The following is a 72,089-nucleotide window of genomic DNA, read 5'->3' as shown; positions in this document are numbered from 1 at the left end:
CATATCATTTTGAATGTGCTCCCATGTTTCATTATTCTAGTTTTGAAAATATACAGGTCAGATTGTGTAGCAGTAACATTGTACTAGGTATCCTTTATTAGTAATTCAAGTGACCTTCCCATGGCTACAAGATCAAGTTTGGAGTCAATTGGAGAGATATCAGCAGATTCGGGGGAGAGAGACTCAATGTAGTAGCCCAAATTCTACTAAGTTAACTTAACATGATGAAGTGTCTTTAATTAATTAAATCACGTGTTAATTGACATTGGAACCACCATAGCTGATTTCAGAAGTCATGGCAGCCTAGGTAGTGGCTGAACAGACGTGGCTGAGCCGAATTGGTGCTAGGGAATAAGTCTGAACGAGTGCTAGGGAATATGTCAAAACTAGTTTGCTAGTTAGGGAGCGAAGTTGGAGGTCGGGTTAGTGAGCTGAGGTGTCCATTAACGTGTTACAAGTCGGGACAGTTGTCTTTGTGCATGTGGCTGAGTGACAGGTGGCCGGACAGGTGTTGAAGTGCATGGCATTGGGTTGACACGTCCATGCATGAAATGGCTCGGGAGTCCCGAACTGAGGTCTATAAATAGGTCATAGGATTTCTCATTGTGTAGGGGGTATTGTGTGTTTATAGTGCAAGTTCTAGCCATCCTAGTGAGTTCAGGCATAACAGAGCAGCCCAGGTAGGTCAGAGCAGAGCAGTCCCGACAGGACTGAGAAATCCGAGTAGGATAGAGCAGAGCAGTTTGGACAGAGCTGAGCAGTCCGAGCAGGACAGAGCAGAACAACCCGGACAAAGCAGAGCAGTCCGGACAGAACTGAACAATCTGGGCAGGACAGAGTAGAGCAGTCCGGACAGAGCAGTCCGAACAGGGCAGCTAGGGAACGAAGCAGGCAGGGAACGAACTGTTTGAACTTGGACAGGTTGGACTCAGAGCATCGTCATTAGCGGGCTGACTATGGACGAAGGTTTAGAATCATATCATTATTATTTCAAGAGTATTTTATACTCTAGTTAAGTCTGGTAGATATGTTTTAGAGATAGTTTTCACTTTATGTATAGGCTTGGACTCGGCCTGGTTGTTCTGGTTTTTCCTGTGGATTAGGATTGCAGTGATAGAGGTACGGAAGTACTATCCGAGATATCTTGGTTGAGTATACATTCTTATAGGTGTTGCATGATTATTTGCTGCATTGATATATGTAATATGATGCATGATATTATGTCACGCTTTATGTTGCATGCTGCATTTCATGTTGAGTCGTATCTCCTTCGAGATAGCCTTTACCATTAAGATGTATCTCTTTCAAGATAAGCTATATGGGTCGGGAGGTCTTGTGGACGCATGGACACCGAGAGTACACAGTGGCCTATGGGTCGGGAGGGCTTCGGTGATCCGGGTCATTTCATGCCCACGTCTGATCTTGTATTGGATGTAGTGACCCAGAGGAGTACCGCAGAGCACTATCCACTTGGCACCTCTAGTCTGAGCATGTTGAGATATTTTGTGATTCATGCTTGACTACCCTAGTATCATATCATAGCACGTGCATGTCATATAGGTTTGCATACTCATGCTTTTGTACTGGGTGTTCTTATCCTCACGTCCTCGGTTTTGTTTATCTTGGACACCCTATTCCCATGGGGTAGTCCTCAGGTTGGATGGCTCAAGAGGAGGAGGAGGAGGACGTTGAGTAGCTGGTTGATTTAGTTTATTAGTACTGTTTTGATTCGATATGGTTGTATAATATATTTTGGTTTGAGTTATATTCTTGAATTCAATTGGGTTGTATAATTATTGTTTTTTGATCGTTTCCGCAACTATCTCTGATTATTGTTATTTAGGTTAATTGCATGCTTATCTCTTGATTAGTAGGTGATTCTAGAACAGGTCACTATACTCAACTCTTCCATTTCGGGCAGAAATATCCAAAGTGTCCTGAATATGACTGGCTCGTGCTTCTGATGTCTTATTAGGATGAATAAAAATGTCCAAATCAGCAAAAGGGACTTCATCGGGAAAATTTTCTTCAAAAATGATATCAAACTTAGGAACACCAGTAAATATAGTCTATTTTTGAATGGTGTTTGTGGTGTCCTTAGTCATAGCAGTAACAATAGCTTTTTTAGTCGGTACCTCTTCAGTAGTAGGTACTTATACATACATTCTGAGTGGCATGACTACTGAAACAACTGGAACATTAGTAGTCTCTTGAGGCGGAATCTCAATTGAAATCTGTAGTGCCAAATTCAGTACACGTATAACTCATGTATTTAATTAATTATTAAAGTATTTATTAAATTTTAAAATGAGTCTTAGTAGAGCATGCTTTATTTAAATGAATTATTTTAAATTAATTATGTTTATGTGATGCACGTTAAAATGTTTTTCGAGTTTCATGTTTCAGGCGATTATTCGAGGCGGGATCGAGTAAAAGACCGGGGAAGATTCTTGGCAATATAATCCCAGTATAAACAATGAATAAATGCAATCATATAAAAACATTTATAAAAGAATAAACAGTCATCAATAACATGTATCAAATCTGAAAACATGAATCGATATAAAACTGTAAATAAACTAGTGGCTCGTCATCTCAAACTCGACTCATCTCTAATCTAAGGAACCCGGTTCCTGGACATTGGCACATATATCGAATCTCAGCGATAGGAGTCGATCTACTCCTAAGCAACATCGATATAATTCAATCATCCAGTGTCTCGGCATATCCGCCAAAGACTTGGCATATCCGCCAATGACTAGGCATCTCCGCCCATGACTCAATACACGCTTTACTATAAATCTATAGACTAAGCATTTCAATCTCATTCAATTGCAAACATCAATGCAATAAAGTAAAGTATGTGATTTTTGGAAAAATCGATCCAACCTGACTCAAGTCGATCTCCCGGATAACATTGATTTATACATTTCTTTCTGTTGATCTGACGAAGTCGATGTCTCGAATTCGAAGCCTGTCAATACTCAATGTGGCAATGACAATATCGAGGAGTACAATATCAATATACAACTCAAATCAATACATCTCAATCTTATCAAATTCTGATGGCATAACAGTACAATCTCAATATACCCAGCAATACAAATCAACAGATATCAATTCCCACAACTCATAATCGATAACAATACAAATCTGATATCACATATGAATCAAATCCATTCTGAAAATCATAATAATTTCATATGGTATCTGTTCTTCAATCCGATTTCGATTATACGATGTCTACTATGTCAAGAACACCATATATGAATCATACCCGATTCCTTCAATATCATATTTTCAAATCATATCAAAACGTAGAAAAACTTACGTCTGTGTGAAGCCCTTGTCGATAGAAACACGGTATTGAAGTTGGATTGAAAATCGAACGGACGAATTTGTCGCAATTTGAATTCTATTATATAAAAGCTTAACAATTTCCCTGGAAACGTTCTCGGTTCCTCCTTCAAATCTGATGGACAATTGAAGAATTTATATATTGCATGGCAAGACCAATTGGCTTTCTCTATGCACTGCACGTCTCGCGAGACCTACTAGTCTCACCATTTTTCTTCTCGGCATCTCGCGCATATGCGCGCACCATCGCCGCGCATATGCGCGAGGTTCTCTGGATTTGGCATAATTTATTGCACATGCTCGCGCATATGCGCGCACCTCCTTCGAGCATATGTGCGAGGTCCTCTGCCCATCTTGCGCATGTTCGCGCATCATGTCGCGCATATGCGCGAGGGGTACTGTCCTCGCACATAATTCACGTCTTTTCTCGTCTTTCCTGGTCTGATCCTTTCCGTCTATAATCACATCAATTCAAAATCAATAATATCAGAGTAAGAATAAAATCTCGGGCATTACACCCCATCAGTTATTGCAACTGTTGTATTTGTTTTTAAGATTTTCATGGGTCCTTCAGTAATGAAATACCACATGTTGTCGTCTTGTGCAGTTAAATGAGACTGCATTCTGGTTCTCTAGTCATCGAAATCTTCTCTGGAAAACATTGGTATTTTATTGAATGAAGACATGGTGATCAGTTTTGTGGATAAGAATATTCTGGGACAAGATTCAACCTGGCTCTGATACCACTTGATAGGATCAATTAACTAGTGAAAGAGTGTTTAGAAGGGGGGTTGAATAAACACTCACGATTTTCACAATCTTTTCCAATGTTGAGTCAGTTTAGTGACAAACTGAAACTCGGAATTTTTTCAGTCTATATCAATCAGTTAACAATAAAGTGCGGAAATAAACTGACTGATAGATAGAATAAAAACTGAAATAAGAACACACGAGATTTTATGGATGTTTGGATATTTCAGTCACTCTTATGTCACCCCTTCTATCACAAGGATAGGATATCAACTAAAATACTTTGATCGATACAAACACTTGTACAGACCCACTTCATTTCGGACTTAACAATGCCAAAAATGAAACTCTTAGTTTACAATATGTTTCACAGTACTCAATTAGACTTAGCACAACTGATCTCTTTTAAGATCGAATTTACAACAAAATAATTTGTGCTAGAAAGCTCGAAATATAGCTTAGAATGCTACGATATTTCTGATAAGTGTGAGCTTCTAATTTTTTGAATATGAGCGAGAATTTCAGCAGAGTAACAGCAAGATTGATAGAATAGCGAATCGTTGTTTTTCAACTGCTCTTCTCTGCTATTTATAGGCTTCTCTTCAACGGTAATAATCAATGTAATTTGAATCTTTACATCCGTTGTTTGCCACGTCAATATTTTTCTGACATTCGTACACTGCAGCTTTTTTGAAATACGGCGTTCCCACTATTAGTTTTAGTCTGCTTTGTACTGTTGTCGGTTGAATGTCCTTTTCGTTAACTAATGACGTTGTACAGTTGAAGGATCAGCTGATAAGCTCACAACTGAATGTAGCAATTGATCAATTTCCAATTGATCAGTCAATTGTCTGCGTAAGTTCAGTTCAGCTCATTCAGTTGCCTTTGTTAATCTGTGCATTAATCTTCAGTTATAGGCAACTGTCAGTTTGAGTATTTTTTCAGTTACTTTCAAACTTGTTAATCAGAAAGAGAAGCTGCAGAAGATTGATGAGGAAGATCGATTTAAGCACTTAGTTTGTCAAACAACCAAAATTTAGTTTCCAACAAAAATAAATGTGGAAATGTCTCATATTTAAATAAGATAAATCAATAATATTAAATGGATTAAGATGATAAATACTATTAGATTTGATAAATCATATCCCGGATAATTATCATCAACATAAGTCACAATCTATTCAAACTCTCTCGATGATGGTTAGAAAATATTTATAAATATTGGCATACTAGGACCCTAAATCAATGTAGCTATTCAAAGATACAACATCTCATAAATTGCATAAAGATTTAGGAGATCTCTGTTTTTAGTGTTTGTGTGATCTCGTTAGTTACAATCTCAAATACAATATCAATAGCTACAGAGGTTAGAACTCATTCATGCCTTTAATGTTTCCATATATCGATCTTTACGTGTTATGTAGTATGTATGTAGATCGAATTTACTTCAGTCTTATACTATATTTCTAAAAAATTTTACAAAATTTCGATATATTTATGGATGATATGGTTGGTTGTCTGGGTAGATAATTGCTCTTGGTTGAGTTCAACCCACCATCAGGGTGAGAATAAACGAGGACTGTTTGATTAAACCACTACAAAAAAAAAAAAAATTAGCGACGGTTTAAATGGTCAAAGCGACGGTTGTAACGACGGTTTGGCTGTCCGTAACAGAACCTGGCGTCGCTTTCTGAAAGCGACGGTTTTTCATCTCTCGTCGCTTTATAACGACGGTTTTTAAGAAGAAGACCGTCGCTCTGTAGCGACGGTTGTAAAGTGCCGTCGCCAAAATATAGCGACGGTTATACATTTACCGTCGCTATATTAAGCGACGGTTTCTACTTATACCGTCGCTATAATAAGCAACGGTTGTTTTAACCCCGTCGCTATAATAAGCGACGGTTAACCAAAACCGTCGCTTTATGAAGCGACGGTATAAGTAAAAACCGTCGCTATCTTAAGCGGGGGTTTTTTAAAAAAACCGCCGCTTGAAATAGCGACGGTATGTAATGAGAGTCCCACCTAATGGATCGCGAAGATACTAAATTTAAGAAAAATTAATGTATTAAATTTACACAAATAAATTAATACGTAAAAATTAAAATCATGTATTAAATTTTCTGTCCAAAAAACCATTTAAAACCTGATGTTGCGCGAAGATATGTCTGCTTCCACGTAACGCTGGAAAATCGAACCGAGTAACAAATCTACAAAATAAATACGAAATAGTTAGTACAAAATAAAAAAAATGAAACTTCGAGTAATTTATAGAGTTGTGAAAATCACGTAAGAAAAAATGTTCACGAACATCGGTATATATAGAATTATAGCGACGGCTTTACCAAAAACAGTCGTCGATTTACATCGGCGACGGTTGTTGTATTACCGTCGCCGATCTGGTTTATACAAAACCGTCGCTATATTGAGACGGTTTATATTTAATTGTCGCCGTATATTGCGACGGTTTATATTTAATTGTCGCCGTATATTGCGACGGGTTGTATTATACCGTCGCACATAGGGGCGACATGTTTTTGTAAATCGTCGCTTGTTTTGAGTAGCGACGGTTTATTGAAACTCGTCGCACTAGATTACGACGGTTTAAAAAACCGTGGCTAAAAAGGCAAAGGTTTTTAGTAAACCGTGGCTAAAAAAGCGACGGTGTCTATTAAACCGTGGCTAAAAAAGCGACGGCTTTTAGTAACCCGTCGCTTGGTCCGGTTTATTAAATTTGTCGCAATATATTACGACGGTTTAATGAACCGTGGCTAAAACGGCGACGGTTTTAAGTAAACCGTAGCTAAAATAGCGACGGTTGTTATTAAACCGTAGCTAAAAAAGCGAAGGTGTCTAGTAAGCCGTCGCTTATTTTTTTGTTCTACGGTTTTGTAAACACCGTCGCTATGAAGCGACGGTTTTCACAAAACCGTCGCTAATTTTGCGACGGTTACATTAAAACCGTCGCTTAGACATCCGTTTTTTTGTAGTGAACTTAGGGCAAGACACGTCTAACATTGATTTATATGTATCAAAAGATATGTGTTACAGTGATATCATTAGTTAATAGCTATTAAGTTACATATAATTTGACTTATAGTAAATCTTTCCATTAATACTAAATTAAAATGTGACTAATTCTATTTGATATTACTTATTTTTTTAAAGAAAGTACACATTTTTTTAAGAAAGAGTACGATAGTCTTGCATTCTTTCGGACATGACTTTTTTTTGGCAAAAATTTGTATGAGACGGTCTTACGGATCGTATTTTGTGAGACGGATCTTTTATTTGGGTCATACATGAAAAATTATTACTTTTTATTGTGAATATAGGTAGGATTGAGCCGTCTCACAGATAAAGATTCGTGAGACCATCTCACAAGAGGCCTACTCATTTCTTATATAAATTAAAAACTAAATCTTGGATCTTATTTCAAAAGTCGAAAAATTGGATTAAGATCTAATAATTCCTAACTTACGTAAAATCCCATCCAATCTTGGAATCAAATTAATTAGGTATGGAACCATAATTTATATATATAGTTAAAAAAAAGTAAAATATTATATTTCTGTAATACTCGTTTTGACTCTTTAGTAATAATATATAATAATACAAAAACTTGTTTTACGGGTCAAATTATCGATATTCTATTTAAATCACTCATTAAAAAATATTTTTTTAAAATCTAAACATGATTTATCAATCTCACAAATAAAATCGAAACCGTCATAATAGATAGCCAACCGGCCTTACGAGTCCGCGGAGTTTTCGCCATTTGTTTTAATGATTATAGGATTTCTTCAAATTTGTTACATTAGTTTTGGACAACTAATTTCATGTAATGCAATAAATATATTATGTGGTAGGGAACCTAACATTTTCATGGAGGCATACGTGTATTAATAAATTATGACTAAAATATGATTTTACTTTTTTATTTAAAATTAATAACATTAAGTTTATTTATACATCATCTAATAAAACAGAAAGAAAAAATATATCATTACACCTTCAATAAAAAAAATTAAATATTTAATTTCAATAATTTTATATTTACATCCGACAGCAAATCATTCGTCCACGTTCAATAACGAAAAGCGTGCATGGTGAAAGAGTGAAGCAGCATTTTTCATCATTGCTATCCTATCAAACTCAGTGGTGCTTTAATAGTTACATGTGTCTTTGCTTAAAACTAGCCAGATCTCACAAACTTCGATTCATATTAGTTAGTTTGATATATATATATATATATATATATATATATATATATATATATATATATATATATATATATTCACTCTTCTTCACTCTTATCAGAAACAAAAATTTATTTGAGACGGTTTCATGAGTTGTATTTTGTGAGACGATTCTTTTATTTGGATCATTCATGAAAAATTATTTTACTTTTTATTGTGAATATCGGTAGGGTTGACCCGTCTCATAGATAAAGATTCGTGAGATCGTCTCACAAGATACATACTCCTTATCAGAAGAGGAAAAATAAGGATGGATGTTTAGAAAAACACTCAACAAATGGGATCACTCTGATAGAAGAGGAAAAATAAGGATGGATGTTTGGAAAAAACACTCAACAAACAGGGTTAATCGAACATTATATATATATATAAATAAAATCTTTAATAAAAAATTAAGTCTAGAAATTTAAGATCTCTTGAGTGTTTTGCCTAAGAAAGTCTGGATAGTAAGTCCTTTAAGGCCGTTAACCCTAAGAATTGCTTAGGATTGTAGAGAGAAATTTATTTCAAGATAAAATTTTTAATTATGGATTCAATTTTCTCTAGATCTACCTCTCTAAACTCTGCTGGTACATCTTTTTATGATAATAATAAAATAATTAATGCCGAAGAAATAATTATAGAAGATTTTTATAAATCTATTGATAACTGGGAAATTCCTAGAATAAATAAAGATCAGATTTACAAATACTCCAGATTCCAAATATTTAAATCTGATTTCACGATTAAAACAGAAGAAAGAGCTATACAACTTACTAAACCTTTTGAAACAATTAATTTATTATCTCAAAATTCCTTACAAAAACACAAAGATAAAAATTATAAATATATTCATATAGGTTTAGTTCAAGTAGGAATAAAACCCTTAACTAAGGAAGGATTAAATACTTCCATCCTTACTATTTTAAGAGATGCCAGATTCACAAATTTCGAAGATTCATTATTAAGTTCTGTTGAATCCAGTCTGTGTACCGGACCAATTTCTTTTGATTGTTATCCTAACTTCTCTGTATCTCTAAACGATAAAAACATTTTAAAATCCTTAGTCTTACAAATAAAAACTCATAATTATAATATGCTTAAAGGATCAATTCCGGTTGCTGTCATTTTTAGAATCCATTACAAGGCTATGAATTCTGCCTTTGCTACAAAAGTAAAATATCATAGTAAGAAAGGAGAAACCCTATTATTACAAACAGATTTAGGAAAATCCAATACTGTAATTCCAAAACCAATTCAATGGAAAGATATAACACTACCTGAAGAATGGATCTTAGAAGGTGCTATTAATCCAGAACCTATAGGACACATAGAAACAAATACTCAACTAAAAGAAATAACTCAATACGCAGATGGAAAAGTTAAACTCTCATTTAATCGAAAATCTGGTAGTAGCAATAGATATGATGAATCATCTATTACAGATACCATAGATCTAGGAAGAATATCACAAATCCCTTCGGTCATAAATATTTCTCCCTATAAAACACAACCTAGATATTCTACTTCAGATTTACCTAATTCAGTTTTAAGAAATGTAGATTATGCCTCTGAAATTCCTAGACCAATCTATACGAAAATAAAAGAAGAAAGCTCTCAAAAACAATTTCATAATTCAGAATCATATCAAGAACCAACTAGTCCAACATTTTCTGCAATCACAGAAAACATTACAAATGAATTAAATGTTATAGAAAAAGAATTTAAAATAAATAAAAAAATATTACATGATGATTTTTATGCCAAACATAATAGGGAAAAAAGAATATGGTTTTTCCAACACTTTATAAATTCTAGAAAAGCTATTCAAGAAGAATTTTATGAATTATAAAAATAAATAAAATACATATTTTATTTTTTGACTGGTTTGAAATATATGCTTCTCAAAATTCATTAAAATATCCTTTTTTCTAAAAGTATAAATCCCGTTACAATAAGAAATAAAACACAAGAATGGCAAACAATAACTGATACTAGGACAATCCAATCTAATCATCCTCCTTTACAAGGAATTAAAATAAATATACAAAATCAACAAATAGAAGCTATTCCAATAAAAAATCCAGGAGAAAATGATAAGGTTAATATAAAGAATATTATAACACAAAATAATTTCACAAATGTTAATTTAAATACTATAGGAAAGCAATTAGACAAATTAGAAAAATATTTACAAAAGCAACCGATAATAAACCCTGAAAACATTGACACTAAACTTAAAAATCCCATTTTTAAACCTTACCAAATATCTAAACCTAGTGTAAAAAATATTCAAGATAATAAGTCTGAATTTATAAAAAACATTCAAGATCAATTAAGTAGAATAATGGCAACAACCAGCGGTTCTAATGAAACAATGAATCAAACTGTTCCAGATTCACCTCCATCGGTCCCTAGAATAAATACTTTAAGTCAAGATTCTGATATTAGTGAAACTATCGAACAATTCCAAAATTCTACAAAAATCAATAAAATAAGTTGGGATCAATCCCTACAAATTATTCCTGCTCCTGATTTAGGAGTAGTTAAACCATTGACCCAACCAAATTTTAAGGCATCTTCAGTCTATAATTGGAATATAGATGGTATGACAGAATACAACATTCTGAATTTATTACAACAAATGACTATGGCTGCAAATGCCTATAAAACCCAAATCGGAACTCAAGATAAAACTATTGCTGAGCTCCTCATTGCTGGATTCTCTGGTCAAATAAAAGGTTGGTGGGATTACTATCTCACAAACCAACAACAAGAAGATATTTTAAATTCTATAAAAACAGATGAGGAAGGAATACCAATTCTAGATGAAAATGGTAATCCGCAACAAGATGCTGTTGCAACTTTAATATTAACGATTTCATTACATTTTATTGGAGATCCTTCACATCTAAAAGATAAAAATGCAGAACTCCTATCAAATCTGAAATGTAAAAAATTAAGTAATTTTCAATGGTATAAAAATACTTTTTTAACTAGAATAATGCTTAGAGAAGATTCTAATCAACCATTTTGGAAAGAAAAATTCCTTGCAGGCTTACCAACTCTTCTAGGAGATAAGGTAAGAAATAAAATTAGAGAAAACAGTGGTAAACAAATTATAGCATATAATGAATATACTTATGGTCAATTAATTAGTCTAACCCAACAAGAAGGGCTAAAAATATGCCAAGATTTAAAGTTACAAAAACATCTAAAATGGGAAATGAAAAGAACAAAACAAGAATTGGGAACTTTTTGTAATCAATTCGATATAAATACTAATAAACCACCATTAACAAAATGCTCAGAAAATTGTCAAAAAATACATAAAAACCCCTATAAGAAAAACTTTAGAAGAAATCAAAAAGATAATTTTAATCCGAAAGAAGAATTTTATAAAAAACCAAGAAGAAAACCATTTAGAAAATTTAAAAATAACAAACAAGAATTCAAAAAATCCTTCAAAGATATTGAATGTTATAGATGTCATAAGAAAGGTCATACGGCAAATTATTGTAGATTAAATAGGAAATTAAATGAATTAGAATTAGAAGAAGAAATATTAAATAAAATTTCAAATCTCTTAATTGATTCTTCTGAAGGAAACTCAGAAACTGAATACTCTACCAATACTGATGAATCATTAATTGATGAAATCATAACTAGTAGTGATTCTGAAAAACAAATCAATATGCTCACCAGAGATCAATCACTTCTTTTAGATATATTGAAAAATATTAACGACCCAACAATCCAAAAAGAATATTTAGAAAAAATTTTAAAATCTCTTAATGACAAAGAAGAAAATAAAAAATCCCCAAGTACTTCAAAAAATACTTACGACTTAACTGAAATATTAGAAAAAAGAAAAAAGGATAAAGGAATCACAATCCAAGACTTACAAAAAGATATAAAAGAAATAAAATTAGAAATAAGAGAATTAAAAGAAAAACAGATTCAAAATACTGAAGCAATAAAACTAATCTTACAAAATATAAATATTGAGAGTTCCTCAGAAACAGAAAACGATGAAACCCAAAACGTTCAAAACATTGAAAAAATTCCTGAAGATTTTCTTTTTGTTTTAAGAGAAATAACTTCTAGAAAATACATCTTAAAGATAAATCTAGTATTTTCAGAAAATTTCAAAATGAATACAATAGCCTTATTTGATACTGGTGCAGATTTAAATTGTATTAAATCAGGAATAATACCTACTGAATTCCAACAAAAAACACAAGAAAAACTTTCAGCTGCTAACAATTCAAGATTAAATGTAAATTCAAAAACAGACGCATCAATAATAAATAATGGTATTTACATTAAGACTACTTTTGTCTTAGTAAATGATATTCATCACACTGTAATATTAGGAACTCCTTTTATTAGTTTAATTACCCCATATAAAGTTAACAATGATTCTATTTCTTCTAAAATCAATCATAAAAAATTAAAATTTGAATTTTTAGAAAAACCCCGAACTAGAAACCTTAACTTAATAAAAGCATGTTCAATCTATGAAAATAATATTAATACTATAATCCAAGGAAAAACTTTTCAATTAGAAAATCTTAAAAAAGATGTTTCTTTAAAAAGAATACAAAACCAAATAGAAACAAAAGAAATTCAAAATAAAATTCAAAAATTCCTAAAAATATTAGAAACAGAAGTCTGTTCAGAAATTCCTAATGCTTTTTGGAACAGAAAAGAACATATTGTTGATCTCCCCTATGAAGAAGATTTCAATGACAGACAAATACCAACTAAAGCAAGACCAATCCAAATGAATTCTGAATTAGAAGAACATTGTAAAAAAGAAATTCAAGATTTAGAAGAAAAATGATTAATTTCTAAATCTAGATCTCCTTGGAGTTGTGCTGCCTTTTATGTTAATAAAAATTCAGAAATTGAAAGAGGAACACCCAGATTAGTAATTAATTACAAACCATTAAATAAAGCGTTAAAATGGATCAGATATCCAATACCAAATAAAAAAGACTTATTACAAAAACTCCATAATGCTTATATATTTTCTAAATTCGATATGAAATCTGGATTTTGGCAAATACAAATTTCTGAAAAAGACAAATATAAAACTGCTTTTACAGTTCCCTTTGGACAATATGAATGGAATGTAATGCCCTTCGGACTTAAAAATGCTCCTTCTGAATTCCAAAGAATTATGAATGAAATCTATAATGATTATTCAAAATTTTGCATTGTTTACATTGATGATGTATTAATATTCTCTAATAATGTTGATGATCATTTTAAACATCTAAAAACATTTCTTTATGTCACAAAACAAAATGGTCTGGTTGTATCAAAATCAAAAATAAGCTGTTTTCAGACTAGAATAAGATTTTTAGGTCATTACATATCTCGTGGTACTATAACTCCCATTGAGAGATCTTTAGAATTTACAAATAAATTTCCAGACAAAATACTCGATAAAACCCAATTACAAAGATTCTTAGGAAGCCTAAATTATGTTTTAGATTTTTGTCCAAATATCAATAAGATAGCAAAACCCTTACATGATAGACTCAGAAAAAACCCAAAACCATAGACAGAAAAACATACAGAAATCGTAAAAAATATCAAAAAACAAGTGTTAGAAATTCCATGTCTTCACATAGCAGATCCCAACCTACAAAAAATCGTAGAGACAGATGCATCAGATTTAGGATATGGAGGTATATTAAAACAAAAACAAGAGAATAAAGAAAACATAGTTCAGTACACTTCTGCCCATTGGAATGATACCCAGAAAAATTATTCAGCCATAAAGAAAGAAATTCTGAGTATTGTCTTATGTGTTCAAAAATTTCAGAGTGATCTTTTAAATCAAAAATTTTTATTAAGAATAGATTGTAAAAGTGCAAAAGAAATTTTACAAAAGGATGTCCAAAATCTTGCCTCAAAACAAATTTTTGCAAGATGGCAAGCTATTCTTAGCATATTTGATTTTGAAATCGAATTCATAAAAGGAGATACAAATTCTTTACCTGATTTCCTCACAAGAGAATTTCTCCAAAACAGAAATGCCACCCAAAAAGGATAAAAAGCCTGTTCAAACCCCTACTGAACCAGAAAAAATCAAAACCTGGTATGACATCGTTACAAAGGAAGAAGAAGAGGATCTTAAAGATACTGCACAATCAAAACCACAGGTAAGTGATGATTTGGAAAAAAGACTCAAATTCCTTGAATCCTTTCTCCAAACACCTGAAATAAAAAATGCCCTTGAAAAAGCCCAGACAAGTGAAAGCTCCGACAAAAAACCTTCTAAAGAAATTCTTACCAAAGATTCCTTCCAAACTGTTTCGTTTTCAGATAATTCCTCAAAAACCTATCACACTACAAATTCCCAGCTTGTTCTTACACAACCACCATTAAACGCCCCTTCTGATTATTTTGTAAAAAATAATTGGCAAAATATAATACATGTTGAATTAGGATTCCATGAAAAAGATCCATTTGAAACACTTCAGAAATACTTTGGAAAAGGTCGATATTATAAACCTTGGAATGTAAATAAGACTCCTTTTTTCTACCAAGCAATTCTGGAAAGTACTGACTCAGCATTGTTTAAAAATTTCTACCTAGACCAAAGCCATAATGATCCCGCTTATTCCACCTGCAAAATCCTAAAAGTCATTGCTCCAATTGACTGGGGCTATAATCTTTCAAAACCCATATTATTCCCAGAAAAATATAAAGAAGCCTCATTTTTCGAAACACCTTTTGACTACTGGGACTATCAACAGGCCTGGTACAATTCTTTCTTAATTCAAAACCAAAAACACAAGCATACATGGTTATTCTATTTTGATACCAAGATTTGTAACCCCAAAAAATTCCCAGCTTGGTGGTACACATGGTGGGAATATTTCGGATCCACTTATGAGATACTCAAACACCCTGTCCAACATTCATTTAATCTTTTTAGAACCCAATATACCCCAACAGCAGAAGAAAAACGATTCCATCCTCTTGCCCTTTTTTGTATGAAATTCTATCTTCCCTGGGTCCTTTCATGGACTGTTGAATTTTCAGATGAGAAAATTTTACAAATTAAGAGAAGATTCAAAGTTAAATGGTGGGACAAATTCAAAATTCCTCCGAGCCTTACAGCTACAAATGTCCAAGATTGGATTGTTAATAATAAAAATACCAGAGTCCCAACTCAGAAACCACTTTACAGGATTCCAACACGGCAACATACAGAATTCCTAGCACAGAAATCCCATATGACGGCAATGCTTGCATCTGCAAAAACTCCTGAAGAAATGCAAGCTATATTAATGAAATTCTCACCAGGACCTTCAAGAAAGTCAGAATCCTCTGATGATTCGCTCAATTTGGAAGACGATGACCTCCTTGGACCAGACGACCCTGGACCGATTTTTGGAAATAGTGGAGTATAAATGCTTGTATAAATTCCTGTATTAGATTGTTGAGTATTGTATTTGTATTTATGTACAGTTTCATGTGTAAAAAAAAAAAAAAAAATCCGAAAATACCCCTAAAAAAGTCTATAAAAGGGGACTCACTCTCGGTATTGAGGTACCGAAACATTTTACTACTCTCTACCCATATCTCTCTCTCTTCTCTTTCTCTCTCCCTCTCTCTCTTTACCACTCATTTCCAGATCAAAATTCCTTCAACCCATTTTCCAGAAATACCGAAACCCTTTCTCAGATCCAAATCCCTTTAAACATTATCCAGAAATCCGAAACCCTTTTGATTTGTATCTTTCATTTATGTAAAGATTTGATTCCAAAGGTTAGTAATAAAATTTTGTTTTTAATTCTGGTGTTCTTTCATATATATATATATATATATATATATATATATATATATATATATATATATATATATCTGTATAATTACATTCATGGCTGGTTAAACCGCCTACTTCTTTAAGATTCGTGGAGTTCTTTGCAAAAGTATGCTCTGTATATAGACCCCTTAAAGGTTTATATACATCAGAAACTGGAGGAACCACAGCCTTAAAGAATTTTATTATTTTCCGCAAATTACTTTCTGCATATATTCGTGGATTTCCTTTAATAGGGAACCATCGTTGTTATTTTCTGAATTACTTTCTTTGTTACTTTCTGAATTATTTTCCTAGTGTATCATTCTCTGCCTATGGTATATATATATATATATATATATATATATATATATATATATATATATATATATATATATATTACAACGGTTTCCCATCCTATTAAGGTCAGAACAACAGTTATCACCCCAAAATTTATTATTTTCTTTTCACTTAGATTTCGAGTTTTAACGGTGTTCATGAACTTACACTTGCTTTATAAAGCCTTTCATATATAGTTTATATTTTCAAAATTAATATTCACATATACAATGGATTTAAATCCTGTGATATGATTTTAAAACAATGAGCCTACTTACCGATAAATAATTAAATAATTTCGGTAGTTTCGATTCTATTTGGAGTACGAGAATTCCTTTAGCTCGATCTAGCCTACTTCTACTAGCTAGCTGCTTGTACTAAAATTTTCCAGTTTTGAGTGTCTCTTCCCATGAATTACAAGTGAGTATTGTAGTAAATTTGCTAAAAATCTTCATAATCAAATTTAAATTTATAAATCTTCATGATCAAATTTAAGTTTGCATTCGGTCCATATCGGACACTCTCTGGACTCACATATCTTTTATCGAATGAAAATCGATACAAAACATTAAAAATATGGCATGATATAATCAAAGGGAGGATCATAAATGTAATTATAAGACATATACTTACATATTGAAATCCTGAAATCTGAAATAGGAAAGTAGAACTCTGAAGAAATTGCTTGCAAACTTCTTTTATTTTAGAGAGAAGCTATTTTTTGGTGTGTGGTTCACAGAGGGTAATCACTCCTCTTATAGATTCAAAAAGAAAACAGTACTCTCACTATCTATATTACTTAAACCAATACAATAAGGACACGTACACAATAAAAGATAAGATTACAGACTCAATAATACACACTTTTTACAAAAGGCTTTTAGTCGGTGATGGCATCCAGCTCACATATCCACTGAATTATGCATTAAGTAATGCGAAAATGTCATCCCCATCATAAGGATCTTGTGCATCTTGATCTTGATCAACATTTTCTGTCATAGGAGTGTCATCTTCCATTTTTTCTTTTCCTTTTGAAGAGGTAGATGCTTGTGTGGATATATTCGCTTTTTCACCGAATACTTCTGAAAACATAGAAGTAATAGTGTCTTTATCCAAATGTTGGAAAAGTTCTTTAAGTAAGGTGGTCTGAGTCGAGGTGTCATGATTCATATTTCTCTTAGTCTCTTTAGCTGGTCCGAGAGCAATTACTCCATGTCGATCATTAGTTTTACCTTCTGCAAAGAAATCTTCTTTGCCCCACCATTTTATTAAAATTTTTCTAATTAAAATAGTAGGGGCGAATTTGATTTCAAATTTTTCTTTAGCCATTTTCTAAAGGCCATATTCTCATCTTATGATCCAGGGAACATTATAATTTATAGCGAATTGAGTCATTGCGGTCATTCCGTCAAACTGTGGATTGGCTTGTTGGAACTTAATCCATATATTTTTAACATTTTTTGTATTGGTTTAAGTAATATATATAGTGAGAGTACTGTTTTCTTTTTGAATCTATAAGAGGATTGGTTACCCTCTGTGAACCACACACCAAAAAATAGCTTCTCTCTAAAATAAAAGAAGTTTGCGAGCAATTTCTTCAGATACCACTTACAACAAAATACTTTGAAAGCTTACAACAAAATACTTCTAAAGCTTATTATAACCAACAACCTTAATTTAGGTTGTAAGAAGATCTTCAAATCTTCGCCTTTAAGCAGCTAGCTGAGAGCTCTGTTTTTCGTATGCCTTTAAGGTCAGCTTTGATCTTTCCAGATGAGGATATGTAAACCACTGTTTATAAACAAAATTTGTTTCTGGATCTTTTAATTGATTTTCAAGATGTTCAATTTGAGATTTTATTATTTTAATCTTTCTTTTTAAGATTACAAAATAATTGGCAGATGGCATGATATAATCAAATGGAGGATCATAAATGTAATTATAAGACATATACTTACATATTAAAATCCTGAAATCTGAAATAGGAAAGTAGAACTCTGAAGAAATTGCTCGCAAACTTCTTTTATTTTAGAGAGAGAGTTACAAGCCCCGCTATCATTAACCTATCAATAATACAAGTTTTCAATCATTATCGCCCATAACTTTCCTGTTACACTCCATGATTACTCGTTAACAGATTGTTACAAATCTGAAGCATTTTTTATATATCTTTTAGGTTTGCATGAGTTTGACAGGGTATTGTGTAAATAAATCGAGCTGATTTGTGAGTTTTTCAAGCCAATTCGAAAAATATTTGATATGTACTCGAACTTATTGAATTGGAACTGAACTATTCAAATTTTTTTCGCCTTTGAATCCATTTTCTTTAAATTTTGAATACTTTCACATTATCTTTTACATATTATATGTTGGGTGATCTGTTTTCTTACGTCCAAAACGCAACGAAAGTTTTAAAAAAATTATTTGACATTCAAATAATGTCTTTGGAAACTTGTATGGTATAAACATATTAAATCATTCATAGGGCATTTCTGAGTTTATCTTTAGTGAATAAATCACTCGACACAAATTATTTCGAGGTTAGCAGATATAGCTCTTGTAGCATTCCCTACGAACGTTCTTTTTGAACTCCTTTATTCAATCCTACTAATCCAGTCCACGACTGGATCGATTATTCCTTTTCTAAATTACACTAAAAATTTAGAAGTATTTTGACGTTTGAGATCAAAAATTAAGAGGTGGCTCGTACCCTTAAAATTCTAAGGGTGGGGGCCGAAAATTGGAGATAAAATTTGAGTGCAATTTTCGAAAATTGCATTTGTGTGGTGACTAGGATTTGAGGCCTCATTCCTTGATATTGAACAATTAACCTAATTTCCATAATTGTATTTGTGGCCTCATTCTTTCATATTGAACTAGGGATGGCAATGGGCCGGGCGGGGGCCGGGGCGGGGCGGGGCGGGGCGGTTTGCCATTCCCATCCCCATCCCCGAATACCATCCCCGCCCCCATCCCCGCTTTTTCGGGTTCGGGGAATCCCCAAACCCGAAACTTCGGGGATCAACTTACCATCCCCGTCCCCATCCCCGCTTCAAAAATATTAATATGGCAAAACGATGACGGATTCAGAGATTTTCTCAAACCAAAACTTATTATTATCTATTATTGTTAGATATAATTTTAATATTAATATCAATATCAATATTAATAATAATAATATTATTAATATTTTAAAAATTATATTATCAATACTAACAATACTATTATTTTATTATTGATAATATATTTTCGGGGCGGGTTCGGAGATTTCGGGGATGGGGATAGTAATCCCATACCCGCCCTGTGGGGACCCGGAAGCTAATCCAGTTCTTAATCGTCATTGGGACTAATTAATCACTTATAATAAACATGGTCTAATTTTTTAATTTTTTTTTTAAACTACACAGCGGAAACATAATGTAATTACATTCAAATTACATATTAAACATAAACATACAAATCTGATGTTATCTACAATAATTCAACTAGGTTCAATTACATATCAGTACTGAATCCTAAGTTGCCTCTGAAGCCTGGATCTCCACGCTATCTAGTCCAGCCTCGTTCTCTTCCTGACCCTTATCATGTCCCACCTGTTGTCATGCACACATACAAACAAGAAAACAGCCGGATAACTCCGGTGAGATATAAATATCCCAGTATAAATCATGTATACATGCCATCATATAAACAATATAAAAGCATATATAAAAAATCATATCATATATCAAAATCATGATATCAATCCATAACAGGAATAAATCATATTCTATACATGTACCATAATCCGGAACATAATTCAATATTCAGAATAAATTCTATTCTAAGTATGTACCAATATCAGGGACATACTCCATATCAAGAATAACTCCTATTTTAAACATGTACCAATATCAGGAACAACAAGGAACATGAACCATATTCAGGAACATAGTCAACATCAATAAATATAAATCAATATAATTGTCACTCAAACTCGTGACTCCACGCTTTAGACTAGACTCAATCCTAGCCTAGGGATCCCGATTTCCAGATGTGGTATTCCTATATCGACCAACAGTAATAGAAAAGACTCCAGTTCTATCCACGTCGATATAACCAAACATCCAGTGTCCTGACCTAACCGTCATGGACTGTGGTCCTATCACCAATATCCTGTCCTGTGCCAAAGTGCAATGGGCTAGTGACGAGTCCTCACTATCCGGCCCTTCTGTCACAAGATGAAATGTCTATGACTAAGCATATCCGCCTAGGACTCGAAACATACATTGTCTATAAATCCATAGACCAAAAATATCAATCGTATTCAATTGCAAATAACAATGCAATAAAATAAAGTATGTGATTTAGGGAAACTCGAGTCAAACCTCACTCAAGTTGTGCAATCCCAACTCAACATTAATTTATACTTTTATCTTCTCGCTCAGAAGAAGAAGAAGAAGAAGTCCCGACTCCATCTCGGTCCATTCTCAATCTGATAATAACAATACCGAACAGATATAATATCAATATATAACTCAATTCAATACCTGTTCGGATCAATATTCAAATCGAAATATACGCTGATCGATATCAAATCAAGATACCATCTAATCCATATCGACAATATCACGATATAATCGAAATCACTACTGAATCTGATCAATATCAATTAACTGATGTTTCGACGGTATAACAATACAGTCTCGATAACCCCGTCAGTCCGAATATCACAGATATAATACCAGAACTCATAATCAGTATCGATACCAGTCATAATCTCAATAATAATACACATCTGATATGAATTCTCAGTCAAATCGAATCCAAAAATCATAACAATTCCATAATCAGTCTGTTTCTCAATCTGACTTCAATTCTATGATGTCTAACATGACAAGAACATCATACATGAATTCTATTCAATTCTGACAATATCATAATTTCGAAACATGTCAAAACGTAGCAAAACTTACGTCCAGTTGTAGCCTACGTCGATAGTAACAGCGATACCGTACTCGGATACAAAATCAGACGGACGGATTTTGCACAAATCACGATTAAATGTTACGGAGAATTTTTTTCCTCAAATATTCCCTCGATTCCTTTCTTTCTTAGCTGAATAACATTGCATGTATATATATATATATATATATATATATATATATATATATATATATATATATATATACACGTCGCCCCAAGAAACCAAGTGGCGTGTTCTTGTTCTGCATGACTGGCGCATATGCGCGCCCAAGATCCGCGCATATGCGCCGGAAGTACTGTCCGGGCCACTGGACTACGCGCATATGCGCGAGACCTACTGCCTCGTGCCATCGATCACCTGCGCATATGCGCGTCCATCTCGGCGCATATGCGCCCAAGGTTCTGAACCTCCCGCGCATGTGCGCGCTTACACTCGCGCATGTGCGCGAACTTCTCTGGACTCGCTGTTGGACATTCGCATGGCTCGCGCATATGCGCGCACACTTTCCGCGCATATGCGCGAGACCTTCGGGTCACGCACACCCAGCCCTTCCATTTCAATTTTCTTTCGTCTTTCCCGGTCCGATCCGTTCCATTTATATTTACCGTAATTAATCAATACATCATTTCAGATTAATTCCAGATTACGGTAATATACTCAAATCATTTCAGATTACGATAATCCAATTCTCGGGCCTTACACGCCCCGTACTACATCGGGGATTTAAAAAAATCCCCGAACCCGAACCCAAATCCGAAAAAATCGGGGATCCCCATCCCCGTTTCGGGTTTTCCCCGTGGGGCCCCAAACCCGCGGGGAAAATTGCCATCCCTATATTGAACCATTAACCTAATTTTCATAAATGTATATTTAAGTTCCTTAATTAACATTATTGGGATTATTAATTAATTTTGAACAGTCCAATTAGTTTAGTTAATTAATATGTTAAAGTCCATTAAGAACTTTAATTAATTAGCATGTTGGACTTATACTACTCCAATCTCATTATGCATTCTCCCATTACATTTAATTACTCTTTAATAAACTCAATCTTTGAGTTTAAAATTTTACGTCTGCTCATTTTAAAATTCTACTAAACATTTTTTAAATGCAATGGCCGAAACCATGCCTACATAAATACATAAATTCGAAACATGCATTTTGTAAAATCAACCCACTGCTGAATAAAATAACTACAGTTAAAATTATGAAAAGAGCAACCAACCTAAACAATTACCGTTTAAAAATATAAAACGTCAATCATATTAAAATCTGTCAAAATCATCAACAAAATAAAATCATCAACCATTTAAAAAGTTGTTTAAACGTGTTCCCATAAAATCATATTCTTGCGGAAGAATACAAGGTCCTCTGGTTAACGTGCCCCACCAGCTTCGCCCGTTCAGTCATCATCACCTCCAGTCTCCTGATCAAAATACTCACCTGCATCATTCACATCTAGTGAGTCTAAAGACTCAATACGCCTGTAACGTTAATAGCAAGTGCATATACATAACATGCAATAGTGAAAAATATCGTAATCAACATACATTTCCTGTACTTAAAAATTCGTATGCATAATCATAACATGTCAAATCATAAACATTTACATAACATATAACATCATATCGACATAACTGTGTTGTTTCTTAATTTTAATTCCGTTCATCAGCTGTGACATTTGTATCATCGTATTAGGCGATGGATCCATCTACGTATAATCGCGGTACCCGGCGGCAGAGACATCAACGAAAATATTACCTATCCACTGAGTCTTGGCCTTACATATCATCGTATTAACATGTCATCGTATTAGTCACAACCAAGTCACATCCTTCAAAAAATATCATCATATTCATCACTTATAAAAAATGCATATATGTAATTTTTTTATCAAAATCAAGCATGCAATGTATTTTCATAATTTCATAATTCATGTTCGTGTTACAAAAACATTTAAAAACGTGATAAATTTGTGATCGAGGCGCTATCAGGACTAAAAACTCGACTCGCGTGCAAAATGACCATTTTGCCGCTGTAAACCCAAAATGACCATTTTACTCCTGGACCTCACAATTTCGATCCGAAACTTACCAAACTCCTTAAAACACCTCAAAACATATTTAAAAGTATTACTTAGACGTAAACTCGAGCTCGCTTTAAAACTTAATCTATTAGTTCCGATTTTCACTCGAATCGACTCAAAACTTAACCAAACTTGAACCATGACTCAACCCTACCCAAACAGCCCTAAACCACGCGTTCCAAACCACTAAGACCTACGAAACAAGACCCAAGAGCTGCTGGAATATCATCGAACAAACGACCCAAAACCGTAGTCACACCAACTCATCGTCTTGTCAACCCTAGACCTAACCCTCGAGGACCAGCCTTCGACCAGCCCTCCCTAGACCATTTTAGGACGCTACTGGACCGAACCATCTCAAGGAATCAGCCCCATGCACGCTGCATCACGCCAATAGCCGCGAGCAACCAAGGAAACCCCTACCCACGACCCTACTCGGCTCACCCACACTCGATCGACTTCTCCTCTAACTCCAGCCATGTTCGAGCCACCCTAAGCCATGGCTCAGCCCCATCAGGTTCTGGTCCAGGGCTAGGGTCGACCCTTGCACAACCGACGCCTTCAAACCATCCGATCTAGCCACACCCGATTCAATCAATCAAGACACGCCCCTCGGCCTATGCAAAAATCACGAGCTCTACTCGACTCCAACCCTTAGACAGCATATACCTCGACATGATTGGTCCTTAGCAACCCCTCGACATCCCCCTTGAACACAACCTACACATGTAAGACTCACGCACTCAACACAACCTACATACACATAGAAGCATAAATACGATGTGAATGGTGAGAATGAGGATACATGGCGTGCCTTATCTATTAAATGAACAAAAGCTTGACGATACGTGCGTGGGACGTGAAACGGAGAGACACGAGGAAGCTTTCTTGAAGAAGCACACAATGGCCAAAGTATTGCTGTAAAATCACGATAGAATGATGTTGTTGGGAGGGTAGGGCCGGCTGCTAGGTGGGAAGTAGGTTTAGGGTTTGTATAATGTAGTGTTTAAATAATATACAAAGCACTAATGAGCCCTAAATTGAATTTTAAAAGGATTAAAAAGATTTTGAGCCTATTAAGCATTAAAGCAAATCCAACAAGCCCAAAAACACTCTCGAGAAATATATCGTTTAGGTACATTTTTTGAAAATGTTGCCTGAGCCCTCAAAAAGTCTCCCGAATCGATAAAATTTGCGTACCGATTAAAAATATAACCCGACAAGTAAAAATACCCAATCAATGCCCATTTTCTAAAATCATACTAAAAAACACCTCATATTAAATAATTAATAATAATTATTCATAAAAATAGTTTTCATTAATATCACCGGTCTCCGTTCCTCGTTCGAGCGCGAAATGCAACTTAAAATCCTAATACATGAAATTTTAAATAAACCATGAATTAAAATAAAAAATTCATGAAATAAACATGAATTTAATGTATTAAAATAATTTAATAAAATAAAAAAGAAATTTAATAACTTGCATGCATGTTGTTTACGTGGACCTTCAAATTTTCAGACGTTACGTTTTAAATTCACAATTTCTACAAGTCCAACTCTTTGAGTTTATTCTCTTCAAATTTTAATTATCATAAATTCAACTCTTTGAATTTACTATCTCATAATTTTATATAAATTCAATTCCTTAAATTTATTCTCTCAACGGGAACAAATGATCCAATGCTTGTGTGACCCTCAATGGTTCAGGGTTACAACTAGCCGTGGGTTCACAACTCTTTGTGATTCAGGACATTTTCCTGTATTATGGATTTATCTAATTTGCCATATTCCATGCATCAACATTTGATAATGAGAATGTTAAAAATCATTTTTCTGATTAAAACCCATCGAATCATGGTAAAAATGTCTAACAACATTGTCCCGTGATTTCTTAGGTATCACTGATAGTGCATGCAAGAACCAATCATTTGATTAACATATAGTATGGTCACTTCATCTCATATATTTCGATCGAATCTGCAACCATTGGTTCATCGAGGGTTGCATGTTTGATTCGATATCTATGTGATACAGTCATGAAATATTCATAGTGTCATTGCATACACAACTAGAGAAATCTTGTCCCCAATATGCATCTTACACTCTGGCAAGAGATTTCATGTACTATTATTTCGTTAGATCACATAGGATATCCACACCCACAGGTGAGCGGTGAATCCTCAACTACTATGTAGTGGCTCCTACACATGTCGCAATTACACCTAACCTCGCCAGCTTGTGACCCTTGCAGAGTTGGTAAACGAGTCAAAGCACAATTCTAGTATGTAGAACCACAGTGTTGTCCCGGTCATAAAGATTAATGATGTACAATCACAACCACATACGTTTCCTCTCGATGAATGACAACCACTTGGAAAGTCCGAGGAAAGGTTGTTCGGTACAATCATCATATGATTACTCATCAGCATGATTAGACATCTCTATGTCCTTACCATGAAACTTGGTACACAATATCAAAGATGCTAGTTTCAATTTCAAGTGGCCTTTTTCCTTATTTTAGGTGGCTGAATCGACTAGGAAATGCTTTATAATATACAGTGTTTACAAATGAGTTTCAAGATCTAAGTACGATTCCTTTGTATTAAAGTATAATCAAAGACTTTATCTATGCCGATTGGATGATTATATAGATAAAATGAAATGAAACCATAAAATGTAAATTCTATTAAAATAAAGACTATTAATTACAACCGAGTTAATAAATTTGTTAGTCAACAGTTGGCTTACAGGACATTTACTCTAACAATTCCCCATTTGATCTATAGCCAACTACCCATAAACTTTAATCTCATTGTTTCGCGATGCTTTTCAAACAATGGTCCTGGCAAGGACTTTGTAAGTGAATCAGCAACGTTACCAGCAGAATCGACTCTCACGACTAAAATATCTCATCTTCCCACAATCTCCCGGATGATGTGAAATTTCCTCGATGTTTTGGATCGCTGATAAGACCTTGGTTTATTTGCTTGTGCAACGGCACCAGTGTTGTCACAGTATACCGGGACTAGATCGATTTCGATTCTGAATCATCTACGCCACTTTGGAAGCTAGAATCAATGTTGCCTTCCAATTTTAATTCTCTATTCTCATAGACCATGAACAAGTTCTTAGTCCTCCTTAGGTACTTTAGAATATCTTTCAAAGCCTTTCAATGCATTAGACCAGGGTTCGCCTGATATCTGCTTGTAACACTTAGAGCGTAAGTAACATCAGAGCGCGTTGATATCATACCATACATTATAATACTAATGGCTGACATATAGAATATGTGTCATAATCTCTATCTCTTGATCAGTCTTTAGGCACATTGCTTTAGATAGAGTAACAATGTGACACATCGATAAGTATTGTCTCTTGGACCCAATCCCCAAACCCAAGCTTCCAACTTGTTGCCCTACTCCTTTCTCGATTTCCAACCATGTAACCTCTAGAATCCGGTTGGCGACCACCGTAGAGTGCAGCTAAGGTCTGGACCTAGGGATTGAAATCGAAGAAACCAAACTCCATAGATTTGTCTCGCGACCCTGTTTCAGTTGTATTCCGCAAGCGAGTTTTTCCTCCGATTTTAGGTGAGTTTTGCTTCATTCTTTGATTAATTTATGGCGTATTGAGTAAGGATTCGAAGCCCTGACATCCCTTGTTGTTCTTACGAATTCTAGCCATTATAGGGTTATTTCAGTGAGTTTCCAATGGCTTCTCCGGTGAACAACCACCACGGGACCGCCATCTATTAGTTTAAACTCCAATCCTGGTGTTTTCGAGCTCAAAGTTCTATCTTTGGTTCGTATTAGTAGGCTTCAGAAATTCAGATATTTAACCATTTGATTTAATTCATTTTCGTCGATTTTAATACGTTGTAATAACTTATATATTGAGCTTATATTCTAGGTTCGATCGTTGAAAAGCTTCGAGGTACAATTTGACGAGTCTATAAAAATTTGTCGGATTAGTTTGTGAGATTATATTAGGATTTAATGTTAGTATGTTGATTTTCGGAGTTGATGGAAATTATTTGAGCGATAACTACTTAAATAAAGCGAATGATTTGAATAGTTTGATTATTATAGCTTTGTTGGAGAATTGTGTAACTATTCGACTTATTTTATCATTTTTAGACTGAGGATATTAAAGTGATTGTTTTATCGTTTTCGAAAGAATATAGGTATGTTAAAGTTCGATAACATATGACGGTAAGTTATAAATTATGTTTTATTCGTATTTAAGTTATTTTTATGATTTATATGAGTTATATGAATTATGTTAATTAAATACCTTGTTGATTTGTATGTTCCGTTATTTGACATGTTTTATTCCATTTAGTTTAGGGAATGATATTATGACATACACATTGAGCGCTATCATTCTTGTTAACCTTTGTTATATTGTATTCCTGGCACACATGGTTATTTCGGTATCAGCAGATGGCTTTCGAGCTTGGTTCTCCCTTAGATAAAAAATAAGAATGTATATTTATCGATGCATATTCTGCGTGATGTCTTTAAAATCTTGACATCTTATACTGTTTGTTTTTGTGTCTTCTTATTGTTTCTTTATCGGCAGTACGGAAGACGATTCGCGGGTGTTTGTTATGACACAATGCGAAATACCTCACAGACTTGGTAGGGTAGTTTAGCTGTATGACGATATAGCTCCTCTGTGTGTTATTGATCGTGCATTACTCCTGTTGTCATCATACAGTTTATTGGCTCCTATTATCCTATTATTATTGATTCATATACATGCATTGAATATTTCCATTTTATTATATGTTTATGCATGATTTATGATTATCGTTATTGTTGTTTAAATGTTTTATACCAGAATCCTAACATCGGTATTTTATATTGGGGACTACTGTGTTTGCTGTTGGGCACCATAGTAGGTCAACCAAGTAGTTTTGTAGCACCAGATGGAAGGTCTGTCAGTGGAGCTCATAATTGAGATATGATTAATCGGTTGTCAGAATTAAAGTCCCCCAATTAGTCAATTTTTATTATATTGGAGCCTAATCAGTTTTATGTTAGAGTATATTTATCGGGGAGATGTCTCATGTATTTGTACAGTCATTTGAAGTTGTTATGGTGAGTTTGGATTTAATTTATGTTGTTGTGAGTTTTGTCAGCTTTATTTGAACTGCTACTAGTGAATTGTTGCTTTGTACCTGGTCGAAACTTGTGTGTGATTGTTTATGAATACCGTAAGATCATCCTTGAGTTATTTTTCTTTTACATGTATTTGAAAAATTTTTGTATGCCTTATTTATGGAGAGATCATATCGAAATTTTTGTAATCCCCATTTTTAAGTATTTTAAACTATTTTTCCGCTACAGATTTTAAATTAAATTAATATTTTTTGATAATTAATTGTAATTATATAACTAGACCTCACTTATTTTCAGTTTTACCCAAGATTCGATTCTAGTTTTAGTTAATTTTAAGGGTTTAATTTCTCTGAAAGGAATTTTTATATTTTTATGTAGGAAAATATTCATTGCGCCTACTTGATAAAACTTTAATTAATGAAGGGGTCAGCGCCTCAAATAAAAGAATAGAAATCGTATAATGTAAACTGGGATTATTCGTCTAGGATGATATCGATGAATCAGTCTTCCCAATCTTCTTGAATATATTGTATCGAACTTTCGGATAAGACCTGACGTATTTTACATGTATTATTTTATAAAGGAAGATTTAAAAAAAAAAATTAAGGACAAACCACTATTTATATTTCATTAAGAAAAGGTAAACATAATAGGTAAAATTTTCTATTATTATTTTTAAAATTTACAAGCATTTTGGACCAAACAAATATTTATTTTATTAAGAAAAAGTAGACAAAAAATGTAAAATATTTCTATTTGAATATATAAGATTTTCGTTCGTTGCTTTGAATATGTGCATATAGTGATTTATTTCCGTGAGATGATAATACTATTTTGATAATATTAAAATGAGTAGATCTCTTGTGAGACGGTCTCACGAATCTTTATACGTGTCAATCTTACCGATATTCATAATAAAAAGTAATACTCTTAGCATAAAAAGTAATACTTTTTTCATGGATGACCCAAATAAGAGATCTGTTTCACAAGATACGACCCGTGAGACGTCTCACACAAGTTTTTACCTATTAAAATAATGATGCATGTGAAAGAGTACACAATAATGAAATAATAAAATATTTCAGTCCACGTACGTATGAAAAGTCATCACAAGCGGGAGTAAACAAATTCAAAGTCAGAAATTAGAATAGTACATACTAAAAATTAAAACTAATTTCGAACAAATTTATTTTTTGTGTGTAAGTTTTTGCTATATTTAGAAAGTTTTGTCAAAAAATTCTTATAAAAATAAATATTTATTAATTATTTATTTACCATATTAAATATTTAAAAATAAATAGAAAATAAATGTTATTAAATGTTAAATCTTTTCAATTTCTTTATAAAATTCAAATTTGAATTTGACGTGCTTTGAAAATATAAATTACATTTAAGTGTGTATGTTGATTATGATATTTCATTTGATTTCGGTTATGATTTTGAGTTTTATATTACTTTATATATTTAATTCTCATTGATATCTATCATATTAAATAAAATATAATTTTTACATAATATTTTTTTTTTTACTTTTTAAAAGAGTGTCTATGAAAATTTAAATATATTGATTGTCGTAAATTGCTAATAATAATAGTATTATTATTATTATTATTTATCTTAATTAGATTTCAATATAAATATTTTTAAAATGTTATAAAAAATATTTAAAAATTTTAATCAAATTTTATTCTTTTAATAAATGACAAATTTTTATATTTTTTGAAAAATATTTATTTTTGTTTAAAATTTGAATAGACAAAGTAAAATATTAGTTTTAGATATTTATTATTTTTTTAATAGTAACAAATTCAACTCAACTAAAATTAAAAAAAAAATTAATGTTAGAAGATTTTTATAATTTTAAGTTTATATAAAATGATATAATATTTTTGATGTAAGAAATTTTATAATAATATTTAAATTTTAAAGATATTAATTATATTATATCAATAATTTTAACCATTATTCAAAAGTTAATACTTATTAATTTTAATCATTAATTACATAAAAATAATATTATGTGCATCTTACCAGTAAAATACTAGTAAAGAATAATCATAGAACATCAATAACCAAACAAATGCAACAAGATTATATTTTCACCCTTCATTTAAGTTCTAAAATTTAAAACTTGTAACAAAATATAAGATAAATTTAATTTTTCAAAAATAAAGATAAAATTTAATATCATATTTAAATAAAAAAGAATTACCCGTGTCCAATGTAATAAAAACTTGACATGTTACAAAAATTGTGTATGCATATTTAAATATATTTATATTTTAAATTATATATATATATATATATATATATATATATATATATATATATATATTTTAATGAAAATGCTTTCATTAAAAGATAAATATAGTTTGTTACAAATACACTAGGTATACGCTGGGGAAAGTGGTTAAACTAACCCACGATGTCAACTAAATGACCAAATTCGAAATTTACAATATAATACATAAAATAAGAATGTAGCTGCAAATAACCATTACAACATGTTATGTCATTGGAGTTTCCCTAGCATCGGCAAGGAACACCGAGAAATAAATACTATGCGTGGTAAAGTACTATGTACATCGAGCCACCTCTTGAATATGCGTGGCAAAGTGCTACATGATGAGAGACACTTCTTGAACGTATAGGAGTCGCATCTAGATTCTTGCCGCTGGTGGATCGAGGGGTTAGGCCGCGACGACGACGTCGCGTTCTGAAAGATAGATGATTGTTATACTCTTGTCTCACATGGTAAAAATTAAAAATCTAAAATGAGTTTATAATGAGTTCCAATGGACTTATATAGTAATTTGAGTTAATCATTTTTGTAAAACGAGAATTAATACGAAGTAGTTGTTATAAGAGTTCATTGTACTATCACACAGACGAAAGTTCGGACTCGAGACATGACAATGTCTACACGTAAAGGACGGGGCTAATTTTTTTTGTCCCTTGTGAAACATCAAAAGTTCTTGAAACTCCTTATGTAATATTAATAGGTTAATAACATTCTCATTAGTTAAAAAATTGGATCACGACACCCTACGTCCAGAAAATAAATTGCACGCGCTGTGTTTGTGAGTTTTTTTTTTTTTTTGAAGATTTTTTAACCCAAAGTATCATAAACGACCTTTACTTCGATATTAAAATTGTTGTCTTCATTATTCATTTGAGTCAACTTCTTCCATACGTTAATGAAGTTTTCTTCTCACAGATCCAAAAAATCAACCACTATGGATCGCTTGGATTTAAGCTACCCAATGCCTCCTGTCTGTTCTTACAACATTATGGCTGATATTAGGGGTGGGCAACGGTCGGTTTGGTTCGGTTTTAGTCTACAACAGTTCGGTTTTTCGGTTTTCGGTTTTGAATATCTTTAGTCCAAAACCGAACCATTTTATTACGGTTCGGTTCGATTTTTTTGTAATACGGTTCGGTTTTTACGGCCGGTTATATACGGTTGGCTAAAATTTGTTGAGAGATAAAATTATATGTCATTTTATGTCTTTAAAATCTAAATCCTAGTATTTTTCAAATATTTAATTTGTGAGACTTGATCATTTATATATATATATATATATATATATATATATATATATATATATATATATATATATATATATATATATATAACCTGTGTTGTGTATAAACATGTCATACGAATATAATAACTATATATAACTAATTAACCATGTAAACACGAAAAATGCATGAACCCAACGGAATATTCAGTAATAAGAATGATAACAAGGCGTCAACCAGCTCGAATGGAACACAAATAATCTTACGAAATATTAAAGAAATATATACAGAAAAAAGAGAACGTCGACTAATGAATGATGAGAAATAAGAGAAAACGATCGAATTGAAAAATTGAGGGTTAATGATACTAAGTTCCTAAATCTTAATAGGCTCATTATATATAAAAAGACTTATATTTAACAATAATATGACCCATTAAACATAAAAACCTTATATTTAAAAAAAATATGGTCGGTTCGGTTTTTTCGGTTTTTTTGGGGCTTAAAACCGAAAACCGAACCGAAAAACCGAACTTTATATATTTTAAAACCATAACCGACCGAAAAACCGATAAAACCAAACCATTTAAACCGAATTATTCGGTTCGGTCGGTTTTTTCGGTTTTTCGGGTTTTATGCCCACCCCTAGCTGATATCATAATGTGTTTTCCAAAAAGAAGAAAACTAAAAATATGTTGTATTATAGCTGTTCGATGAACCAGTGTGAGTTCTTTCGTTGGTGTCACTCTGATTGCTATACATTGCATCCCGATGGAGACGAAGATGAATATCATGCTTATTTAAGATGTCCGGGTTTTATCAGCTATGGTTGTGTTAACAGCCGAGATAAACCTCATGACGAGGAAGTTATGAACACTGTGCAAGTAAGAAATTATGGTGCAATTGATAACAATCTTCTCAATTCTCTTTCCCAAATACCTGTAATTGGCAAGCTTATCCTCAATCCAAATGGTTACTATATTTGAATCCTTATACAATGCATACATGTTTGCGACATGCAAATCTTCATAAATAAGAGTAGGTCTATTGTGAGACGGTCTCACTAATTTTTATCTGTGATACGGGTCAACCCTACTGATATTCACAATAAAAATTAATACTCTTAGCATAAAAAGTAATATTTTTTCGTGGATGACTCAAATAAGAGATCCGTCTCACAAAATACGATCCGTGAGATCGCATCATATAAATTTTTGCCCATAAATATTTACCAAACCATGTTCAATCACTATACCATGAATTCAGTAAAAAAAAAATTACTTTAAACTTATTACACCGGACTACTTGTACATACCATAAAAATCCGAAAAATGAAACATGTCAAAATTTTTAAACTTGTGTTTAACTCCTCCAACATAAATTACTTTGAATATGTACCTTTCATATTAATTTTAAACTTACCTCTATACCATACATAGAACTTGATCGGCAAATCCATATAACAAAAGATAAATAGAACAATAAACAATACCGGATTTGTGAACAACACCAAAGCTTTGCGGAAGCGGCCACGATAATTTGGGGATTAGGGTCTCTGCAACAAAGTGAGAACGATGATGAGAAAATCGTTGGCTTTTCAAGTGGTATTTACTTGTGTTTAGCAACCAGTATTTGAGAGGATTTCGTGGGATTTGGAATTGGATTTGGAAATTCAAGTATTTGAAATTCCTTTTGGTGTTTGGTTTAAAATTTAAAAATGGTATTTACAAATTCATTTCTTGTTTGGAGAAAAAAAGATTCGAATTTGGAATTTTAAAATTTTACTAAACTACTCTTAGAAATCATATAAACATAAGTAATTAAAAAAGTTTAGATATTAATAATTCTTCTCTATTATTTGTATTTGTAAATTCAAAAATTAATTATTATTTATTAATCATAGTGCACATAAAATAATAATTAAAAAATCATCAAACAACTTCAAACTTTAACATGAAATTAATTATTAAACGTAAAAAGAGGCTTTGATAATTACTATAATTTTTATTATATTAATCAGTAAATAACACAAGAAACTTATAAAAGTTAAACGAAATCTTTCAACTTCGAAAAAAAGTTAAAAGGAAAAAAAGTCTAACCATTTAGAAACTTTTGGTGGAGAATGATGTGTTGGATAAAAAAGTAATTTATGTTTTTAAAATCCAAATCCCACCAAATCTTATCAAATTTGATGGGATTTGGATATACTTGTTGAAATCCTAAGTAAATCCGAATCTTTTTTTTTTAACATCTTGCCAAACAGTAAAAATAGGATTTTGAAATCCAAATCCCATGAAATCCTCTCAAATACTAGTCGCCAAACACACTGAGTAAAAGACACATATTCATTACACAAATGAAATAATTAAAATATCCAAACTAAATCAGATGAGACACATGGGCTAATTTTTTAAATAATGAGAGAGTTATTAGCCTATTAATATCATATAGGAGAACATCATAAAAGTACATAACAAAACTGTTTTTCTTATATCATATGTTATATTAAATATTTTGAATATTAGATTATAATCCACATTCAACCAAATGGAACTTGGAAGGGAAATTATTATATTCCCTCTAAAGTCACTGTCACTGCTTGTATTGAATGCTACTTTGGTATTTCATATATGTTTGACAGACCCCATTTTCCGTGTCTCATATTCAAAAACTTCAGACAAAATAAGAGAAGTTTCCATTTTCGATTAATAATCAAACCTAGCTGCATATGTAATCTCTAAATTTGCTGATGTTAGCTGTGTTTAAAATCTTCCACATTCATACAGAGGGGGTGAGAATTCTTGGTGGGATTTTTAGCATTTGTGTATAGTCTATCATATGGTCCTCTGAAAGCAATAGTCTTCTTGCCTGTACCATTTGGATTTTGCGATATTACACCAGGGAAAAGATTCTGCGAGTGAAATTATCGCTCTCTCTTTATTGGGTTATTGGTGTTCTGTCGCTAAAACGTTAAATTTGTAGTGGATATCCTTCACTCGTTGTGGGACTCTGTGTTTAATGGTCTGGGTTTTGCTCGTTTTTGTGTTTAATGATTGGGGTTCAAGTCCATGATTCTTGGGGAAGACTGTGATTTGGGCAGCTGGGATTTGAATATAGATTTGTGGGTTCAGTCGAGAACTGATTCTGGGTGTAAAGATTGAATCTTTTGAAAGAAATCGTTGATTCGTGCATGATTCCAGGTGATCTTGTTTCAGTACATTGTGAAATTTTGTAGGAATATGATTTGGGATTTGGCTGTGAAATGATTGAATTGGTCAAATTATGTCGATGAGATGTCCTTTACATCTCCATCTCCAAATTCTCCCATTGTTGATGCTCCCTTGAATCCTCCACCATTTCAGCCACCTATTTCTCGGAATTCTAGTAGTGCATCACCGCCTCAGATCGTTTCACCTCCACCGCCTGCGGCCTCTCCAGCACCGGCCACCGACGTAAGCCCACCAGAGCCATCCTTGCCACCGCCTCCTCCCATGTCTTCTCCACCGCCGGCGTCATCTCCTCCTCCGCCTCCTACACCATCTTCTACCCCACCATCTCAGCCATCTACTCCACCTCCAACAGCGTCTCCACCGCCTAATCCCCCGGCCTCCTCGCCACCTCCTCCTACTCCTCCTATTTCACCTCCTCCTCCGTCCACTAATCCACCACCAGCCCCTGAAAGTCCACCTCCACCAGTAACACCTGAACCGCCAAGCAGGTCCCCCCCTCCTCCTGCTGCTACCCCACCAGAAACCTCACCCCCACCGCCCCAGCCACCTGATAATTCGCCGCCGCCACCGTCTCCTATACCCCCGGGAGATTCACCTCCACCACCTGTCGTGGCTGTACCACCCCAAAGTTCACCTCCACCCCCATCTCGTAGACCTACTCCAACTTCACCTCCACCACCACCGAACTCTGTGCCACCAGGTCCACCTCGTTCTCCGCCCGCACCTCGACCGTCTTTAAATTCTCCTCCTGGAATATCTCCACCACCTGTAATAGGATCACCAGCACCACCACCTCCCCAGGCTTTGTCACCACCATCCTCGTCACCTCCTTCGACTCCCCTGGTTCCATCAGGTAATACAAATACCAGTAACTCCAGTGGCAATTCATCGAATGGTTCACCTTCCCCTGGAGGTGGTGGTATAGGCACTGGAGGAACGGTGACAATTGTTTTGGTAGTTGGTTTTCTACTGCTCGGAATCTTTGGAGCTGCTGCATGCTGTGTGTGGAAGCGAAAGAAAAAGAATATTGGACAAAACGGTGGTCACATTTTACCAACTTCAGTGGAACCTTCTACAGAATCAGGTTCTGTCTTTAGCGTGTGCTAATGAAGTTTTCAACAGTGACGTGTACTTTTTTTAAATGTTGCGAATGATTAAAGAAGTGCTTTAATTTGTGACCAGGTTCTGGTATGGTGAAGGTGCAAATAGCAGGATCCAGTTATGGAAGCGGCTCTGGCAATGGCATCTCTCATTCTCCCCACGAGCCCGGTGGGTTGGGGAATTCAAGGTCATGGTTCAGCTACAATGAGTTAGTTGAGGCCACTAATGGATTTCCCCCTCAGAATCTCTTAGGTGAAGGTGGATTTGGTTCGGTGTACAAAGGAACACTTGCAGATGGTCGAGAAATAGCAGTTAAGCAGTTGAAGATTGGTGGAGGGCAGGGGGAGCGAGAATTCAGATCAGAAGTCGAGATAATAAGTCGTATACACCATCGACATTTGGTTTCACTTGTAGGTTATTGCATCGCCGAGAATAGAAGGCTGCTCGTGTATGAATATGTCCCAAATAATACTCTCTACTTCCATCTTCATGGTAAGTTTTATTGCTTAGTGTTGGAGTAAGGTGATGTTGGCCAAAAGTGTACTGATGTTTTGTTTCTCCTATTAGGTCAAGGTAGGCCAGTTTTGGATTGGATTACACGAGTGAAGATCGCCATTGGTTCAGCTCGTGGCATTGCCTACCTTCATGAAGACTGTAAGCTATTTATCCTCGTTTCCTGATACATCATAAATCTATCAGAATTTGCCTCCACGTTTAATTTGATTTGACTGGCTTTGTTGTGATAATAAATATGCTGCGAAAATGAAACTTGAGTTCTAAGGGAGAACTATGGATGTAAAAATATGGTGATAATGGCTTATTTGAGACAAAGTTTCCTAAACTCTTATATAATAGCTTTGCTCTCTATAACACCTATCCAATGGGCGGTTAAAAGAAACAATTTTTTAGCAAAATTCAGTAATCACTACCTGCTCATAGTTCGGCATGATAAAAAACAATTGCTTTGACAAGACTCGAGGAATCTGTTCTAGAGGGTGAAGTGCTTCCTGTAACATCTCTCTTCTTGTCTTTCATATTTAGTTGTGCAACTATGTATTTATCTATTTTACTAACAGGATAGAAAATTTATGAAATACTAACTCCTAGATGTGATTTAGGAGAAATGAAATTTCTGGGAGCAGATGTCTTATCCCCCCTTTTTTGCTTGAAATTTGTCAATGTTACTCTTTTCTGTGTCTATATATCTTGTTCTGTCTTTTGGAAGGTCTGGACAAAAACTGGTGGCAGTTTTACTAACGAATGGTTTCAGAAATTAGAAGTAATTTAATTATCAAGCTATTGGAAAATTATGGACCGTAATCATTTAAGCTATTGAAAAAATTATGGACATCAATCATTTATTGGGTGGTTCGCTCTGAATCATCATTTTGTTTGATATTCTAATCTAGTATTGACATTTGATTTTCTTTATTTTTGTGCAATTAAAAAGACATTAATCGGGAAGTGGCTTTTCAATCTTCAGGTCACCCCCGTATTATCCATAGAGATATCAAGTCATCAAATATCCTTTTAGATAACAGTTTCGTAGCGCGGGTAAGCCTTAGTTACGGAGAACTATATTCTTTTTGTCTTTCAGATCATTTTTATAAAATCTACATTTCAGGTATCTGATTTTGGACTCGCTAAATTAGCCATGGATGCTAATACACATGTTACAACACGTGTAATGGGAACCTTTGGGTAAGTTGTCATCCATTTAATTGTTCAAAGGAAGCTAAATAGGAGCATCAGAAGATTGTATGTTACCATATCTATAATATTATTCCTCTGGTTGGATTGGTTCAGATACATGGCTCCTGAGTATGCATCCAGTGGCAAGTTGACTGACAAATCCGACGTGTATTCCTTTGGCGTTGTGCTCTTGGAGTTAATTAGTGGACGCAAGCCTGTCGATACATCCCAGCCCTTAGGGGAGGAGAGCATAGTGGAGTGGGTAAGTTCATTAAATACCCTATTCATGAACCCAGTGAATTTTGACCCGTGTACTCAACTGGCTTTCTTTTCACTCTGGCATGAATGACTGAGTAATGTGTATGATCTATCTGGTTGGGCAATTCAGGGCCATCTGTCTAGAAGTATGGGACAGTCCGATCCCCTCATCCAACATAATTTTCATCATACAAGAAGCTTTAGATATTTTCAAGTTTTGACTCTTGTTTTTCTGAATAATCATGGCATAAACTAAGAATAGCAATTCATCATACAAGAAGCTTTAGATATTTTCAAGTTTTGACTCTTGTTTTTCTGAATTGCTATTCTTAGTTTATGCCATGATTATTTTGATCTGTAGATAAGTTTCTTCTTAAGTTACTCTGGGTGTGTGATCTTTTGCGGTTTTGAGTCTTCATTTTCAGTTTTGTCGGGCTGCGAGATTCCGAAAGTCAATCATTCAAATCAGATAGGTGTCACTTGATGTGCCAATTGCCACCTGGCCTCAAGTTGTGATGTACCATTACACAGCTGCATACTTCGTTGCGTAAAACAGGAATATAGGCTTTCAGAAGTTTCACATCTTACATTTATATATCTCAGGCCCGACCTTTGCTTAGTCATGCACTTGAGACACAAGAATTTGAGGAGTTGGCAGATCCAAGGCTTGAAGGGCAATATGTCAGCGGCGAGATGTTCCGAACAATTGAAGTTGCTGCGGCTTGTGTACGTCATTCATCTGCAAAGAGACCCAAGATGGGACAGGTGACACCTTCTACAATAAATCCTGTTAAATCTAATTAGAAAAAACACCCATTAATATTATGCCCACACCTCCTACCTTTCATGGACTCTAAAAAAAGATTCAACGTCTCTTGTAAATTGTCACGCTTTCCATTGTAGAAGTATTGTAATCATTCACACATTTCCGTGGCGCTCCAGGTGGTGAGGGCTTTAGACAGTATGGCTAACTCGGATTTGTCAAATGGAATGAGAGTCGGTGAAAGTGAAATATACAACTCGGCTCAACATTCCGAAGAAATTAGATTGTTTCGCAGGATGGCCTTTGGTAGTCAAGATTATAGTACAGATTTTTTGTATCAAAATAGCTCCAGTAGTGATGGCAACCAAGTACAAAGCCCAAGAAATTGATGCCCAGAAGTTCCAAAATCTTCCTATCAAGATGAATAGATTGGTGTAAAACGTAAATGCAATGGCTGCGCTCGACTTGGAGGTGGCGCCATCTCTTGCTCTGACTCAGCTGCAAATAGTTTAGATTCGGGTTAGTTTTTTTGACTAGCAGTCTGTTTTTGGCTCGGTTTTGTATCGTATATATCGCGTGCTTTCTATTTGTTGGGGCAATTCTTTTCTGTAAATAGAAGCACAGTTTTGACTTTAGCAGTATCTATTCGAATAAAGTTTCTTTCATTGTTGTGCAATAATGTGGAGCTGAAAGACAAACTCATGCATGTGCTATCAACAAGGTAAATTCCTTATTTTTCATGCCCTCAAAATTCTTGGACCTGTTGGATGAGGTAGCCTTCCTCAGATTCATGTGGCAATCCATGTGCGTAGATTTTTACCATTTAATACTCTGTTATTTTATACCATAATTAATTAAACCAAGTATTATTTAAACATGTAATATGAATTAGGAAAGATTATTGTAAACGAGGTTAAAACAATTTTCATCCGAACTTATCATCATAGAAAATGCAAACTTGGATTTTGGAACTAGATTCACAATTTTTTATCTTTTAAAATTTTAGTAAATATTATTTAATTTATTGTCTTTTTGTTTATTTTTCAAATATATTGTTATTGTAAATATTTATCGTTTAACTCCCTACAACACACACGCTTCTCTTTACACAGGAAATGATCTTGGCCTTTTGTGAAACATAACATTTTTGTCTGATAAATTATATTTTTATCAGAATATTGACGTGACATTACAAATATCATTATTATGTCAATATTCCATCAGCACTACATAAATGTTACGTCGGAAAAAAACTAAAATTGAAAAAAAAATAGTTAAAATTTGACAACATAGAAGACCAAAAACAGAAAAAGATAAAAATAGAAGAAAAATGCGATTTTCCTATAATATAATATTAATATTAATATTAATAATTAATAGCTAATAATGTATGAGAAAACATTAATTTAAATATTAATACAAAAATTATCTTGATTAATTCAGATTTCTAAGTTAATTAACAAAATATCATAGCACAAATAAGAACAACAAAAGGAACACACACAAAAATAAAATAAAGTAGGCCTCTTTTTTCTAAAGAAAAATAATAATAAATTTCCTAGGCTCTCTGTTTCGATGGGAAAAATGAAAAAAGAAAAAAACTCGTGTATATTCACCTCTCCCAGTCTCCCAATCGATTAATTAATTTTTAATTTCATCACATGATTTCACTGCAACAACAGCGTCAGCAGTGCAACGAATCATCCAAAACGCATCTCATATGAGAAGGTAACAACAGTTTCTTCCTCAAATCTCCCGTCTTTGAATTTGAGCTACTATGTATGATACTTGTATAGCTCCAAGAATTTCATTTAGAACAAGTGGGTCAACTTTGTATTCTTCCAATGACTACTCATACGGCCGAAATGAAAGACACCCTTTGGCCTGTTCATCACATTCTTGGTCGAGATCTTGTTGTTCATGCTGTGTTAATTCAGTTTATAGAGTGCCAGTAACCCCAAGTTATTGCTACGATTCATACGGATTAAGGCAGTACTATTTGATCCAACAGTCGTGTAGGAAACTGGTTTCTGGTGGTTATGATGGGTGTTTTTATTACCGGTTGCCAGCGTGTGATTTTGATAGAAGCTGTTATTGTGGTAACTTTAGGGAGATAGATTTTGGTAGGAGAAGGTTTGGGTTTAGAAAATATACGGTTTTCGAGGGAACGGGTGAAAGGTGTGATCTTGGAGGTGCTGTTGAGGCTGAGGTTGTGCTTAGTTTGTTGGCTAAGGATGTCGGTGAGGAGAGTTTTCATGTGCGAAAGAGAACCAAAAGATTAGTTAAGAAAATCCTCAGTGGAAAAGAGAGAGGATGTTGAAGTTTGTAACGAGGGCGGGAGTAAGAAAAAATAAATGATTTGGGTTTTCACGGGAGCGGGACAAGCACTAAATATGAAGTATCGACATCTAGCTCAAGGAAAGGAGATAATAGAAGAGAAGAAACGATTCAGGAAGAAGAAAGGGAAGCTTTATTGAGAAAAGAAAAACTAAAGGCTCAGCTACAAGAAGAAAGGAGTGGGGCCTCAATAAGAAAAGAGGATAAAATTAGAGGAAAATTAGAGGGGGAAGCCTTTTTGAGAAAAGAGAGCCAAAAGGCCGAAGAAAAACAAGAGAGAATCTTTGTTAAGGAAGGAGAATTGGGTGTCACATGCACGGGAGGAAGAGAAGGAAGAGTTTTTAGAAGAGCAGATCACAGAGAGCGAGTGAGGAAAGATGGATCTAGTTGCTCTTCTTATTACTCGTTTTCTTCGGCTGGTGATTATGAAAGTGACAATGAAATTGATAATAGGGACAAGAGATTTGTGGGAGAGTTGTCAAGTGGGTATGTGAGGGATGCAAAGGGCAATGAAATGATTTACCAGGAAGCTAGGCAAGAAAACAAGAGGTTTGAGGATTATGAAGAAGAACATGGGGTTAATTTGACGAAGATGAGCTCTGCACAACGATCCCATGATCAAGATTTGTTGATTCAGAACTCAGAAAGAAAACAGAGAAGAAACTTACTGATATCTCAATTGAAGAGATAGAAAATAGAAATGAAACATATCAAAAGGAATCAAAACTTTCGCTGGTGCATTAAAGTGATTACAGAAATTCTTCTGACTCCTACATGTAATACGATGGTAGGACATCACAATTAACTGGAAGTACTGGATTTGTTAAGGAGAGAGCACAAAAGAATATGGATAATAAACTTTCCAGGCAATCTGAAACAAAGCTTAACAACAAACATTTGGCGGAAATCCCAGGCACTGAAAGAGATAATGTTAGGTCTACCCATGGCTCTCAAAAGATATTCAGTGGCAAGGATGAGCTGTCTAAAGTAACAAGCTCATGTAAGGAGGTGGTAAGAGAAAATCTAACAGCAGTTGGACTTAGTCCAGAGAGGAGGAATACCAAAGGAATTCTCTGAAGGTTATGGAGCAATTACAAGAGATCGACATTAGAAAGAACTTAATTTCTCACCAAACGTTTGAATCCAATGTTAAAACCAGGGGAGCGGGAGACTACTCAAGTAGAGTTCTCGGTTCAACTAATGACGCAGAAAAGCAGAAACGCTCTGAGCAGGCTAGCAGGCTGGTGGAATCAAGGGGGAAGTCCCAACAATCAACAACAAAAGAAAGCACTTTAACCTTGACGAAGCAATCTGACAGTCAATTTATAAAGCAAGAGGATAAAGTGAGCTTAACTTTTGGTTCATCTTCAAGATTCAAAAAGCATAATTCCTCAGAACATGCTAAACATAATAACAAAGGGGATTACAGAAGTGGATCTGATAACTTGACTGACATATTTATCACTCACTCCAAGGATTCTGGTTTAATGTTTGTAGAGGAACAACATAAGATTGATCCAGTGCTGTTTGTGAGACCTCCATCCTCTCAATTAGGAGCTACAGGTGTACTAAATGTTGATTCAACTGGTGTAGTTGTTAGTGGCAAGGTCACTGATGAAAACTTACATGGTGATTCTACTGCATTACCTAGGCTTCACTTGGAGAGATCTCCAGCATTGCATAATGAATCATATGGTGGTGTCAATAGCAATGCAGGGCAGCCTTCAAAGTTAATATTGCAGGATGATGAAAATGGATCAGCTGCCCGATTTCAGGAATCCTCAGCCCACTATGTTGGTGAGTTTGTTGACAAGGTAAGGCATGAACTTTTGAGTTCTAAAATTCAAATGGAGAAGAAAGCCTATGAAACCGAAATTGTGGTTGTGGAGAAGCATGACCAAAAGAGTTTGGTTCAATATACTTCTGGGGGTTCTCAATCCAAGAAGCATGACACAAGACATTCCAACCGGGACTCTAGCACACAGGGGCCTTTGAATGAGATGTGGAGAGAAGATGAGCCATCTGTTGAAGAGCCATCAAAGGCAGAACTACAGGAGGATGCAGAGCATGCTGACAATGCTATTGTCAAGAGAACTGGCAGGTCCTTGTGGAACATCATAGCAGATATTGTTCAGCTACGGTGGTCTTCACGATCCAAAAGTCAAAGCACAGTTGGAATGACAGGTGGCAGGAGTTCACCCAATCAGTCAACAAGTAGCGAAACATGGTTCTCTGGTCATGAAGCTGAGGAAAATGAAGAGGCAACTGGAGAGAAAGAAATGAGAAGCATGACACAAGAACCTATATCTTTCATCCAACAACGTGAACAAGAAAGCCGCTCAAAATTTGAAGAAGGTTCTAGCTCATCAACTTTTGGGGGCCACCTAGTGCATGCGGAAATAAATGCAGCTTCTTCAGTTGTTTTAGGAAGTGTTTCTTCAGCGATGTGCATTCTTTGCCTAACACTGAAGAAACTTTCAAAACAATCATGGATCATCTTCTTCAGCGATGTGCATTTCATCACGGCTGCGAAGGTCTCCTGTTGTGAGGGTGATTTCAGAGGGTGGAGAATCAAGTGCATCTGATAGTCGCATGAGTGAACAACTAAATACTGGATCAATGGAGCAATCAGAAGCAGCAGTTATCACGGGGGAAGCAAAAGGAAGGAAACTTAAGGGGAATGACCAAGTCATAAAGGATAGATTTGATGTATGGGAAGAAGCATATAGGATTGAATCAGAACAGCGGAAAAATGATGAATTGTTTATGAGAGAAGCACTCTTGGAAGCCCAAAAAGCTGCTGATAACTGGGAGGTTCCCGTGGGGGCTGTGCTAGTGCATAATAGCACGATAATTGCTCGTGGATGCAACCTGTAAGTTTCCAAGACATGTGCTTTTCTTTGATTTGTGTGTTACACGTAAATCAAGTTGCTCTTGATTGGCAATATTTCAGGGTAGAAGAGTTGCGTGACTCCACTGCTCATGCAGAATGATCTGCATACGGAAGGCCTCAAACATATTAAAGACATGGAGGCTTTCAGTAATATCTCTGTCTCTGAATTTCACAACAAAACATAATTATATTTTCATTTTATCCCAAAACATTTCAACATTCTGCATACTCTACTAAAATTGATGTTTTGTATCTTATGAAAACAGTATTTTTTTTGCTGGATAGTGGTACTAATTTGTTTAGTTTCCTTTATTCTATTTCAGTGGGGCATGATGTATCTTATTTTTCTAATATAATATTATTATCAGGCGAGAGGTTACCCTAGTTGATATCGATTAGTGAAGTAATTAGCAAGAACAAGGTTTGTCTTTGCTTTAGTTTCTGGTAAGTTGAAATGTACAGGCAAATATATGACCACTTAATTTCTGATCACTGTTATTGGAGGTACATTTGAGTTGCATTTTCCATCAGATTATATAAACGGTTCTTCACGTTGAATCTTAGTGACGAGAACCACGAGAACCAGGTTTATTGTTGGCTTTAGATTATTCTGGTAAGTTGGAATGTACAGAAAAATACGCGATCACTTATTTTGGAGGTACATTTGAGTAGCATTTTCCATCAGACTACATAAATGGTTCTTCAGGTCGAATCCATGCCAATTAACATATGAAGTAATGAACATGAATGTGTCTTGATTTGAACAAGTGTTATAGGAATCTAACAAAAGAAATGACTTATTAGCAAGTAATATGGTGCACAAAAAAATCAATGAGATATATCCTTGTTGCACATAAACTTGTGCCTCTTACACTTGTATATACCTAGATTTTGTTTTAGCATTGCACTAAAGGGAATGGATTAATCCTGATTAAACATGTTATTTTCTTCTTCTGATTCTTTTCTCTTTTGGCTTTTCCTAGTGCAAGAAATCAAGGATGAATTTGTAACATGATTTTGATGACAGAGACCTAACAATGATTTTCTATTTGAAATTACTAGAGATAGTTCCCATGTTGCTTTGTAATTTTGATGTGGAGCCAAAGTTCGAAAAGCACTTCCTAAGAAGTTTTCTTTCATAGTTCTATCTTTCCTTGTCCATCTTTACAAGAAGGGAGAGGTTTTGTGTTTGAGAGAAAAATAAACCATTAGATCTCGACTCATGACTTTACACCTTTCATTTGTTCTAAATTTATATGTAATATTTATATATTTTTTAAAAATTGTCGTATCCTAGCCGTATTGTGTCTTATAATTTCAAAAGTTACCGTATCACTGTATCCGTATCCTATTCGATACGATACCCGTACCCGTATCTATGCAACATAGCCCATTCTTGATCTAAACTTGCCAATAGCTGTTAGAAAAGGTGTAAGAAAATGTACTCAACATCCTATCTTCTAGTATGTCTCCTACTCATAATTATCTCCTCCATTTTCTGTTTCTACTTCAAATCTGTCTAGTATATTTACTCTCAGGTCTATTGAGGAGGCATACCATGGAAAGCTGTTGTCCTAGAAGAGATGGATGCCCTTGAAAAAATCAAAACATGGGACTTGGTGAGATTACCACAGGGCAAGTGTGCAGTGGGATGTAAATGGGTTTTCATTGTCAAATATAAGGCTGATGTCTCTGTAGAAAGGCATAAAGCCCGGTTGGTGGCCAAAGGCTTTACACAAACCTTCGGGATTGACTATAATGAGGCTTATGCCCTTGTTGCCACACTCAATACGGTTCAGATCCTTCTCTCTTTAGTAGTAAATCTTGATTGGCCTTTGCATCAATTTGATATTAAAAATGCATTTTTAAACGACGAGTTGGAAGATGAGGTCTATATGTGTCAATCTTCGGGATTTGCGGAGAATTGAGGAGGGAAAACTTTTTGTAAAATTAACAAATCTATCTATGCTTTAAAACAATCTCCTGAGCTTGGTTTGTTAGGTTTTCAAAAGCATCAAGAGATTTGGTTACAAACAGAGACAAGCTGATCACACAATGTTTGTGAAACACTCTGAGAAGGAGAAGATTATGGTGATAATTGTCTATGTTGACGATATTATTATCACCGGAGATGATAATGAAGAAATGAACAAAATCAAATTGATGATGGCAAAGGAGTTTGAAGTCAAAGATCTTGGAGCATTGAAGTATTTCTTAGGGATGTAGATAGCTAAGAGCAAGAAAGGTATTTCTGTTTCTCAAAGGAAATACACCTTGGATCTTTTGAAAGAGACTGCCATGCTGGGATGCAAACCAAGTAAGACCCCAATTGAACTTGGTAATAAAGAAAAGACGCTGGAAGGTGAATTAGTCGATAAGGGAAATTACCCGCGCTTTGTCGGAAGGCTTATCTATCTTTGGCATACGAGGCCAGACATTGTATTTGGAGTAAGCTTAGTCAGCCAACATACGCATGCTCCAAGTCAAGGTCATCTCAATGCTGTGTATCAAATCTTGAAATATTTGAAACATACACCTGGAAAAGGTTTATTCTTCACCAAAACAAATTGTGGGGAAATTTCGTAACTTGGAGGAGCAAGAAACAATCTATTGTGGCTAGGAGCAGTGCAGAAGCTGAATACAAGGCCATGTCAAACGGGACATGTTAACTCATTTGGATAAAGAGAGTAATGAAATAATTGAGGATTGGATTTGAAAGCCCTACGAAGCTATATTGTGATAACATGTCTACCATCAGTGTAGCTCACAATTCTGTCAATTATGGTAGAACGAAACATGTGGAAGTAGATCGCCATTCAATTAAAGAAAAGTTGGATGGAGGCACAATCGACATTGAATATGTTCCCACTTCTCATCAACCAAATGATCTGCTCACCGAAGGCTTGACAGAAAATGCATTTGAGTTTCTTATTCACAAGCTTGGTCTCATCAATGTCTATAGCCAAGCTTGAGGGTGTGTGTGGAAATATTGAGACTAGATTAAATCAAATTTTATATTGTTTTTCATATGATCGTTTTATTTTGTGATAGGATTTTTTTATTTATTCATATACATAGATTGATATCCTTACCAAAGATATGGGCATTGGATATACATTGTAAATTATTTAAGTGGGCTGCACCCAATGAAAAAAGTGTGTACATAAATCAATAAAATATTCTCCGTTTTTTCGTAAATGTTCCAACATTTTTTTTATCAACAGGCAACTACCCTTTATGTGACTCTTGAACCATGCCCAATGTGTGCTGGAGCAATACTTCAAGCTAGATTAGACACTGTTGTATGGGGGCGCCTAACAAGCTTCTAGGGGCTGACGGCAGCTGGATCAGGTAAGCAGAACAAATTGAATAGTCTAGTTATTTCAAGAAATCCCGAATCTATGATGTTTTCTGTGCTTACGTTGGGTATGATTTGTTGTAATCTCTTCATTTCTTTGATCTGGGGAAGTTTCTTGCTAATTTATATATTATTGTATTTCACCAGCAACTTGAGTCAACATATCAATGTTGATCACTTGAAATTTACGTTTCCAACTTTCCATGCTTCTTATTCTCTTAAGTCTTAACCATGAGCGTCCTATCCACTATCCTTGTTAAAGGTGATAAAAATTCTTATTTCCTTAGTAAGAATATACGTTCCAAAATTTTTCCAACCAACCTACTGATATCATTCCATTGCCAATTTCCTTTTCTTTACTTCGGCCAGTTGATATATTTTGTTATAATCCTGAATCTAATGAAGCATTTCAGACTTTATGAATGGGCTGATAATGTAGTTAGTTCAATGTTTGGGTTCATTTATTCGTTAATTATTAAAGCCAAAGATGTTTATTCCTGTGTCGACGGGAAACTCCCTCATGCTTGGTCTTATCTTTGTAATAGGGAAAGACAAGGAAATATTGTTGTGCCAGCAAAGTGGAAGCAAATTTACTTTATTTTTTAATCATTAGAAATCAATAAGTATAATCTATAATTAAATTTGATATAATTAAAGGTTATGATATATTTTTTGAACAATTTTATTTTTACCCTGAATATTGTGCAGTAGATGTTAAGTTTCATATCCGAAGCATGTAAACAGTGTATAGGTGTTGTATTCTCTATTATATTTCTGGTATTTCAAACTCAACATCATTTATGGATCATTTCTATTATTGGTGAAATATGAATGTTAATAACATTACTCGATGGTATCTTTCTTCATTTCTCCCAAACTTTAATGTTCCCATTAACTGGTTATCTGCTACGCTTCTTGATTGATCCCATCAACAATTTTCATCATATACGCCGACTGGTATTACAAGGATTATGAACATATGTTCATAAAGAACCAACAATCTTGATCAACATTTGCAGACTTTTCTCAAATGGCGGTAATGTAGCAGGGGAATCTGCCATTTCGGCTTATCCGGACCAAACTGATAAGCCACTTGCTCCAATTCACCCTTTCCACCCAAATATAACTATTCGACGAGGAGTGTTGGCATCAGCACGAGTGGATGTAATGCAACAGTTCTTTCAGCTAAGGAGGAAGAAGAAAAACAACAAACTCAACACTCCCACGCCTCCTTCACGCCTTCCCATTAGACACCATCCTTCTAAGTTCTTGACAAAGATTCATAATGCCTTCCACATTATGTTCTGTTTGTAGTTAACCGGGCAATAGATTTGACATTCCTCCTGTTCCAGGATCATTTCAGGAGCTGCAGAAATCCATCAGTTAGATGAGCGGGTTTCTTTTGTACCAGTTTGTATTATGTTGTATTTGCGTTGCTAGTTTCTTTAACGCACAATTTTTCCTTGAGGGTGTACTTTTTTGCAAAACCGTTGGTTAAGTTTGGATTAACTCGGTGTCTTTTGGAAAAAAAGGATTTTCTAGAAATAATTCGTAAACTTTATTATTAAAAATGTAATGTGTATTCCATATTATTCTCTGAGGAAAATTATCTTTATATTGTAGAAGTCATGTCAAGTGATTTCACATTAAAGATATTATCATTCCTGCTTGTAGAAATTGTAGGGACATGATTATTGGATATTTGTGGACCAATTGCTCTCACTGGCTTGTGTTGCAGGATGCCAAAATTAAAACTAGTTCAGTTGTATTATAATCGTAGTATGATGCCGGAAGCACTAGTTCAACTTTTCAAGCCAGGATTGCTAATCAGAGCTTTTTCTTTCAAGTTGAGTCAAATAACTGAAGATGCCAATGTTTTGAGTCGAGCTCATCTTCAAACTCATGATGTCTACTTTGATTTTCATCCTTATAAACATCATCCATTACAGCAGAGCAAAAAATGTATTGCCTGCCACCGCCAATGTTTATTTCAAATGAATGAGATGTGACTCAATACCAAAAAAAGAAGCTGTGCAAAAATCATATTTCTGTTGAAACCAACTGCTTGGTTAAAGGTTTTTGCCCACCTTAATTGCTGTACTCTGCATGTATGTTGTCAATAATTTAATGTTCCACATGATCAACCTCTACAGGTGAGAGGAAAACATAAAATGAATACTCCTGGATCCAGTGGAATAATTTGTTTTATTTTTATTTTTATTTTTATTTTATTCTGTTCATAAACATACCATATATTAAAGAAAAGGATGGTATGAAATCTTGTATTCATAAAAATTAAATTTTGTATAATATATAATACATATGGAAGAGTTACGAAATCGACTCCAAATTGAAAATTGAAAACCATTGATCATTGTGCAATGGAGACATTTCTTTCTTAGTATGTAAACATTGCCTTTTACTAACTTTCTTGATGTATTAACCAAATAGCATTTCACTTTACTTCGAAGAAAAGCCCTCAAAACTCCAATAGTGAAAGGCAGACAAAAGACATGAAATGAAAATACTGTATAAAGTGAGATTCTAGATTGATTAATCATTTTGATTAATCAATATTATAATTTCAACATTGTCCTTTAATCTGATAGATTATCTGATTGCAACACATGAACAATATTTCAAGCCACATGTAGCATTCAAGTGAAAACTGTATTTCCTCTCAGGACATATCACCAAACTTTTCAGAATTTCGAAAATTTGTGACAACTTTGAGTTATAAATTCACAAATTCTTGCACATCAACTCCACCTCTGCAAAATGGGAACTTTACAATGGACTCATTTCACAGCTTTCTTCTGCATTTTCTTCGTGATAGCCAATTGCCAAGGACCGGCATCTTCGCCCTCTAGTACACCAGCTGCACAGAATATAGTCCCGCCTCCAGTAACTGCAGCTGCACCGAATATAGTCCCGCTTCCAGCTGCACCAAATATAGTCCCGCCTCCGGTAACTGCAGCTGCACCGAATATAGTCCCGCCTCCGGTAACTGCAGTTGCACCGGTAACTGCAGCTGCACCGAATATAGTCCCGCCTCCGATAACTGCAGCTGCACCGAATATAGTCCCACCTCCGGTAATTGCACCTACTTCAAGTCCAACGATCCCACCACCACAACCTCCACAAAATCCACCGGTTTCAAGTCCATCACAGCCACCTGCATTGCTGCCTCCACAACCTGCTATTCCACCACCAGTACAACCGCCAACTGTTCCACCACCAGCACCACCACCTACTGTTCCACCACCAGTACCACCGCCAACTGTTCCACCACCAGCACCACCACCTACTGTTCCACCACCAGCGACGTCCCCAGCACCAGTGCAAGTGCTGCCACCAGCCTCTCCGCCTGTGATACCTCCACCAGTCCTACCGCCTACCACACCACCAGTACAAGCACCGGCACCAACAATAACCTCACCTGCACCAGCAACTGAATTAGTCCCATCACCTTCACCTACTCCTGGAAAACACAAAAAAAAGCACGAGCATAAGCATCTTCATGCTCCAGCGCCTGCACCCACTATCGCAAGTCCTCCAGCACCTCCTAAAGTTAAACAAACCGATGAAGCAACACCAGCACCAGCTCCAACCTTAGATTTGGTAAGACATCTTCTGCCTAAAGTTTTGACTATTTTTAAGATGAAAACAGATAAAGAAACTTATCGATATATCAAAATATCATAAAGTTGATGATTCTCACAATTCATTTACAGAGTGGAGGGGTATCCATCCATCAGCTGGGAAGAACTAGAATGCCGGTGACTGCAAGACTGATTGTGGCTACCCTTTTGGCTGCCATGGCATTCTGTTCCTAAAAAATTTTATGGGACGAGTTCTCTCTTATGGATGCACTCATTAGAAAGAATTTGGTGTGAGAGATATGTTTATTGGCATACAGAAGGGGATCAGAGCATCACGTCAATTTTCAATATTTAATTTTCATTATTTCCTCATATATAATGTTTTTCTTACTACATACTGATATGAAATTGGTTCATTTATTAAATCCTATACATGCTTTTCCATTATAGACGAATCTGAAAAGAACAGAAAGTTTGCTCTAGACTTATGTGTACCTGTATTAAAAATATTCCTCCTATAATTAGTACACTGCCACGATCCCAATATTATCAAGTTAGCTTGAAATACAGAAATCATTGTAAAGTAGCTTAAATTTATGAATGGAAAAAACAGAAATCATTGTAAATCCAGACTAAGTAGCTTAATTTATCAGCTGGAAAAAACACAGCAACATATCCATAAAAGGTTGAAGAATCTGTAGGAAGTAGCATGACATGCTAGACAAGAGATTATGCAACAATGATCAAGGAACAAAACAGAAAATCACAGCTAATGATCATAGTAGGAACATAAAGCAAGAGAATCATGTACGTCACACAAATCCATATCATTCCAAAGCTAATGGATTCAAGAGAATAACAACCCAATAAGCTATGTGAGAATTCTTAGATTGGCACACAATTTTGCATTTTATACACATTACAGAACTCCCCATGATAACAAAATAAACTTGTCATCAAAGATTTGATTATCATGCCATGACATTTAACAACATGAAATATACACAGAAATCATGGCCTAAATGAATTGATAATATTATCAGAGCAATTATATCTTCTTGAAAATTAAAAAAAAAACATGCATATATGTGATGGACATTGGAGACAAACACGGAAATACACCAAAGTTCCGATAACCACGGAAATACACCAAAGTTCCGATAACCCTTCTCTATTTAATGAAGATGAAAACATTTTCCAACGGAGATATTTTCAGAAAGATTCAAGCTAACTAATACAACCAACATCTTCAATTTTTATTAAACAGGTTGCTACGACAGCATTTAGAATCATCACATAGGGTCTTATTAAGCGACTAAAGTAAAGAAAGCTATTCGCCAAATTGAATTATTAGTCAGCCAACGGCTTGAGAGATGAAATCAAACAGGTAAAATTTCAATGCAACATTAAAATGCTCTTGTATGTTTTTCCTACATAAGCCAACCAACAGATTCTGCTTTACATTGTAAAATCTTTCTAAAATAATATATTTTATATTGAATTACATTTTACATTCTAAAAGCCACTTTCTAAAATAATATTTATGTTGAAGACAATAATATATTCCAAATTGCCAGAACTCGTTGTTTTAGTCAACCTAAAAGTTAAAAGAATCGAATCGATGATCAAAAGGGGCTAACACTGCTTGCTAATTTTAACATGAATTCAGGTACTAGGCGCTTTCTGGGAGGAACTGTAGCATATTTGGCCAGAGCTTCAGAGTCTCCAGCATGAATTATTCCAACCAAATCTTCAAACATGTCATCTCTGCCACCCCTCATTGGGTCCTGAATTTCGCGCATGATCGAATAAAGACATAATGAAAGACACCGTAAGCACTTGTCCTCATGAATAGCTTTCAAAAGTGTAGCAAGTTTTTTCATTCCTTCTAATGATACTGTGGTAAGAAGAATAAAAACAGTTCGTGTCCGCCGAACATACCTGAAGGAACAAATCTGTATGTGTCTTTCCTTCGTATAGAATCAATTGTGCTTGTACTCCCAAGCTTTGAAGTGTCTCAACAAAACTTTTACTGAAAGCAAGCAAGGTCCTCACAGTCAATATACAGACAAGAATTGTATAAGGAGAAAATGACAAACAATAGGTATCCAACACAAAAATGTGAGTATTTTACACCTTAAATATAGAATTTGAATGATGTTAGTGCAATTAAGGTTGCAAGTTCTTTCATATCTCTTCTTTCAATATTTTCAGTTGCTATACATTTTCAGAGAGAATATTTTTCCCCACCTGGAATCAGAAGGAATAGAATAGTCTCCGGTTCCATGGAAGAGGATCATAGGCGGCAGGAGAGAGACAGCATTTCTCATTTTTGTGTCTTGGACCGCCATTTCCGGAGAGTATAGTCCTAGGGATTCTTCTCCCTCCATTATGCTGGGGTGAACAATTAGGAAAATAATATTGGATACTGCAAGAAAAGTGAGTGAAAGCAGAAAGCACTCAGTCAAGTACAAACCTTAGAAATAATGAGCGGTGCAAACCTCGACTATGGAAATGATCCACCAAATTGAGAAAATTGTATCTGTCCATAAAATTGAAAATACCATTTAAATTCCAATTCAGGAATACGAAGACAAGAAGTTAAAACAATTTTCTCATCCTGCTAACGATCAGATAGTATTTGATCAGCTGTCATCCAATTATCCAAAGCAAGCAGGAAGAAGAGTTACTTGCAGTTAACGAACTCAGGTTAATGAAATTAAGGAGGTTGATTCTAGCAAGACCTTAAACTCGTACAAAAAGAAAAACAGAAGCACGAAAAACAAAGATGGCAGGTAAGACCAACACGAAGGAAAACCAACACGTACTAACTTAACAAAAAACAAATAAATCAAAACGAAGTCTCTGTTCTAAATGTTGTCAATGTTATTGACCGTTTCAATTCCCAAACTATATTTCAGTACTTCGGAAGCAGAATCTAGAAGCTCTCATAACCTTGACTATAAGAGCATATTCAAAATCGAATATTTACATACTTATGATAAGTTATTACCACCTTCACTCTGCATAATTCACTTGAAAAAAAGCTCGTTTAATTCGAAGAGAGTGATCCTGAATACAGAAGCTCACCCTCCAGATAAACCAAAAAACGATTTCAGTTGAGACACACTCCAAGAGTTCTTCCCTCCAGTAGATTCTTTGTTTGCCTGCTCCAGTAGAGCACAAGCAGCAATATGCGCACCAGCTGACTGGCCCATGAGGAAAAATCTAGAAGAAGAAAAAGAGAGTTAGCAATAATTTACTGATAGTTGCTTAAGAGTATTAATCATGATCGAATGTAAAAACAAACAGACTACCTGTTAGGATCACCTCCGTAATCAGCAACATTGTTGCAAACAAATGAGATACCTCGAGAAACATCTTTCACCATGTCACTAATTGTACCCTGTGGGAAATTCCTATAAAACAAAAGTACCTGTGTCTGTAAGCCAAACAAACGGCCATTAACATAATCTTGCCTATAGTTGTTGGCAGACAACGTACCATATCTGTGATTGAACTTCAGATGACTGATTTAATATAATGCATGCAAAATGGGGGTTATATAAGATATTGCATCAAAGAGCTCTGTCTGTATATTAAAATTAGGACCGTCGGCCGCTGGGATTACGTTGTTTTGTCAATGTGGATTAGACTGAAAGTTAAAATTCTTCACATTGATTTTCCCAAAACGATCCGAGTTAGAGTTCATTGATCTCAGTCTCCGGCAAATCTTGTTAGCATCCATAAAATAAAAATGGTTCATCCAATAGATTAATTTACCTGTAATCTATGCATGCTACAATGATATCTCTTTCTGATAGATGTTGTCCTAAGAGCGAACCCCACGCTCTATAACTGTATCAAGAAGAAAGATCCAACGATGAGGCTTAGCCAAATAAATTTTTTTACTGATTATTTATAATTTAAAATCTTGGATAAAAAAAATACTAAATATTTATGCATGGTTTGGTTCGTATGAAACTTCTCTCCAGGGTTGTGATCTGGGGAAATCTTACTAGCCAAGTCAATTTTTTGTTTCCTCTTCTAAATATTGCAATGTTCAGTTCTTTGGTCCTCTAATTTGCCTGACACTAACATTGAAACACCAACGGTTAAGTTTCAGATCATACAATCATGGCCATTAATATCTCTTGAGCATTACTTCGTCAGAATCAGCTTTTGCAAATATGTGTTTTTTCTACACAAATAACAATGAAATATAACAGTCCTTGGCTCGAATTTAGAACATTTGACCAGGGCTTTTTTAAGTACTATTTTGTCACAAGAAACATACAGTTCTATATTAATTATCAAAGCAAACAAGAATGACAAAATACCCAATAATCCAGGCTCCACCAGTTACAAATGCGACTACTGGCTTCAGTCCATCTCTGTTTTTGGGTAAATAGAGATCAAGCCTGCACAAGAAAATCTTGATAATGTATCCCATCAAACTGTCATAAACATAAGAGATAAGCATGAAACATTCTATATTGTGTATAACTAGTTATGGACTTATAGTCGAATCAAGATATAACATCTAAAATACATTGAACTAAACTCTACCTGTTTCTGGGTTGGTCTCCGTAAATTATACCTCTATGAATGTTCCCAGAATAGAAGTAATTATATCCAACTGCATAAGAAATTTACCTTTCTTTGAGGTAATGTAACTCTTATATTCATAAAATGTCGGTCAAACGACAATGGATGTTCAATAAATTTACCAACCTTGTAAAAAACCAGGGAGAAGAAGGAAAGCATAACACCCAAGAGCAAGAATTCCAGTAATCCATTTGTAGCCTACCCTGAATAAAAATACATATGATTCAAAGGTGTTTAGCACAAAAATCAACACATATTTAAGCAAATGCTGTGCTTGAAGATTTATAAACTAAACTGATCACATGAAAACTTGATAGCAAAGAAACATGGAACCACTGGTAAGATAGGAAAGAAACATACCACAATGCAATTTCTGGCATAATTTTCAACTTCACAAATCAACAAATTAATTACAGAAAACCTGATGCATTGAGAGACATTGTTTCTTCGAACAAAAAAGCTTTCAAAATTATTATGCAAATTTTCTAAATATAAAACCTTTGCTCCCTAAAATCTGCATAATCACCTTTTCGGTAAAACAAACACAACAACATTTGCAGTGTACAATAATAGAACTTCAATGCATTTCGTAAATGGCAGCATAGAAAAAGCAGAAAACGTTGTTTCACCCAAGATACTGGAACATCTTGAAACGAAGCCAAGTTGTCATCAAGACATAAGTATCTGAAGCAGCTCTCCGCAAACCCTGCGGGAAAGACTGGCCGTGGCTGGCGGAGAGGACCAAACGAGACACGCCGCTCGCCACGTGCCTCCGCAAATTGGTGGCGTTAGAGTAACTCAAGGTTCTTGGAATAAAGGGCCTGGTTTCATTTCTCCTGTCATCCTCAAGAAATGAAGGCATCAGAACTTTCGATATTAAGGCTGCTGCTGCGGTTTGTGACAGCGGAGAAGATAAAAATGGTGATGGTGAAGTGGGATATGATAAACGAAGTGTGTATGATGGCATATTTATAATGTGTAAGGATTCGAATAAACTATTGCTTGTGTAAGATTTGAATTGGCGACTGTTAAGTTAGTTGCAATCGATGACGAAAGAAGCTTGTAGAGGATAAAGCTGCAGAAGTGCAGAAAACCAGCAGGAGAATTAAACAAGAAAAGAAGAGAGGTTGTGTTATGCAGTTTTGTATATTTGTTCCAACTGGATATCGAATTGGAGACCTCGTATGTCAACCCGAGAGACGCTGATCATTTTGGACAGTCTAAATCGTAAGGATAGAAGTTGCCAGGCTGGAGTTTGTTCGATAGGTAGGTACAAATGCATGGATTTGTTATTTTTATATAAAATTAGGAACAATTATATTGAAAATATTTGTTATTACTTTTTAATAATTGTGAGATTATTAGTGATATGTTAGTGTTACAGCAATTGGAATAAGTCTCTTGTGAGATGGTCTCACGAATCTTTATCTGTGAGACGGATCAACCCTACCGATATGCACAATAAAAAATAATACTCTTAGTATAAAAATTTGTATTTTTCCATTAATGACCCAAAAAAGAGATCCGTCTTACAAAATACGACCCGTGAGATCGTTCTGCACAAGATTTTGCCTTGAATTTATTAAAAAAAACTTAGAAAATTAATTTCTTTTAGTAAACTAATTGTATAACTTACATATATATAACTATCACATCTCATTAACTTTCCAAATTACTTAAAATTGTTAAACTATCTTAAGTTATGGAAAAACATATGATATGTATCTCTCCCATTTTCCAAAAAAATTAAAATTACTAAATATTTATTATCTATTAATTCGTTTGAATTACAAAAATATAGGATATATTACTTTAATCATAAAAATTTAAAAGTTTTAAAATAATTAATTTAATTAAAGAATACATGCACGTAAATAATCGAATGCATGAATGACTATTTTCATATTATTTTTTAGTATTATGTTTCTTTATTTTTTTAGTAATTTCAACGACAAAAAATATGTTCAACTATTTTATCCGAGTTCACGCTTATTTTTGTTTCTAATTAAAACTGATTTAATTTTAAAATGCATTTATTTATTTTTTTCTTGAAAAAAAAATATATATAAGAATCAGAATTGAGAAACAAAATATGTACTTAAAACCATATATAATCATAAATAAAAAATGTCAATAAATACAATGTTTCTATGGAATTATCTACAAATTAAAAGATGTATAACTCACGTAAAAATATGTCTAAAATTTTAAATGTTTAATAATTCATATTAACTATTTCCAGTTTCAGGATAAACTTGATCTTCTTTTGGAAGTTGACATCTTTGTATTGTTATATTTGGTGCTTTATTGCTTTATCTTATATTTGTTGGCCTCCTCTTTCTTTTAAACTCTTGCTTTTCTTGTACGGATTCTTAATGTGTTCCTTCTACGTAGAGAATTGATATGAGACTTGTCTTTACATATACCACCAATGAACTAAATTGATCTTATATTATACTCGTGTATTGAAAATGATACTATTAATTATTTCACATCTCAATTTTTTTATTTAAATAAAATACATATTTTTGTATTAATGTTCGCATGGTCTTACGGGTTCGGTCTATGCTATACTGGTGTACTTCAGTGTAGGACATTTGAAACGTTTTAAGACAAGAAGATAAACGAAACAAGTGTAGCACACCAGATGTAACATAGACTGAACCGTTCTTACATACAATCGTTCTTACATGGCATTGCAATTGAACTAAAACAAAATATCAGCACAATATTCTCTAAATTAGTCCCATATAATTTAAATTTTCTATATCATTCACAAGTCAAAAAATGTTCAAAAACAAATTCTAATTCATATGGAATAGATTTATATTTTATCCCTAAATATAAGATGTACAAATAAATCATCATATTGTCAATTACATGTCATTTCATCACTTGTGCATGGCTTCAATATATATAAAATAAAATGTTAAAAATGGCCTTTTCAGTCACTGATTATTAAGGTTGCCTCAACCTCAAAGCTACATAAGCCAAAACCCTATATCCCACCAACATCACCACCAAAACACCCACATCCGAACCCAGATTATCAATCCCAAGATTCTTTATTGCTGGATTATCAATCACCCTGCAATATCCTAAATTCACCCCACACTCATAAACTTCATCCTCCTCATACTGCACTCCAACAAGAAGCTTGTAGCAGTAATGACTAAACGAAATGTACTTCAACCAGTCGATAAAAGTCGGAATGTGCTGTATGTAATACCCACTTGCCAGCAAAAACACGAGCATTAGCACCGAAGATAGCGTCGTTCCTTGCTTTACGTCCATTAGGACAGCACCGAGAGCTAGCCCGAGTCCTTGTGCTACGAGAACATTGAGTAGGATGATTGATAGGGTTAGTAGGAAGGTTACTAGGTTTGGCTTTAGGCCACCCATCCAATATGAGATAGTAACAAATATTGTTGGAAGAACGAGTTCCATTGGCAAGTCGCCTATCGTTCTTGCAAAGAAGTAGGATGACAGACGATACATTTTCGAGGAGCGTTCTCTTGTTAGCATCGGTCTTTCTTGTGGGAAGACGAATATGGCATTGAATAGAGGGAAGAATCCCCAGAAGATTGAGAAGAAAAAGAGGAGTCCCACCTATTGAAAAGAGTGAGAAATGGATCATGGCATACTCTTCTATATATAGATTACGACGTACAATTGAAAGGAAAAACTGTCCTTACTCAATCCACGTATATATTGGCATAAATTTGGTAAATTAATGCATATATACCTGATCTTGAATGTGATTAGGATCAGAATGCCACCATAAAAGTCCACAAAGAATCGAAACAGACATGACTTGAAATATCCTTAAACCGGAGTAAGATTCGTGTTTTCTTTCTTTTAGTCCTCTGCTAAGCAAAACCTTGAATTGCAGCCACCAACTGTTAGTCCACTGCTTGTCTGAATCTGGATAAGATGAAATTGAACACCTTGTATATTAATTAAAGCTAAACTCTAATAACAAGCATATATTGAACATCCAATGCTGAGACAATTGTCGTGATCTTTATTAAATATATATATAGAACAAGGCAAGTTAAATGCGATGAATTCGGATCGAGTGAACTAGTTCCATCACGTACCTGTTCTTGATGGTACTGAGGATTCAGTTAACTGCGATCGATCGTGCATGCCACGATGAATTTCTTCCTTCAAAACAGGGTACAGATTCTTTTTATACGAGTGTATTAGAAATTGCTTTGTGGAGTCGTAATCATGATTATAGTCTAGTCTTCCATGAATGTTGTTTTGAACATCATTTTTTGAATCAGAAGGTGTCACCCCTGCAATATTATGTGAGGAAACATATATATATATCAGTACATATGGTTCTTGATCTTGTGGTAAATGGGACAAAAAGGAAATTTAATGGGACCAACATAAAGATAAGCTTAGCAGATAAAGATGGAACCTTTAATTTTGTGGGTCGAAATATCACAAAAATATATTTCACGTGATAGTGATTAAAACGTAGTTGAATTTGACACTCCATTTTAAGATAATTATTACATCTAAATGGGATATTGCTCGATAAGTGGTACTATATATAATCGTATTAAGGTTGGATTTAGGCCTAATTTATATGGCAATCATAGTTATTTAATTAGATTTTCAAAGTGACTACACTTCCTCAACCAAGGCTCCATCGCGACATAATTAATAAACTATATAGACCCTTCATTATTACTATACTACAAATAAATACACTTAAATTAATTACTAACTTGTATAAAATGCAAAGCCCAAATCAAGATAGAACCTTCGTACCATTAGCTAGATCCAGAAGAAAATCAGCAGGATTCATTAAATCAAACCCGGGGGTGTAACCGATCGAACCGAAGTAATCCATCACACTTCCGGCATACCCGCTATAAATAGGGCAACCCTCCGATAACACCACCACCTTATCGAACATCCTGTAGAGCCTACTCGACGGCTGATGTATGGTAGTTACCACCGTCCTGCCACCACGTGCCAACCACCGGAGAGTGGCCACTATCCTCTGCGCGGTAGTCGAATCCAGCCCTGAAGTGGGCTCGTCCACTAACAAAAGACTAGGGTTCACCAGCATTTCTTGACCAATACTCACCCTTTTTCTTTCACCTCCTGATATACCCCTAAACAAAATCCCACCAATTATAGTGTTTCTGCACCTTGTCAATCCCAACTCCATGATAATCAGCTCAGCTTGCTCCATTTTTTCCTGTTTAGTGAGGTTTTTCGGTAACTTTAACAGGGCCGCGTAGGTTAGGGTTTCGAGAACCGTGAGGTGCGGATATAGCACGTCGTCTTGTGTGACGAAGCCTGTTTTTCGTTTCATCGTGCTTGAAAATGCCTGCCCGTTATACGTGATCTTGCCGGAGATTTTTCCAGGGAGTCTGCCCGCAAGGGCTGACAGAAGAGTTGTTTTTCCGCTCCCGGACGGGCCGAGCATTGCCATTAGCTCTCCGGGGCGGACAATTCCGGTAACATTGTTAACTATGTTGCGTGTTATCTTTGGTTGAGAGGAGAAACAAAAGCTTCTACTATTGTTTCCGGTCTTGATTGTGTAGGACACATCTTCAAACTACAAAATGAAATCATTTAGGTACACCAATGAACCAAAATGAGTGGAGGGGGGACCTATTAAAAAATGATTCATAATTAAATGAAAACGAAAAATTAATTTAAAGTTAAAACATAAACTTTACCTCCTAGTGCCTCTCATTAGAAAATCAGACTTAACTATACATACCTTAAGAGAGATGGGTCGTAAGGATTCGCCTAAAACCCCGAGTTGAATTTGAGTAGCTCGATCTTTCTCTATCGTTTTACGATCCGAGCACGAGCTCACGACGTTTCTTGTTGAACTCAGCGCTTCAACTTGAACGCTAACATAATCGGCCCGATTGGTAATTCCATTAATAGTACCAGATTCTTGCTCTGGAGGGATCATTTCACTGAAAGTAAAAGGGAACAAATAGCACCGAAAATATCAGAACATAAAGATCTAGCTAAGGGCATATCAAAGCCACTCTTTTCTTCAACAAGAATGAGTAAATGGGGCCATTTTTATAGTAAGATTTGGCCTCAAAATAAATAAAAAAGGATGTGTTAGCTTTAAAGTAAAAAAGAGTGCACGGGAAATAGATTGTCCCACAGCTCATAAATATAGGAGCTGATGCCAAAAGCATACGTTGTAATTAACATAACCATTATGCCAAAAAGTATTTTCTTATCTTCTTTTTTAATGAATAATGATACTTCACGTTTTCCAGTTCATTTATTTATTTTTTCAATCAAAAAAAATATTCTTAAACGTCACATCTTTATAGATTGATATTATTGAATTTATATCTTATTTTATTCAAGAAATATGGAAGACGAAAATTCATTCGTCTTTCTTTTTTTTTTTTCTTGATATTGTTCATACTTAATTTTGTTTAACTACTGTTACACAAAATTTCATGAGTATAAATATCCAACATACTTTTTTTTTTTAATGAAAATCGTTTGAGAACTTTATTGATACTTGCTGCTTCTTCTTCCTTCTTCTTTACGTGGCCTTTTAAATCAAACGTATTCTTTTAAAGCCTCACGAATTTTTTTTTTTTTTAATATAAAGCCTCACTCATTAAAGACTGATTAAATTAGATGCTTCGAAAAAGGAGAATAACACACTTGGTTTTATAACTTGAACGTTTTCATTTTTAGTCTTGTAACTTCGTTATCCGTCAATTCACATTTTTAATACACAAACTTATATTTTTTCAATTTTAATCATTCATTTACGATGCCACATTAGCATTTCGATGAAAATTGATTAAAATTGAAAACAAAGTGCAAGTTAGTTAACTAAAATCGTAAATTTATTGATAATATGATAAAAAAATGAAAAACATGACCAAAAACATTATTATATATCCCGTTTTGAACATTTTGCCTCGTAAAGTATTTGTTGTTATCATATCCAATGCCAACCCTCAAATTAAAAGCAATCTTTTTATTGTTAGAGATTTTCTCAAAAATCATGTTTTCACGTATATATAAACATGATATAATATGCGGAAGCTTAAATCGAGTGTTACCTCCGGCCATTGAAACTTTGTTGAAGCTTTCTGATTTCTTTTCAATTGAAGCCTTCTAAACACTTCAACACTCCTTTAGATGGTGTGTTTTCTCTATGAGATTGTGTGTTTAGGGACCTCAATGCCTTCGGTATTTATAGGCACACTCATACCATCACCGAGTGTTTTGGGAGCTCGAGATTCAAACCAAATTTGTATACGCATCTCAATGTTCAAAATTTGAGGCTGTCGTGTACAAATTTTTCAACAATTGTTGGCAATGACCGTCGTCATTTTCAACACGTTTATTTTACGGGTCACAATTTTCGTACATTCTCCCACTTGACCCGTATATCTCATTTATCATTGGAGAAATTAAAATACATGAATCATGGCGATAGGTCATCTAAAAACGATTATTATCTTCCATGTTTGACAATGTATTATATCTCTCAAATAACTTAATGAATAAACCATATGTTTATTCGAGGACCAACTTTATTGATATTTTTCATGATAACTGAATATGTACATAACTGAATATGAAAAATATCATAACTTAATGAGTTTCATTGATTTTGTTTTTACAACAAAATTACATAAAAGAACCAAGTCTCATTCTTTCTGTATGATCCTTGAATTTCAATGGTGGCATGCCTTTAGTCAAAGGATCTGCAATCATCAATTCAGTGCTAATGTGCTCGATAACCATGGTTTTATCTTTAACACGTTCTCGTATGGCTAAATACTTAATGTCGATGTGCTTGCTTCGACTACCACTTTTGGTATTTTTAGCCATAAAAACAGCAGCTGAATTGTCACAATATATTCTTAATGGCCTAGATATAGAATCCATAATTCTAAGCCCTGAATGAAACTCTTCAACCATACACCATGTGAGGTTGCCTCAAAACAGGCTACGTACTCAGCTTCCACAGTGGAAGTAGCAGTCAATGTCTGCTTTGCACTTCTCCAAGATACAGCTCCACCAGCTAGCATGAAAATATATCCTGAATTGGATTTTCTTGAGTCAATGCAGCCAGCGTAGTCTGAATCAGAGTAGCCAATTACTTCCAAATTCTCAGTTCGTCTGAACATAAGCATATAATCTTTGGTCCCTTGAAGGTACCTCATGACTTTCTTTGCAGCTTTCCAATAGTCTAAACCTGGATTACTCTGATATCTTCCCAACATCCCAACAACAAATGCAATGTCAGGTCTAGTGCAAACCTGAGCATACATCAATCTTCCGACAGCAGAAGCATAAGGAATGTTTTTCATTTGTTCCCGCTCTAAATCATTCTTTGGGCATTGGCTCAAATTGAATTTATCGCCTTTCACAACGGGAGCTATACTTGGTGAACAATCTTTCATCTGATATCTCTCTAAAACTTTGTTGATATAGGTTTCTTGAGACAGACCTAGAATACCTCGAATTCTGTCTCTATGTATCTTAATGCCAATGACATAAGATGCATCTCCCATATCCTTCATATCAAAGTTCTTAGAGAGGAATTGTTTCACCTCATATAACAAATCTTTATCATTGGTTGCAAGTAACATATCATCTACGTACATATAGAATAAGAAAACAAAACTTGCTCCCACTGATCTTCTGGTATATACATTGATCCATGGGGTTCTCAACGAATCTGAATGAAGAGATAACATCATGAAATTTTAAATACCATTGACGGGAAGCTTGTTTCAATCCATATATAGATTTCTTAAGCTTACAAACCAATTGCTCACCATTACTAGAGAAGAATTCTTCATGTTGTTTCATATAAACCTCTTCTTTTAGTTCTCCATTGAGAAAAGCCGTTTTCACATCCATTTGTTGTAAATCTAAGTCAAAATGTGCAACTAATGCTAGAATTATACGAAGAGAATCTTTCTTAGATACAGGAGAAAAAGTCTCCTTGTAGTCGATTCCTTCCTGCTGAATGAATCCTTTAGCAACAATTCTTGCTTTATACCTTTCAATGTTGCCTAATGAGTCTTTCTTTGTTTTGAAGACCCATTTACATCCAATTGCTTTTACACCATCAGGCAACTGAACAAGTTCCCAGACTCCATTAACTGCCATAGAATTCATCTCTTCTTTCATAGCATTAAACCATAGTTGACTCATTACAACTAATGGCTTGTGAAAACGTTTCAGGATCATTTTCGGCTCCAATGTTAAAGTCCGATTCTTGTAAATACACAACATAATCACTAGATATTGCTGATCTCCTTATTCTATTAGATCTCCTAAGGTTGTTTGGTTGATCAACAATTTCTTGTTGTTCTTCATTAACATCTTGATCTACTGGATTTTGATCATCGATTTGTGGAACTTCAATAACTGGTTGTCTAACACCCATTTGGTCTTGAGGGGTGTGAATAACGACCAATCTGTCATTTGAATAAGAGGGTTGTGCATTAATGTGATCGTTCTAAAAAATTATGTCATTTGAATGATCACTCCCACTAATCAAATCATTCTCAAGAAATTTTGCATTTCTTGATTCCACAATTCTAGTGTTGTGAGATGGACAATAGAATCTGTACCCTTTGGATTTTTCTGCATAGCTAATGAAATATCCACTTATACTTCTTGGGTCCAGTTTCTTTTCATGTGGATTGTAAACTCTTATTTCTGAAGGACAACCCCAAACGCGTATATGTTGCAAACTCGGTTTCCAACCTTTAAATAACTCAAATGGCGTCTTTGGGAGAACCTTAGTTGGAATTCGATTTAATATATACACAGCTGTCTTAAGAGCTTCAGTCCACAAGGATTTAGGAAGTTTTGAGCTACTTAACATGCTCCTCACCATGTCCAATAATGTTCGGTTTCTCCTCTCAGCTACACCATTTTGGTCCGGAGAACCAGTCATAGTATATTGGGCAACAATCCCATGTTCTTGGAGAAACTTCGCAAACGGACCAGGTGCTTGTCCATTTTCAGTGTATCTGCCATAATATTCTCCACCTCTATCAGTTCTTACGATCTTAATATGTTTTCCACATTGCTTCTCCACTTCAGCCTTAAAAACCTTAAAGGCTTCTAGTGCTTCGTTTTTGTTATGAAGCATGTAGATATACATGTATCGTGCGTAATCATCAATGAAAGATATGAAGTATTTCGGACTTTGCATGTTCATATCTGGACAACAAATATCTGAATGTATGATTTCTAATATTTATGTACTCCTCTTGGCACCCTTTTTAGACTTATTGGTCTGCTTTCCCTTAATGCAGTCCACACAAGTCTCAAAATCAGTAAAATCTAAAGTACTAAGTACTCCATCATTTATTAATCTTTTAAGTCTCTCTATGGAGATGTGTCCCAATCTCTTATGCCACAATATAGAGGAATCTTCATTTATAACACATCTTTTAATACCTCCCTGAACATGCATAGTGGTGTTATTATTTTGTAAAGAAATAGAGAAAAGACCATCAACCATTGTACAATTTCCAATAAGATTTGATTTATAAAACAAATTTATTGATTTATCCAAAAACTGAAATGAATAACCAAGAGGTACATGTTTTGAAACTGAAATTAAATTCCTAGAAAAACTAGGAACATAAAAGGTCTTTTATAATTTTAAAATATAACCACTATTCAACACTAGGCAGCAAGTCCCAATAGCCTCCACATGCGAAGACATCTTGTTTCCTGAATAGATGCTCCGTTCATTTTCTATTGGTTTCCTTAGGTTTTGCATATCCTGCAAGGTATTTGTAACAAGGATTGTAGAACCAGAATCAATCCACCATGTGTTATAAATCATATTAACCATATTAGATTCATAACAGACAAATGAAGTAGGAATACCTTTCTTTTCAAGCCAGTCCTTAAATTTATTGCAATCCTTCTTAATGTGTCCCGTCTTTTTACAGAAGAAACACTTGGATTCTTTCTCGATGTCAGGTTGGGGTGGAATTATTCCTTTCCCTTGACTTTGGCTTGTTTCTTATACTTTCCTTGTGTAGTCATAAATACATTATCACTCGATTCCATCAACAACCTTCCTTCCTCTTGAACACACATGGTCATTAATTCATTAAATTGACCATTTATCCTTATGTGTGTTGTAAGAAATTTTGAAGGGTCCATATCGTTGTGGAAGAGTGCATAAAATGTAGTGCACAAGAAAAGTCTCAGAAATTTCCAGTTCAAGTGTCTTTAATCGAGCCGCTATATCCCGCATTTTCATTATGTGCTCTCGCACACCTCTCACACTGGTGAGCCTTAATGAAGAGAATTCCATAATTAGGGTGCTTGCAAGTGCCTTATCTGAAGACTGAAACTGTTCATCAATAGCCTTCAGTAATTCTTTGACATTATTATGCTGATCGACAGAACCACGCATACCAGCAGAGATTTTGGTCTTTATGAACATTACGCAAAGTCTATTAGATCGCTCCCATTTTTCATAAAGATCAACATCATCCGGAATGTTGTTTTCAGTAATAGCAGATGGTTCGTCTTTCCGTATAGCATAATCAATATCCATCCACCCTAATTGAAGAAGAATTCTTTCTTTCCATATTTTATAGTTGTCGCCCTTTAGTTCGGGAATGTCACATTTCATATCAGAAAAAGTCGCAGGTTGCATAACTGCACAAAATATCATATGCTTAAAGTTTTGAGACAATATCATGTTTTACCAATGTAATTCATGTTTTAAAAATCTAGTGACATAAAATTTGCCTGTGAGCTAAAATTTTAAATCAATAAGATTTTTTTTTCTGTAACTTTATGATAAAACCATCAAAATGTATTTTCCTTAACTCCTGTGGGTAAATTAAGAAAAATATAATTTGATATTTTAACCTAATTAGTTATATAAGTATAATAAAAATCCATGTGGGGTAAATTTTATTATGTTTATATAATTAATTACAATTGATGTCCATTATGTGATCCAAATCCACTTAATGCATAATTTTTCATAATTAAGGATGTTGTGGCTATTCTTTAATTATTTAAAATTATATGGTTCACTGGAAAAAATTTTGGCTTTACTTAATGCTTTATATAATAATTATTTCGCAATCAACACTTTCCAAGAGTGCTCCCAGGAAAGATAGGTAGTGCTAAGGCCCTTTAAATAGCCAACTCCTAGATAGAGCAGTGTTCATCAAAGAGACCAGTGGCTAGTCAAGGCAGTTTAAACCGGTCTATAAAGAACTCCCTCAGATCATGTTTTCTTACGTCACCTTATAATTATTATTCAACTTAATTATCCACATTTATGTGAATCTTTATAAGCCAAATTTTTTCATATTAAATAACTTTATATTCACATTTTTACTTAATATGAACAACTACATTCCCCATCATTTTTTCTCTTCAATCAGAGTAATGATAAAGTGATGATCACATTTACATAAAAATGTGGGCTCCTCATCAGTTTTTCTCTTCAATCAGAGTAGTGATAAAGTGAGAATTATTTGTTCATTTGTGAATATCTGAAATATTTTATTATATTATATTCACATCTTACTTGATATGTTCATCTCAATATAATTTAATATGAACATAATGTGAATATTGATTTTCAAAATATTTTTCGATACAATTTGCATTTAAATTTCAAGAATAAATGCAAACACAATATTAAATTTGCATGTACAAATAAAACTCTTTAAATTTCAAGAATAAATGCAAACACAATATTGAATTTGCATGTACAAATCAAATACTTATCTGTAATATTTGATATTATCTAACATGCAAAAATAATTTCTAAACATGTATTGAAAATTACGTAGTTATTTGCAATTATTTTAATGTGTACAAATTATTTGACAAAATGCTATATGTATACCGAATTATACATATAACTTAATAACACTTTAATTATTATTTCTTTATTTATTATTATTTTAATAAATAAAAAATAATAATAATTATTTTTACGAGACCCACCAATTTGACAAATTGAAAGAAGTGTCGGTTAGTTTTTTTTTTTTTTTTTTTTTTTTGAAATTATTGAACAAATTACTGTATCGGAAGGAAATTGAATTCAATTTGTACGTGTGGGTCATACATCGTGGGAATCCATCTTATTAATTTATCACAATGCATCAGAAAGGTTTTTTTTTTTTTTCAATGCATCAGAAAGGTTGATTATCTTCTTCAAGCTTTCTTCTTCGAATAATTTCTTCCAATTGCTCATTTCATTTCTCTTCCGAAATTTTTTTTAATTTTCAAAAATTCAAAGTACATAGAACTTCAAGCATGATCGACAACAAAATTCTCCAAAGAAATTTTTTTCAGGTAAATTTCTTGATATTATTATGTTCGAAATTCAAATTTCATTTCTTACGTAAAACTCCCAAAAAAAATTTCTTAAAGTTCTTGATCTGAATACAAATATTTTCAAGGAAGAGGTATCACTGGCTCTGATACCAAATGTTAGAGATTTTCTCAAAATTCATGTTTTCACGTATATATAAACATGATATAATATGTGGAAGCTTAAATCGAGTGTTACCTCCGGCCATTGAAAATTTGTTGAAGCTTTCTGATTTCTTTTCGATTGAAGCCTTCTAAACACTTCAACACTCCTTTAGATGGTGTATCTTTTGTATGAGATTGTGTGTTTAGGGACCTCAATGCCTTCGGTATTTATAGGCACACTCATACCATCACCGAGTGTTTTGGGAGCTCGAGATTCAAACCAAATTTTATACGCATCTCAATGTTCAAAATTTGAGGCTGCCGTGTACAAATTTTTCAACAATTGTTGGCAATGACCGTCGTCATTTTCAACACGTTTATTTTACGGGTCACAATTTTCTTACATTTATGACAACTTTATGAACAAAATGGAGGGGGAGGGGAACATTTTCTCTTTTGACGTCTTTTCGCTTGTGGTATTAGTCCATTAGTAAGGGAAATTTTGTTCACACTCCATGTTTATCTATCTCTCAAGCTTGACAGGTGAAGAGAGTGATCCATAACGTAAATCTTATTATCGCAAGGGATCGTTGTGTAGATTTTTCCAAGTTCGAGTCGAATTTTCACTCGAGCAATAGTACTGTGCATTCAATTATTTCCATTAACGAGAGTATTTCAAAACTAAATATATGAAGTGCACATACACATATAAAACATAATTATTTAATCTTTGTAATATAATCAAATAATAACACTAAAATATTCTGAATTACAACTTAAATAGTTCCCATATTATTTGAGTTAATTTTCGTAATCAAGATGTTTCACTACTTTATTCCTAAATCCATAAAATAACCATTTTATTCAATTATTCTTTTGAGTAGTTGATTAGATCAACTTCAATTTAGACAAACTTCTTTATTTTTTTGGGATGAACGCTATTTTTTTTTTATCCCCATGTGAGTCGGGGCCTAACTTTATTGCATCATATATATAATGATTAAGAGATGCTACCATAAAAATATTTCTCATCACTGCAGATCCAATTATTATAATTGATTATAATATATGCTCCATGTTTGATATATATATATATATATATATATATATATATATATATATATATAACTTTTTCTTCAAACTTTACCCTTACATGATACTAATATTATACTTTTGTTCTTTGTTTTTGTTTTTTTTAAATTTCAACATACACTTTTATTTATTTATTTATTTTTTCAAAAATTCAAATTTCAATTTAGTGTCTCCATAATTTGTCAAATTTCACTTTATTCCATCGATAATGATAAGAAAAACTGTACATACATGCATCGCGTATGCAGAGTAACTAGTATATTAATGCGATTATCATTTGAAATAAGGACAATAATGCAATTGAAAACTTGTTATGAGCAGCCACATGTTACATACATATAGAACTCGAGGTGAATCAAGAATTCGAACCAAACCCCTGATATTATTATTGTCGTATGAATAAGAAATATATCTTACTTTATTTGTTAGAAAAGTTCGAAAGCTGATTCCATTTGCCTTAGTATGTGTCAAATTCTCACTTATAATGGGGTATCGTGTCGTGCTGCTTATTAAAAGTACTGCGAAGGTGGTGTCAAATGTCAATATCAAATCGATCAAAGTCTATTTTTTGGGCTTTAATTCGTTGTTTTTGTAATTTTGCTATTTGACAGACACAGAAAACTGTTGAAAATATGATAAGGTCACGCCTAATTATATGGATGTCTCTTTCTATATGAGACTATATATACAGGGACGTAGCCAGGAATTAAACGGAGACTGGGCTGAATGATAGCCCTACTAGCGACCGCTCTTCTAAACACCGTCGCCGATCTTAATCGGCGACGGATTTTATTAATCCGTCGCAAATCAGCGACGGTTTTTATAAAACCGTGGCTATATAGCGACGGTTAGAACAAAACCGTCGTAAATTTAGCGACGGATGTAGAAAAAACCGTCGCTAATGGCTAACAGATTCAAAAATTGTAGCGACGGAAGTTGTAAAACCGTCGCTAATCCTAAATTCTAGCCTGGGCTAAGCCCACCACAGCCTTTAACGTGGCTCCGTCCCTGTATATATATATATATATATATATATATATATATATATATATATATATATATATATATTGATTGTTTGCAAAGAATTATAAAAAAAAAAAATCAATGGTTGATTACATGTGGCAATCGATCCACGATGATGTACGAGGAATCAATAGTTGACTTAATAAGTTAATAGTGCACTTGGGAGACATGAGTTAGTGATTTTAAGGGCACTAGTCAATCACAACTCAAAAATTGACATTGGGCTTAAAAGTTTGTATTTTACGCATCAAATATTAAAATTTTCCAATTTGGTGAAACGATGGGTGGGTTGGTGGGTGGTACGACCAATTTTTTTTGTTAGAAATTCAACAAAAAAAATTATATGCTTTTATTTCTCCAGTTATATGTCAAGCCGTTCCGTAGAATTTTTTTATGGAAATGGTAATGACTCGAATCTTTATTTTGAATGAAGTACAAATTAAAAGATAATTAA

The 72,089-nt window shown here is 34.3% G+C and overlaps 4 protein-coding genes and 1 pseudogene across 5 annotated transcripts; 3 read left to right on the top strand and 2 right to left on the bottom strand.

Annotated features, from left to right (window-relative positions):
- Positions 1-34,830: 34,830 nt before the first annotated feature.
- On the top strand, positions 34,831-39,931 carry LOC140807134 (proline-rich receptor-like protein kinase PERK8). The gene is made up of 8 exons (XM_073163846.1): positions 34,831-36,522; positions 36,621-37,031; positions 37,107-37,193; positions 38,023-38,093; positions 38,164-38,240; positions 38,346-38,493; positions 39,093-39,254; positions 39,432-39,931. The coding sequence occupies exons 1-8, from the start codon at positions 35,502-35,504 to the stop codon at positions 39,639-39,641; spliced, it is 2,187 nt and encodes a 728-aa protein (XP_073019947.1). The 5' UTR covers positions 34,831-35,501; the 3' UTR covers positions 39,642-39,931.
- Positions 39,932-40,879: 948 nt separating this feature from the next.
- LOC140807993 (uncharacterized) lies at positions 40,880-49,520 on the top strand (annotated as a pseudogene).
- Positions 49,521-50,467: 947 nt separating this feature from the next.
- Positions 50,468-51,872, top strand: LOC140807416 (uncharacterized). Its single transcript, XM_073164251.1, has 2 exons — positions 50,468-51,461; positions 51,575-51,872. The coding sequence occupies exons 1-2, from the start codon at positions 50,619-50,621 to the stop codon at positions 51,674-51,676; spliced, it is 945 nt and encodes a 314-aa protein (XP_073020352.1). The 5' UTR covers positions 50,468-50,618; the 3' UTR covers positions 51,677-51,872.
- Positions 51,873-52,099: 227 nt separating this feature from the next.
- On the bottom strand, positions 52,100-57,258 carry LOC140807415 (isoprenylcysteine alpha-carbonyl methylesterase ICME-like). 2 transcript variants are annotated; one of them, XM_073164249.1, is made up of 11 exons: positions 56,680-57,256; positions 56,177-56,253; positions 56,012-56,081; positions 55,783-55,863; positions 55,226-55,300; positions 54,760-54,861; positions 54,533-54,670; positions 53,919-53,984; positions 53,693-53,836; positions 53,384-53,474; positions 52,100-53,229 (listed from the first exon to the last, which is right to left on the bottom strand). In XM_073164249.1, exons 1-11 carry the CDS (start codon positions 57,015-57,017, stop codon positions 53,068-53,070), a joined length of 1,344 nt encoding a protein of 447 aa, XP_073020350.1. In that variant the 5' UTR covers positions 57,018-57,256; the 3' UTR covers positions 52,100-53,067. The 2 variants fall into 2 exon arrangements, with proteins under 2 accessions (XP_073020350.1, XP_073020351.1); XM_073164250.1 differs by lacking the exon at positions 55,226-55,300 and having other exon boundaries at positions 56,680-57,258.
- Positions 57,259-58,840: 1,582 nt separating this feature from the next.
- Positions 58,841-62,172, bottom strand: LOC140807749 (ABC transporter G family member 21). The gene is made up of 5 exons (XM_073164710.1): positions 61,803-62,172; positions 60,836-61,634; positions 60,151-60,351; positions 59,796-59,974; positions 58,841-59,659 (listed from the first exon to the last, which is right to left on the bottom strand). The coding sequence occupies exons 1-5, from the start codon at positions 62,001-62,003 to the stop codon at positions 59,009-59,011; spliced, it is 2,031 nt and encodes a 676-aa protein (XP_073020811.1). The 5' UTR covers positions 62,004-62,172; the 3' UTR covers positions 58,841-59,008.
- Positions 62,173-72,089: the final 9,917 nt, after the last annotated feature.

The sequence above is a fragment of the Primulina eburnea genome, chromosome 12, assembly GCF_022965805.1.
Source record: "Primulina eburnea isolate SZY01 chromosome 12, ASM2296580v1, whole genome shotgun sequence".
Taxonomy (NCBI): Eukaryota; Viridiplantae; Streptophyta; class Magnoliopsida; order Lamiales; family Gesneriaceae; genus Primulina; species Primulina eburnea.
This window is presented reverse-complemented; position numbering and strand designations above follow the sequence as displayed.

What these genes read in the sequence shown, in the direction of transcription:
- LOC140807749 (XM_073164710.1), bottom strand. Translation starts at nt 62,003, where the DNA reads ATGATCCCTCCAGAGCAAGAATCTGGTACTATTAATGGAATTACCAAT. An exon ending in TACGACCCATCTCTCTTAAG is followed by an intron (nt 61,635 to 61,802) that starts GTATGTATAGTT and finishes TTCATTTTGTAG; the next exon opens with TTTGAAGATGTGTCCTACAC. An exon ending in TCTTCTGGATCTAGCTAATG is followed by an intron (nt 60,352 to 60,835) that starts GTACGAAGGTTC and finishes ATAATATTGCAG; the next exon opens with GGGTGACACCTTCTGATTCA.
- LOC140807416 (XM_073164251.1), top strand. Translation starts at nt 50,619, where the DNA reads ATGGGAACTTTACAATGGACTCATTTCACAGCTTTCTTCTGCATTTTC. An exon ending in CAGCTCCAACCTTAGATTTG is followed by an intron (nt 51,462 to 51,574) that starts GTAAGACATCTT and finishes ATTCATTTACAG; the next exon opens with AGTGGAGGGGTATCCATCCA.
- LOC140807134 (XM_073163846.1), top strand. Translation starts at nt 35,502, where the DNA reads ATGTCCTTTACATCTCCATCTCCAAATTCTCCCATTGTTGATGCTCCC. An exon ending in GGAACCTTCTACAGAATCAG is followed by an intron (nt 36,523 to 36,620) that starts GTTCTGTCTTTA and finishes ATTTGTGACCAG; the next exon opens with GTTCTGGTATGGTGAAGGTG. An exon ending in TGCCTACCTTCATGAAGACT is followed by an intron (nt 37,194 to 38,022) that starts GTAAGCTATTTA and finishes TTCAATCTTCAG; the next exon opens with GTCACCCCCGTATTATCCAT.
- LOC140807415 (XM_073164249.1), bottom strand. Translation starts at nt 57,017, where the DNA reads ATGCCATCATACACACTTCGTTTATCATATCCCACTTCACCATCACCA. An exon ending in GTAGCATGCATAGATTACAG is followed by an intron (nt 54,862 to 55,225) that starts GTAAATTAATCT and finishes TTTGTTTTATAG; the next exon opens with GAATTTCCCACAGGGTACAA. An exon ending in TTTTTTGGTTTATCTGGAGG is followed by an intron (nt 53,985 to 54,532) that starts GTGAGCTTCTGT and finishes TTTTATGGACAG; the next exon opens with ATACAATTTTCTCAATTTGG.